General features: G+C 35.4%; 4 protein-coding genes across 5 annotated transcripts in view; 2 read left to right on the plus strand and 2 right to left on the minus strand.

Moving 5' to 3' along the window:
- LOC143544647 (putative MO25-like protein At5g47540) overlaps nt 1-2,972 on the plus strand; it is a 6,367-nt gene extending 3,395 nt beyond the window's left edge. For both annotated transcript variants that reach the window (XM_077036703.1, XM_077036702.1), the window contains exons 4-11: nt 13-87; nt 172-265; nt 444-503; nt 593-661; nt 764-862; nt 948-992; nt 2,673-2,772; nt 2,873-2,972. In XM_077036703.1, coding sequence (XP_076892818.1) covers nt 13-87; nt 172-265; nt 444-503; nt 593-661; nt 764-862; nt 948-992; nt 2,673-2,772; nt 2,873-2,943 — 613 coding nt within the window. In that variant the 3' untranslated portion in view covers nt 2,944-2,972. The remainder of the gene's footprint in view (nt 1-12; nt 88-171; nt 266-443; nt 504-592; nt 662-763; nt 863-947; nt 993-2,672; nt 2,773-2,872) is intronic.
- Nucleotides 2,973-37,249: 34,277 nt separating this feature from the next.
- LOC143544649 (uncharacterized) lies at nt 37,250-40,977 on the plus strand. The gene is made up of 8 exons (XM_077036704.1): nt 37,250-37,425; nt 37,541-37,702; nt 38,354-38,459; nt 38,551-38,733; nt 38,831-38,990; nt 39,714-40,024; nt 40,115-40,204; nt 40,809-40,977. Exons 1-8 carry the CDS (start codon nt 37,411-37,413, stop codon nt 40,874-40,876), a joined length of 1,095 nt encoding a protein of 364 aa, XP_076892819.1. The 5' UTR covers nt 37,250-37,410; the 3' UTR covers nt 40,877-40,977.
- Nucleotides 40,978-41,217: 240 nt separating this feature from the next.
- On the minus strand, nt 41,218-42,571 carry LOC143544659 (leucine-rich repeat receptor-like protein kinase PXC1). The gene is made up of 2 exons (XM_077036711.1): nt 41,893-42,571; nt 41,218-41,822 (listed from the first exon to the last, which is right to left on the minus strand). Exons 1-2 carry the CDS (start codon nt 42,569-42,571, stop codon nt 41,218-41,220), a joined length of 1,284 nt encoding a protein of 427 aa, XP_076892826.1.
- Nucleotides 42,572-49,131: 6,560 nt separating this feature from the next.
- On the minus strand, nt 49,132-51,360 carry LOC143544654 (putative serine/threonine-protein kinase WNK11). The gene is made up of 3 exons (XM_077036708.1): nt 50,998-51,360; nt 50,445-50,579; nt 49,132-49,918 (listed from the first exon to the last, which is right to left on the minus strand). The coding sequence occupies exons 1-3, from the start codon at nt 51,358-51,360 to the stop codon at nt 49,541-49,543; spliced, it is 876 nt and encodes a 291-aa protein (XP_076892823.1). The 3' UTR covers nt 49,132-49,540.
- Nucleotides 51,361-72,089: the final 20,729 nt, after the last annotated feature.

The raw sequence follows: 72,089 nt of genomic DNA on the forward strand, positions 1-72,089 counted from the left end.
TTTAAACAACAGGTATGAGGATCCTCAATTGGCTCTTCATTATGGTAGGATGTTGAAGGAGTGCTTACGCCATCAAATTGTTGCAAGGTAGGTAGAAACATATCCTGCTGCATTAGCAACTAATCATATATTTTATGGGATGTCCTGAAGTTCTTCAGGTTCGCTTTGTAGTTACTTACTGGAACCGAGTCAACTCAAGAAACTTTTTGATTACATACAACATCCAAGTTTTGATATTGCTGCAGATGCCGCAGACGCATTCAAGGTTGGTTACTTCTTGACAAAATTATTGCATCTCTAAGCTAAAAATTTATTTGTTGCCAGGTTTATATTTTAATAATCTTTAGGTGACGGGGTATTGTAGTGACAGGGTAGCCTTGCTACCAAGATCCAACAAAAAGAACATGTTTGTGTTCTGACCGTCTTTTATGTTTCGTTGACAGGATCTTTTGACTAGACATAAGTCTACTGTTTCTGAATCTTTGTCCAAAAACTATTGTTGGGTAGACATCCATTTTGTTCCTTCTTAATTTTATCGTTTTTGTGCTTGTTTATGTATGTGATGTTCTTCATGTTGTACGTTTTTTGCTAGTTTTTTACTGAAATGAACGAAAAGCTACTGAAATCTGAAAATTATATCACCAAAAGACAAGCTGTCAAGGTATGATAATTTGAGACCAGACCACTATATAGTCGTTAGTAACATCGAAATGTTGATATATATTCAAATAGTGTGCGGTTTCTTCTTTGGTTTATGGTTCAGCTGCTTGGATGCATATTGCTTGATCGTTCAAATTCTTGTGTTATGACGCGATATGTAAGCTCAAAAGATAACCTGATAATTCTAATGAATCTTCTTAGGGTATGATGCTATTACTTCACCACTTTTGATATAGAAATTTTCGTAAAAGTTTATATGATCAAGTGGACATATATTGTTGATGCAGGATCAAAGTAAGAATATACAGATAGATGCTTTTCATGCGTTCAAGGTATTTCAAAGGATATGATATTGAACTATATGTCTATATACATATTTTGTTTTGTAAAAATTAGACAAAATGGCAAAAGACGTTCCTTTATGTTTGAACGTTTTTTCACTAGACATCCTTTAGCAAAACTAATGACAGAAAACGTATTTCATGTTTCAAATTCTATTCACGTTACGTCATTTGACACTAACCCAGTTAAACTTTTTCGTTAAATATGGTCATGTGCTTTGCACGTGAGGGCAATGTGGTCATTTTACCCCTTTAAGGACTGTTTGTTTAATTAGACCAAAGATTTGGCCTTTTGAAAAAATACTTTTATTTTTTAATAAAATAAAAAATATACATATAACCCCCCCCCCCCCCACCCTCTGCCACAGTACCACTACCACCCACTCCATCCAATGTCACATCCTCTCCCCCATCATCCTCATTATCACCACACCACCAAAAACCACCGTCACCACTAATCCACTATAACCTAACAGCCACAAATCATCGATCTCTTGAAATCAACTTCCAAGACTACCACCAAGACCGCCATCGATCACTTGAAATCAGCCTCCAGATGTGAGCCGAGACCATAACATTGGTGATCTCAGATCTTTGGAGAGAAAGAGAGACACGACAAACAACACACTCGTCGTTCTACCTCCTCTAATTTCCCCTAATTTTGTGAAGAGTGTGACGAACTAGGGCAAAAAAAACCCCTAAAATTGGACTTGAATCGAACCAAATCTGAGATGTAAACCAAATAATTCCTAAGTTTGACAAAATCGCACCTGAACTAAGAGGTGATAGTCTTGTATTTCGGGTGAATTTTGTGATGGTGGCATGCCGGCGGTGGCGATATTGGTGATGGTGTGGTATCTGGCCTGTGAAAGGCGTTTGTGGTTGGGAACATTCAAACAACTGTTCCCGGCTATATTGAAGGTGATCGGTAGGGTTTTGAGAAGACCGGCGGTGTGGTGGTTCTGTGGTCCGGTGGTGGTTTATCTGGTTTGTATCTCAGATCTTGAGAGAGAAAGAGAGAGATTATATTTTTTTAAATATATTTATATCTTTAGTTTTACTTATTAAATAAATGTGTGAATTTACCACACTGTCCCCACGTGCAAAGCACATGACCAAATTTAACAAAAAAATTTAACTGAGTTAGTGTCAAATGACGTAACGTGAACAGAATTTGAAACATGAATACGTTTTCTGCCATTAGTTTTGCTAAAGGATGTCTAGTGAAAAAACGTTCAAACATAAAGTACGTATTTTGCCATTTTTTCTAAAAATTAAAAAAGTGAATATCTTTACCAGCCTTTAACTTTACTTAAGTAGCCATTTTTGGAATTTTTTTAACTATATATTATTACTGGACCCCTACAAATGATTACATAAAAGTGTAACACACAACACGTGGACGTATATATCGTGCATGACACTTTCGACCATAAAAACTGAAAATGGTGCGGTTTCGGGCTTAAAATGGCAAAATATAATATGGCCACAATAATTTAACAAATGTGATTTTTCGCACGTGCAATAAAAAAATTTATGTTGCTTTGGGTGTGACCATTTGACCTTCCACAAAGTATTTTTAAAAAGCTAGTGAAAATTACTAGTCATTTTTATGATTTTCCTTTTTTCTGTTTTTCTTTTATTGCTGACTTATTTTATTCTTTTTAACAGCTATTTGTAGCAAATGAAAATAAGCCTCCGGAAATAGTGAGCATACTTGTTACAAACCGAAGCAAGATTCTACGTTTACTTAATGCTTTTGTTTATAAAGGTAGCCAAATTAGCTTATAGTTTTGTTATTATTCTTTCTTTTTATATAATAAATAAGATGATCACAAAATATTAATGTTTTTTTGTATGTTGTTTTTTAGACGATGAAGTGTTTGAGACAGACAAAATTCAGGTGGTCAATAAACTCTCTGTACTGGAGCTTCAAGACTAAGCGATCGAACGTACCCGTGCCGCATTGTTCAACATTTTGTTGAAATTTATAAGAATGATAATAATCATAATATTCATAATGTCGAACCGAACTAACAACTTCTACAAAGGATCATTTTGGCACCTAATTACCACCCGAACAACCCTTGATCACCCATCGAAATAGTCTTATGGTGGTGGTGGATATATTGGTGTGTTGGTAGTCTGTGTTTTAAAACCACGTTCAATGATTATTATATAAATTGTCTTAATTTAAACACTTTGAAAATAAAAGCGTGTTGTGTTAGGCATACACTTTTTTTCTTAAAGGTGATTTAGTTAATCCACTCCTAAAATACAACACTAATGTTATCACGAGACTCGAGCCCTAGACCGTGAAGGGAGAAAACACCTTGTAACACACTAAGATATTATTGAAACATTGAGTCCACCCTTTACTAAATTAGACCTACATGATAATTGTTTTTAAAAATACGCCTCTTTTATGATGGTAAAAATTAAAGCACTTTACACAAGTGATACCTATTAAATACTCATGTTTTAATAGTACGCAACAATCAAGTCAATATACAATCATGTATCAATATAGATTACACATTGGGCATGCTGTTAGAAATTAATCCCTTACATATAAAGTTTAGGGTTAATTATGTCAAAGTGTCAAACTATGTTTTAGTTAGTTTTTATTATTTATGAATTTTAGAAGGGTTAAAGTTATAAATAGATAGTCTATAAATACTTGTCAAGATCAATAGAAATCAAGAACCCTTTTTTGCAAATTCAATTGTTGTTTGATTATTATTCTCAATCTTCATCCTATTATTCTTATTATTCTGGGCAACAATTGGCATCAGAGCCACGTTTAATTGTTCGCTGTTTTGAAGATTTGCAATAGCCCGATCATAGAATCATTATTGGAATTGGATTCAGTAGGCAATTAGGCCTTTGCGGATTTGGTTGAGTGATTCAACAGAATTCAGAATTGGATTCATATTTTCATCGGCTACAATTTATTACCAGATTTCGATCAATTTTCTTGCTTTTTGTTAATTTGTTGAAATCGCAAGTTGTTCCTTGAAATCAAATTGATCGAACTAATAATTCAGAATAAACAATTTGTTGTTTCTGGTGGTACTGGTAATTGGAAACAAGGCAAAGAAAACCTTTGGATTTGTTCTATTGGTTAATTAAATTTTGATTCACATTGGTTTTTGTGTTAATAGTTTGAAGAACATACAAATTGTTGTGGTTGTGTTGTGTTGTGTTGTTGGAAATAGAACCAGACACCACTTCAAGGTGGGCCGCTGTTGTTCGTGGTCTGCATAAAACCCAGACACACATCTGGTGTGTTTTAATAATTTATGTGATTGTGACCATATTGCCTCTATCACAAAGAAAATCGAAGTTGTGTTGGATTGCAAACTAAACTAGGATTTTAGTATCCGCAAGTGTGTTGGTTTAATCTTCCATTAACAAACATTTGTTGTTCATTTAATAAGAAACTAAGTTTTGATAAACTAAACCAAAAATTGGATTGTGGGTATCCATTAAATATATTTGGTTTAAAGTTTAATTATTTAGTAATAAAAAGATTTGTTCTTTGTTTATACAAGAACCAAGTTTTTTTTTTGTAAACTTTATTGGTTCTTACAAGTTTAAAAGGTTTAGCCTTGCTTGTGGTGCGCACATATGATGTATATATGTGTGAACCCTCGGGTGGGCAAAAGTGAAATTGCACTAATTTTGATGTTATTTTACTAATCTCGTGAAAATAACGTTAAAAGTGACGGACGGTTAATCAGGCATCATGTAGTGGCGTTGATAGCCGAAAGACAAGGGTACATGCACCGATCAGCCGGTGTCCTGATGATTGAGTGCTATGTGCCTTATGTCCAAGGCTTGATGCAAAACTACTATCGAGCCGGGGGTCTCACCGAAAGCAGCCTCTCTATCCTTATAGGGTAGAGGTAAGACTGTCTACATCTTACCCTCCTCAGACCCTACCATAGCTTTGCTATTGGTGGGATATACTGAGTACGATGAGTACAAGTTTAAAAGGTTATTGGAACCTTAATTATACTTTGTGTATAATTATTATTCATGATTGGTGATCATGTCGGAAACACCAAAGGATAAGAATGCATTTGTGACTTATAAAGAGTCAGGATTATCTCTTGCGAATTACCAATGGGCAATTCGAATGAAGATCATATTAGATGCAAATGGTCTTTGAGAAATGATAGAGCCCACTAGTGAAACAAATGCGGATGTCAAGAAAGACAAGTGTGCAATTGCATTTTTGTTTCAAACTCTATTAGAAGATCTACTTCTACAACTGGCAGAATGTAAAACTTTTGTACACGATCATGCGATATGATCAAAATGTAAAAGAAAGTAGTGTGAAGCAAAATCGTGAGAAGCAAGTCGTGAGAAGAAAAATCGTGAGAAGCAAGTCATGAGAAACAAATTGTGCGAAGCATAGTCGTGAGAAGCAAAGTAAAGTCGTGAGAAGCAAAGTGATGTTGTGAGAAGCAAATGAAGTCGTGAGAAGCAAACGAATTCGTGTGAAGTAAATCAAATGGAGCATTCAATGAAAGGAAGGAAGCCATAGTTCAAGGATTAAATAATAGTGGCGTGAAAAGACAAAGTTAGAATATTTGAAGATCAAAAGACTCTATCTTTACATGTTCGTGATTAAGGGGGTGAATGTTAGAAATTAATCCCTCACATGTAAAGTTTAGGGTTAATTATGTCAAAATGTAAAACTATGTTTTAGTTAGTTTTATCATTTATGAATTTTAGAAGGTTTAAAGTTGTAAATAGATAGTCTATAAATACTTGTCAAGATCAATGGAAATCAAGAACCCTTTTTTGCAAATTCAATTGTTGTTTGATTATTATTCTTAATCTTCATCCTATTATTCTTATTATTTTGGGCAAAACATGCATCGTGCATGGTTTGGTTAAAACCGAAATCGAACACCAAGATGGCCAACATTAGCATGCTCGGGGTACGCCGCAGTCACCACCATCTCAGCTTGCTCCATCCAAACCGATTGTAAGTGTTTAATTGTTTTTTTTTTGAACTAGGTACTTCTCCAAGCATCTAGTTTAATTTGGGTGCTATTAGGTGGAATCTTTGAAAGGACTAACAAGTCTATCATGATCAATCCTTGAAAATCACGTTTAAAACAAAAGTTAAAAAGATTATTTTACAAATAATCAGACATTTTTTTTGTCATTCTCACTTTGCTGGGGTGATAAGGTGGTTAGAGTGTTAAATAAAAGGTCAAGGTTTCCAATCCTACGATGTACAAAAAAAATTAGTCGTTCAAAAAAACAACAGGCATTCTTTTCCTTTAACCAAAAATAATAATTAAATTGATATGCGTTGCAACTAAAATTCATGTGGCCCGATCATGAATTTAAATAACAGTGCTGCCGGGAACGGACCTAGTTAAGAACTATGGTGATGTGTGACGTTTGGAAGTGTGATTTTGTTATGGTTTTGTATGTTTTTAACAAGAATTATGTATGGAATGTGGTGACTTTGTGTACGTTTTGGTTGTACGGATTTGCAGCAAAGGTATCACGAATTGCAGGGCTTTACATGGGCACGAGCTTTAAAACAAGACAAGGATGAGCAAAGGTATCACGAATCACATGGTTGTAACCTTATTTTCACTCAAGATTGATATCTGTGTACATTTGGAACATGTGGCAACAAAATCTTGAGAATTCAGAAAACTGCATTTTGCAGAGTCCGTAGCCCTACTCTCAAGGCCGTAGCCCTACGGACGTCTGACAAACTGCAACGGTTTTAGCAGTTTTTGACGGGTTTTATGATGGGATTCATGGAAAAACTGCTCATTGAACATCTAGGAGAGACGAAAGGAAGATAAGGGATGAGAGAAACTTCAGTGACAAAGCCAATTTCAACATCAAAATCATGCTTTTGATTTCGGATTGCATACTTCATCATCATTTCACATTACCATGAGTAACCAAATTCTTCATGGTTGCATCAATGTCTAGGGTTTGATCTTATTTGATATTTAATCTGAAATGTAAGTACACTTGACATAATTTGCTTAAAGTTTTAAGTACTTGACACTTTTGGTGATTTAATATGTTTATCCATTTTCTATGTTGAACAATTTGTTATCTTGAACACGTTGTATCATTGTTTCTGCTATTTGGTGTTTGTTACTAGAGAACAAAGGGGTGCAATTGCTAGCGTCGGATAATAGATTGATAATTGGTAAAAACCCCATCATACTTTATAAACCATCCGGTCTAGAATCATTAGAAAATTTATTGTTTGATTGAAGAGTCTACTAATATCCAATATTTGAATGTGTTAAACTAAACTATGTCTATGTAGTGATTTGCATGCTATATCAATCAGAATGTTAATATTTAGTGTGTTAAACCCGAAACTTGATGTGACCACATTTTAATTACTTGACTTTTAATCAGTTAATTTGATTCTTGTTTATGCTAATTATTAATTTCAACAAATCAAACAACAAATCAATTTTACAACATGTCTATAAATCAATTGAACTTAACACACTAACCAATATCTCTTCGTGGTTCGACACCCTATTTGTCCTAGCTAATTAAGGTAGTTAGGAACACAATTCTCTTTATCTTTAATTGATACTTCAACGTCGATCATAGGGGTAGCCTCTCTTAACCCTCAATTTCGATCATAGGGGTACCAAAAAAATTGTCGGTTTTTGTATTTCGCTACCCCTGAAAACGTTACCCCTATTAGATTAAAGACCAATAAAATTAAAAGTTCAAACCAATTAAAGCCCATCCAAATTAAAACTCATTACCCCTTTACAAAATATTGTTGTTTGGTTGGATGGACATCACAACAATCTATGCATCTAGACCCACTCACCGGCGACCTCCATGATCCATTCGTGTAACATCCTAAAATTTAATGTCGAGTAAAGGAACTTATGTTTAGTGATTTCGCGTAATTAATTAATATCAGGTAAGGAGCGGGTCATGGACTTGGATTAATTGAGATGGGTTAAATGAGAATGGGCCTTAGATCCATGGGATTTCAGGGATATAAATATCCCCTAAACCCAAAATATCTTTCATTTTCACCAAACTCCCTAACACTCCAAAAACACACACACACCACCAACTTCGCCGGCGGCCGGAAGAGAGAAAGGCGGCAGATCCGAGGGAGAGAGAGAGAGATTAGTTGTGATAACGAGTAAACAAGACCCAAACAAGCTCAAAAAGGTATGATTCTTGATCTTTGAAGTTTAAAGATCCGAGCTTTTAGTGTATAAACGACCGAAAATGGTCGGGAAGCGTAGTGGGTGATGTTGAACCATAGCAAGGGTGTTAAAATAGCTCGAAATGCTGGTCAGAAACTAAAACAGCGGCTGATCTGGGCAACTTCGCCTGCAACTGGGCAACTTCGCCTTCAAAGCGATAACTTCGCCTGAAAGCTAAGTTCGCCTGATGAACTTCGCCTGCAAGCTAAGTTCGCCTGATGACAACTTCGCCTAAAGCCAAGTTCGCCTGACGGCAACTTCGCTGTAAAGCAAAGTTCGCCTAGCTGGTAACTTCGCCTAAAGCCAAGTTCGCCTAATTGGTAACATCGCCTAAAGCCAAGTTCGCCTGATGATAACTTCGCCTAGAGCTAAGTTCGCCTGAGGTTTAACTTCGCCTAAAGCCAAGTTCGCCTGATAACTTCGCCTAAAGCTAAGTTCGCCTAAGGTTTAACTTCGCTTAAAGTCAAGTTCGTTTAGAAAATGAATTAAAAATCTAATGAAAAATGTGTTAAGACAGTTAATGGAAATAAAATTTTTCCAAGCTGACCTGGCAGCTCGACCCCAGCCAGGGGCTCTGCCCCTTGGACCCTGCTAGGGGCTGCCGCCCCTAGACCCCACTGCCAGGGGCGCTGCCCCCGGACCCCCGTTCGTTGTGGGTCATATAAAGATAGAAATACATTATGAGAAGTGATAGTTAATTGATACGTATACTTGTTATACAGTCAGCCGTGCACAACTGAAGAAAGGGATTACGATTAACGGTGAACGTAACCGTGTTCAGGTGAGTTTCTAGCCCCATTTATGTGTTATGTTTTCGGGGCTGTGTGCATACTCGATATGTTTGTTAATACGCTTATCCTAAGAGATAAGTGCATGCCTTATGTGAATGATATGATATGTATGAATGATTGCTTGATGGTACGTGAACGATCTTCGGATATTGCACGTACTGTCAGGTTGTAGCGCTTTGTATAAGGTAAGTATGATATGTATGCTTATGTGTATGAATGTGATAAAGTTAATAAAAGAAGGAAATGACGGTTGTATGGTTGTATGGTTACGAAAAGGGTACCGAGCCCTAATAATACTCGAGGTATGATGTATGGTTGTATGGTAACGAAGAGGGAATCGAACCCTACTAATATTCGAGAACTAGGGAACCGAACCCTACTAATATTCGAGGAAATAGGGACCGAGCCCTAATAATACTCGAGGAAAGAGGGTACGGAGCCCTAATAATACTCGAGGAAAGAGGGTACCGAGCCCTAATAATACTCGAGGAAGGAGGGTACCGAGCCCTAATAATACTCGAGGAAGGAGGGTACCGAGCCCTAATAATACTCAAGGAATGTAGGGCGTAATGCTCTTTATAACGTAAGATATGAAAGTAAGTTAATACAAAAGAAAGTAAGAAAGTATGAAAGTAAGAAAGTATGAAAGTATGAAAGTATAAAAGTATGAATGAAAGTATATAATTTTATGTGTATGGTATGATTATGTGATTAACTAGAACTCACTCAGCGTAGCTGACTTTTAGTATGCACGCAGGTGAGTAGGATGAGGCAGCTCGCTTGAGGAGACACGTGGCATTGAACAAGAGTCTGGCATCTGAAGACTTATGATGCTTTAATTTTAATGCTTTAATGTTGAAAGATAAAGAATGTTTGAGACTAGCTATGAATTATGTAATGTTTTATGAAAGTTTTATATTCCGCGTAAATGTTTTAATTAACTCTGATATTTAGAACTGTGTTTATGAGTAAATCCAACACGAAAGTAGGGCTACCGGTAACGGGGCCTTACAATTCGATGCCCCTGTAGCCACTGCTCTGGACTCCCTCTTCTACGGTTCAACTTCTTTTTTTTCAATTTATGTATTATTCTACTTCTATTTAAAATTGTAATTGTTTATTTGTTTATATAAATTGTTTACTTGGTATTGTTTTTGGGCAACTTAGTTATTGATAATGGTTTGTTGAATATTTGGATAATTGTAAATTGTAAATTGTAATTGATCAGGGTTTAGGGTTTATGAATTAGAATTGATTGGGAATTTAGGGTTTATGGTAATCAAAGAAATCGAAAGAATGCCATTACTAATCAACATCATTTTGAGGTTGAGGTTTTTAATACGGTTTTGGATATGCAAATTCAAGAACTTGAAAATAGACTTAGTGAGGTCTTAACTACTTTGTTAGAAAATAAGTTTGGCCTTGTGATTCATTTTTTAAGTTTGACATATCTAAGATAGTGGCATTTTCTGTGATGCATCCGAATGATTTTAGTAATAAAGAAAGAGGGTGTATTTCAGGTGATCTTACGACCTTTTATCACACTTTAAAAGAAAATGATAAATTTTCAAAATTGGGTGGAAAGTGTGAATTTACTAGTGTAATGGTGGAAACCGGAAAGCACGCCACATTTTCTTTGGTTTATCGAATACGGAAGCTAGCGTTGGTTTTACCGGTTGCAACCGTTGAAAGATGTTTTTTTTTCTAAAATGAAGCTTAACAAGACGGATTTGCCCAATCAAATGGGTGATGAGTAATTGAAAAATGCTTTAATTTGTGCGGCCAAAAGAGAAACGTTTGATAAAGTAAAAGAAAAGGATCTAATGGGTCGATTTCAAACTTTCAAAAACTGGAGGAGAATCTACACCCCATGTATTTAAATTTATTTATTATCATCTCGCTACTCGGGGTATGTGCCCAAGCAGTTTAAATAAGACATCTGCACATATTTTACTTAGGGATATGTAGACTACCAATATTTGCTTGTCACTACTATTTAAACAAGTGGTTAAAGCCTAGGTACTAATATATTAATACCTAATTTGCTGAAACCGTGGTTCCGATACAAATCTGTCACACCATGACTCAGGGCCTAGGAGTGTGATAAATTGTTGGTACCGGTTTTGTAAATGTATCAGAGTAGCGGGTTTTATTTAACGGATGACTTTATAAAATATTAATTTATGTTGAAAATTTACTCGGGAATAAATACTCGATTATTCGAATTACATAATATTTTTTCATAATGTTACAAGGATTTTAAATTATCAAAATTGAGCCATCTTCGTAACGCGAGCATCTACACCATCATGACTCTTAATCCTTGCAATAAATGCCTTACATAATTACCTGCAATGTGGAGAAAAATACGTCAGCAATGAGCTTGTGAAACAATGATCGACTCTAAAAGATATTATAGCAGTCATTAAATACAAATATAATATTCAGTTACAAACTCAGTGAAAACGCCTGTAATTTCTAGGATTTGTACTACTGCCCTACACACACGATTCAAAGGTTCTCCGAGTCTAGTAACCCATTGGAGAACTGGTTGTGACTGATGATGGTTGGGTAAAATTTAGTTATTATATATTAATTAGTTATATTTAGGTAAATAAATGAATGAACATTGGTACTTCAAGCATTGCTATGTGTTTTCAGGACATTGTAAGTTAAGGAGCTTAAACAAGCTAATTCAGAGTCGTCCAGACGAAGATTAAGTAAGTATCGAGAAGATGGAAGTATGGGGAAACATATATGGATGGTTAAGAAGGATTCGGAAAAGATTTGGATGAGAAACGTGAAGCTGAAGCGAAAACTGAACAAGATGGGTACCAGGAAAGTGTCTTTTAGTAAAACGGGTATATCTCGGCTTAGAAAATGGGTTACGGAATCCATAATATATCAATTTCGGGTTGCTCGACGAGACGAATATGAATATGAAGTTTTTTTGCATCTTTGCGCGATGCGAAGATGCTGGACATGCAACTTCGCGCGATGAGAAGTTGCAACATTGTGAGCCCGACTATTTTGTCCTTCACGTGACGCGAAGATGAAGCCCATTGCAACTTCGCGCGACGCGAATCAACCTAAAACTTAAAAAATCTAGGTTTTGCCTTTCACTTCACCATTCGATATATCACGATTTCCAGAGGTAAAAGGAGCTGGTTAGGGCGATTTTCCACCATTCCAAGGCTTTTGATCAGTTCCGGGTTTACATGATCTTCAAAGATAAGTGTTTTGACATCATGATCATGTTCGGCTAAATTTTCGTGCTCATTCTAGGCTAGGGTTTGTGTATTCTAACTTAAGACCAGATTTATTATGCTTAATGATTATGAACTTGATTTGAGTTATTGGTTTTATCTTGTTCAACTTAGTGCTTGATGTATAAACAATTTATATTTGCGATTATTGATTAGTGCGTCACTTATTTGGTTTTATTCATCAACATTTAGGGTTAAGCTCTTGTGTTATTGAGTTGGTAATCATCAACTATTGTCACCTAATTAGTTTTCATAAAACATAAATTGGTAATTGTTTAGATCGAGTTCAATTGTGTCAACAATTCGGTTAGGGTATCGTTTGTCATCACAATCATTCTAATAGGTCTAGTAATTACTGCGCAATCAATACAAGTAAATCTGGAATTTAGTTGAATATCACATTACCCGACCCTATAATGAATGCTTTTTGTTAATATTGTTTACAAAGTCTTTTTAAGTAACCGTTTAGTTTTAATTAATCTTTACTAAAAATCGCTTGACATCGTCTGTCCGCCTTAGTTAATAATTAATTTAGTAATATTAAATTAGCACTTTGATATAACGTTTATTATTCGTTAATCTCGTGTATATTTTATTTAATATTTTATTAGTTTTGGTCGGTTTCTCGTATGATTTGTATACTATTAACTTAGTTTTATGTTTTAGGTTTCGGGTTATAATTCCGGTGAAAAGAGTGCGAAAAACGAGAAAAAGCAAGTCGAACCGGAGAACCGACGCGTCAGGAAACGAACCGGACCAAAGCAGGAATGAACCGGACCAGCAAAGTGGACCAGCCCCCCCCCTTTTGGCCAGTGCGCCGCGCGACAGGGGAGGAAAAGCCCGCCGCGCGGCGTGTCGGGTGTATTGGCGGTGTCAGATTTCCAGAATGTTCCTGTTTAACCGTCTTAACCTATTTTTGGACCCCTGTTGCCTATATAAAGACCCCTAAACTCACCATTAATCATACCTTAATCTTCCATCCAAATTTGGTGAGTTCCGAGGCGACCGAGACGAGTTTTCAGCAGCTTCGGAGTCGGAGAATCAGCTGGTGTTGCGCATAGTGGTTGAAGGCGAAGAACAGGGGTTCTATCTGTTATTTCTTTCGTTTTCATTTATTTTACACCATGAATTCTTACTTGTTTGTTTCGTTTAATTTTAAGATGCTAGGCTAAACATTATATACTGCCTAGGCTTATGATGAACTTATCTTGACGTTTTGATTTGATTTGGGATTATTTACATTATGGTTTTTATGATTTAGTAAAAGATTGTCTATAATTAATTGATGCATATGGATGCTTAGGATTGTTTGATGAGTTTTATTCCATAGTTTTCCTTGACTATTGTTTGTCATGTGATAGGATTGCTATTAGGTCAATTACTTTGTGTTCTTAATTATTTTATGATTTGATTTCGCGATAAGATCATAGGAATAATATTCTTAAATAAACCTAAGTGTGCTGCTAATCTAAAATCTGTAAAGTGCTAGATTATTGATAAGTCTTTACTATTTAATCTTGCTAGATTTAGTTCTTCGTAAGGAGTCCGTCTAGGGTTGATTATTTATTATTGTTTATCAAATCAATTAAGTATAGTAAATTGCCTTTGATTTCCGCGCTGTAAGGTAGAATTTCGTATAAAGGAACTAAATTATAAACAATTGGGTGACCATAAGCGAACTTTATTTTTAATACTGGTGTGCGTTAAAACTTGTTAGAAATCCATAGGTTTTCTCTTGAGAAGGGTCAGGGGTCCTATTTGGGCTTTCTTTTAAGTGTCTATTTTCCGATCCCAGTCCATAACTAAATATTTTCCCGAGTCAAGTCATTACTGAATTTAAGGGAGTCTAGCCTAGGTAGTTTTATCATCATCATCGTATTTTAATAACAAACTTTGCTTTCGTTTAAATTACTTGTTTTCTTACTTAGTTTTTAATTATAGTATTAAATTAGTATTTTAATTAAAAATCCCCCAAACAAATATAATTAATAAGTCGTGTTTTGTAGTCGAGTCTAATTAGCTAATAAACGTAATATAGAGAGTCTCGTGGGTTCGATATCCGGACTTACTTAGCTTTACTAGAGTAGATCGGTTCACTTGCCGATTAGTAGTTTAGTTGAGTTTTAGAGAGTCTAGAGTATTACTTAGTGGTTATTTTTAGTTAATTTAGTTAATAATTATTAAACTACTTCAACCAAATCACACTTTCCTTGAGTTCCTGTGGAGACGACCTTACTTACCCATACTAGTTTATAGGTATTTAAGTCTTTAAATAATTGTTTTTTAGTAGACCGCGACAGCCTACGTCAAAATGGCACCGTTGCCGGGGACTCAACGCGCAAAGTGCTAATTTAGTTTCAGTTTTTTTTATATTTATTCGTTTGATTGTACGCGATGTATATGTGTGTCTCATGTGTGTAGGTAACTCAAGATGATGTGGAGTTGGATTTATGACCCAGATGAAGGATATAAGGTTGTGGAGGATGATTATTCGGACTCTCCACATTCATATGATGAACCATCTTCACCAAACCCTCAAAGCTACTACGAGTCAAGTGAATACGATAGTGATGGACCTGAGACGCCAACTTTTGTATGTTACCGAGAGGAGGAAGACTACTATTATGATGAGTACCCCAACCTATATACGAAGAAGTCCCTCAATATTATAATCATGGTGGTACTTACCAAAGGAATTATCAGCAAGATCAAGAAGAATCCTCCGGTAACAATGAAGAGTCTATGAAAAACGTTATGGATTTTCTAAAGGAGATGAAGAGATATCAAGAAGCTCAAAAAAAGGCTATAAACCAAATGTTAGAGCATCAAGAAACGTCTAATGTGGCCCAAGATGAACTGATTAGTCAACTATTAGAAGAGGTGGCCCGAATTAAATGAGAACAAGAGAAGTTGGCTAGTGGTTTCGTGGTGGATAATGAAGTGATAGATGAGGTTCAGGGACTTTTAGAGCACGAAGTGGAGGAAGAGGTTCTGGAGATTAATACCACACCAACTCCGCTAATTACCAATGAGCCAATGAATATTGTGGTTGTGGTTGAACAAGATGACATTGAGGGACAAAGTTTAGATCTTTTAGGGCATGAAGTTGAAAATTTAGATCCGATTGAAGGCATATCAACCTTTGAAGAGCCTATGATTAGAGTAGCCCAGGTGAATCCTAGTTGTTCTCTTATAACAATCACATCAATAAACAAAGTTGGGGGGAATGGTTCAAGTTCAAGGAAGAGGAAAGTGAGTTCAGAAGACACTGAACAGAACATGGTGAAATAGGCCTATATCGTTTCTATTGATATGTCAACCACAAGGAAGAAGGGGGGCACACAGCACCTCAACTACCGAGCATACTCCGGGAACTCAGTGGGGAAATGTTCAGCTCACTTTCGATCAAAGTTGGGTTGCTCGAACAAAAGCAAAAGTGGGTGTGCTCGACTTGTTAACCACCGGGCGTATATGAGAAATTCTAAAGGAAAAAGTGCATTCACGTCCGCAGGTATGGATTCATCAAAAAATACTTAACAAGAAAGAAGAAGAGGAATCGAGGCATATCAACTACCGAGCTTTTAAAGGAAACTCGGCAGGAAAGTATCCACTTAGACCACCGTAAACGAAAAATGAGGTAACGGTCCGGCTGAAGACCTTAACAAAAACTTAACGCTAATCGGGAGGCAACCCGGCCTTGTATTCAGGTACGTGTATATTTTGTATTTGAACTTTTTGGTGGTGGTTCACTATAAACCCTCACGAGACCATACTAGTCAACTCGGGCTACCGGGGGGTTTAAAGGGCCTGTTGCATACGCTAAATGCAATCGTGATTCCTATGAAAGTGAGTTAGGTCTTTTAACATTTTTACTAGTTTAACAAATTTGGTTATGAATTTAATTAATATTGATTGATAATTTAAAATGAATAGTTTTTTCAAACGGTTTAAAAGGCCTATATTTTTAACATTTTTGAGAAGCGTGCTTCTACATGTTTGAGAGTTTGCAGATTTTATTTTGAGAGTTGAAGCGGTAAGTTCACCGAGAGCATCACCGAGGGCATGAGAGTTGCACATGAGAGTTATATTTTTTATCTGGTGATTTCGTTTTCACAACCTTCTTTGTTTTTCTAGTTTTTGTGTTAAAAGTGTAATTGTATTTGTGTATAATTAGTTACTACCATCACATTGGGCCCGGTTTTTAAAATTGTTAATGGGAATTCCCGTCCCTGTTTTTTGTTAAATTTTAAACATTGAGGACAATGTTTGCCTCAAGTGTGGGGATATGGGAGAAATTGAAAATTTTAAAATGTTTAATGTTCCTTGAATTAAGATTTTTTGCACAATAATGGAAAATGATAGAAAAATCGGGGGTTGTTTTTCAAAATTATTATATAATATGAGATAAACAAAACGGGAACGCGCTTAATTTGGGATGTGTCGGTAGGCTCAGCTTTGAGAACGAAAGGATGGTTTTGTTGTAGATTTAATTGAACTTTAAAATGCTTGATTTTTAGTGGGAAACGCCTTCAGGGTTTTGTTTGTTTAGCTAAGCCTGTGTAAGGAATGTAATGAAAGATTAGGCCATACTCAAGCCTTTTATTAGATTTGATCACCAAAAATATATTTTAATATGAATAGTCTATAGTACAATGCTTGGATAGGCTTAACGTTAGAGTATGCTAGATGGCTTGTGATATAAACCTAAATAAAAATACTGCTAGCTTAAGTGGTTAACACTTTATAGGCGTATGGTTTTATAACCTTAAATCCTGTATTAATGGGATGCTCTGGGGTTCGGAGACCATGGGTCGGTATGCGGTTTATCAGCTGGGTATGCGTAATTCCTAAGTGGAATAATGTATATTAAATATGCTTAAAAAAGAGCAAACCTGCAGTTTATCTGCCAAATCAAAAGTCATTAAACATGATCACAAAAAGTGCTTTAAAAGTACAAATTCACTATTGACTTGATCATACACGCTGTTAGTCATATGGGGTCCCCGTGCTCGCGTCTTATTACCATTAAGAAACGGACCACACGGGACACTTCATATGTAAGCCCTACAGATGTCCGTGCCTACTCACCTATGGTGATGGACTTTGGGGTATTGCTTAATAACGGGGGTATGTCACGTAGTGGGGGCTATTTGCTAGCTTGTTACTTAATTGCACCTTAATCGTATCTAATGGCCATTCTGATAGACTTTGATGCTTAAGTTTAGGTTTTGGTTTCGATAAAAATATCCAAGATTGTCTTAGTTGTTACATATGGGCTTAAAAATTGTACAAATGTGCAAAATTTTTGATCATCTAATTTTAAGGTTTAAGTCAAGTTGGGGTGGTCTGGTTCGGTAAAACTATAATGAAGCATGGTAAGGCGGCTTCATGGCTTTGAGGTGTGGGTTCCATTTTAATCATATGAATTAATAAAACTTGTCGCACCTTATTTCTCCCGGTAAGTATTAAGGCATGGGTTTAAGTGGAAAACAATATCAGTTAGGGCTGTAAACGAACCGAACGAACCCGAACAAGGCCTTGTTCATGTTCGTTCGTTAAGAAAATAATGTGTTCACAAACGGTTCACAAACACTTACCGAACGAGATTTTATGTTCGTGTTCATTCATTAAGGAAATTAATGTGTTCACGAACGGTTCATGAACACAAATGAATACAAATAAAATCAGCAGGGCCTAGAGTTGAGACCGATATATTTATCAATGTGAATAATGAAAGCCTCTAAACGAATAGAATGAACACAAACAAGGGCAAGATTGTGCTCATTCATTTAACTTTAAAAGAACACAGGCACTTAATTGAACAAATATTTATGTTTATGTTTTTTAAAAAAATGGGCATTTGTATTCATTTGTTTAAAATCTAAACGAACATAACCGAGCAAATATAAACGAACATGTATGAACAAATGTAAATGAACACAAATATAAACGAACTTAAATGAACACAAATTAACAAATATAAAACCTTTAAGCAGATGACCTATCCAGATAATATTTAATTATTTTCTATTAATACATAAACGAACATAAATAAACAGACATAAACGAACATAAATGAACGAACGGAACATGTGTTCATGTTCGTTCGTTTAATTAAACGAACACAAATTTTTTGTTCATGTTCATTCGTTAATTAAATAAACAAAAATAAACGAACTTCCCACCGAACGGTTCACGAATAGTTCACCGAACATTCGATTCGTTTACAGGCCTAATATCGGCAATCGTGGTTTTTGTGTTCCTTGTGTTTAATTAAGATAATCTAAAAAGTATTTTGAAAATAGTCTCTGATTCTGGTTCCATTGCAAAGTCTTTTATGGGACGAAAAAAGATAAGTGTGGGGATGTGATGGTTGGGTAAAAGTTAGTTATTATTATATATTAATTAGTTATATTTAGGTAAATAAATGAATGACCATTGGTACTTCAAGCATTGCTATGTGTTTTCAGGACATCGTAAGTTAAGGAGCTTAAACGAGCTAATTCAGAGCCGTCCAGATGAAGATTAAGCAAGCCTCGAGAAGATGGAAGTATGGAGAAACATATAAGGATGGTTAAGAAGGATTTGGAAAAGATTTGGATGAGAAACGTGAAGCTGAAGCGAAAACTGAACAAGATGGGTTACCAGGAAAGTGTATTTTAGTAAAACGGGCATATCTTGGCCTAAAAAATGAGTTACGGAATCCATAATATATGAATTTCAGGTTTCTCAATGAGACAAATCTGAATATGAAGTTTGTATGCATCTTCGCACGACGTGAAGATGCTAAACATGCAATTCGCACGACGTGAAGTTGCAACATTGTGAGCCCGACTATTTTGTCCTTCGCGCAACGTGAAGATGAAGCCCATGGCAACTTCGCGTGACGCGAACCGACCTAAAACCCATTCACTTCACCATTTGGTATATCACGACTTCCAGAGGCAAAAGGGGCCGCTTAGGGCGATTTTATTACCATTCCAAGGCTTCCGATCAGTTCCGGGTTTACATGATCTTCAAAGATAAGTGTTTTGACATCATGATCATGTTCGGCTAAATTTTCGTGCTCATTCTAGGCTAGGGTTTGTGTATTCTAACTTAAGACCAGATTTATTATGCTTAATGATTATGAACTTGATTTGGGTTATTGGTTTTATCTTGTTCAACTTAGTGCTTGATGTTTAAACAATTTATATTTGCGATTATTGATTAGTGCATCACTTATTTGGTTTTATTCATCAACATCTAGGGTTAAGCTCTTGTGTTATTGAGTTGGTAATCATCAACTATTGTCACCTAATTAGTTTTCATAAAACATAAATTGGTAATTGTTTAGATCGAGTTCAATTGTGTCAACAATTCGGTTAGGGTATCGTTTGTCATCACAATCAAACTAATAGGTCTAGTAATTACTGCGCAATCAAGACAAGTAAATCCAAAATTAAGTTGAATATCACATTACCCGACCCCTAGAGTGAATGATTTTTATTAATATTGTTTACAAAGTCTTTTTAAGTAATCGTTTAGCTTTAATTAATCTTTTCTAAAAATCGCTTGACATTGTTTGTCCACCTTAGTTAATAATTAATTTAGTAATAGTAAATCAGTACTTTCCTTGAGTTCCTGTGGAGACGAACTTACTTACCCATACTAGTTTATAGGTATTTAAGTCTTTAATTGTTTTTTAGTAGACCGCGACAGCCTACGTCAACTGACTTATTTGCATGCTTGCTTTGTCAGTTATGTTTGGATCCAGACACATGTGTAATCACTCTGAGTTGCATTTATTTTTTATTCTGTATTGTAACGTTTTAGAGATCATGTGATCTCATGCAAATGTTTATCCTGTTCTTTATGGCAAACAATCTGTTTATCATATTGAGTAAATATCTGTCTGTTTATAAAGGGTTAACATATTTACCTGTTTTGATTAGCGTCTCTTACTTATTTCTGAATTGTGCGTTATCCCGGACCTTATCATGAACACTCGAGAATAATAATAAGAAAAGAGTAGTAACTCTTTAGTAGGTACTCGGGTAATAGAATAAGTAAACGTTTGGAAAGTTAGCAAAGCTTATGAGCTTCGCTAATTTTGTTCTTTGAAGAGCAATGAGTAAATGATCAAGATTCAAAAGATGATTATGTTAATGTAATAAACAAACAAACAATCAAGCTTAAACAGACGATTATGCTAACGAAACAAACAAGGAAGAAATCAAGATTCAAAAGATGATTATATTACCGAATAAGCGAGTAACTGATCAAGCAGGGTTACAATGTGTTGATGAGATTTGAAAATCAGATAAAATGATAAGGTAAAGATGAGTTTAAACAGACATTGCACATTTGTGACATGATAGAGTGAAATTCAAAAGAAATTTGTTAGTTGAATTAATTAATAGGAAGCACATTGGATTGATCAAAGTAATTAAATCTATTCAAAGTTCAGGAAGGCCTACTTTAGCCTATAGATAAACACTCACTACTGAAAATCCCAGGAAAGCATACAAGTCATTTGGTATGGATTACACAGTTTCTTTACTAGTTATCAAGATTTAAAACTTTAATGAGGGTTAAAGATAATAGTTGAAGGCATTAAGACTAAAAGTTTGAGAAATTCGCAAGATGAGTGAAAGCACATGACATATAAGAATCAAAATTGGCAAAGATTATTACCTAAATAATACACAAGTATCACATAATTTAAATTAAGTAATATAGCATACAGTTTGAATTAATAGGTCATACGATTTGGAGTAGACAATGTTGCATATAATCTATTTAATGAAGCCGACAATTTGAATTTAAATAATGTAGCATATAAGATCAAATAAAGTGTCATCTTAGTTACAATAGTGTAACATTCAAAATTTAATTCAAATTATGGCATAAAAATTTAAATTTAACAACACGATTTAAGACAACTCGTGTAGCATATGATATAATTCAGTTTAATGTAACATAAAAATCAATTGCAAATAACATAGTATATAATACTTAAAACGAATAATGAAAAATTTGATTAAAACAAATAATATCACATGTAGCATATAATATAGATCAAGTAATATATAAACTTAGTAAACAAATATAACACATATTATCATGCAATATAAACACATAAGGGGACGACTATAGACTAGGTAGGTGAAATTCTAATAACCTAATACCCTATAACCATGGCTCTGATACCAATCTATCACACCCCAACCGACGGCGGAATACGTCGAGGTGAGATGGTGATTGCTCATAGCACATGATACTACGTGTTACAATAGTTGTTTAATTCAATTCAATTCAATATCAAGCAATGCATAGACACAATAAAATGAATTGTTTTATAGTAAGCTAGGTCCAATCATGCAATTATATATCATACACCAAGTAATCTTCAAAAAACAAATTTCCAATGCTTGAAACACATGCGAGAGTGTGAACTAAAAGATAGATGGTGAGAACATAAGTTTTAATAAAATAAGTTTTAAGTTGAAAGCACTCCATATGTGTAGGTATCTCTATAATTTTTAGTGTAAAATTTTATAAAATTTAAAACCAAAAATTACAGAGATACTAGACACGTAAAGAACCAACTTAGGCTTTTGAATTTTATGATTTGGATATATTATGGCCGAGATCTAAGCATTGAAATAAAAGGTTTTTCTGCAGAATGAAAGAACAAAACATTAAATGAAAATCAGAACTTACTAGGAATGAAACGACTTGTGAATCTTTGAGAAGATGAGGATCACGACTTTGCAACCTTAGGGCTTTGGAATATGCAGGTTTGGATGAATTTTGAGGGTGCTAGGGAGTTCTATTTATAGGGATTTTTAGAGGAAAGTGATGAATTAAAGATAGAATTTGACCAGGATTTTAATTTTCAAAATTTAGATAAGGCAAACTTGGAGAACAAAAATAGAATATTATAGAAGCTTCTTTTTAATTTGAATTAAGGACATAAATAAAATTACTTTATGATAAATTAATAATGGCAAATATTATATATTATAAAAAAAATTAATCTAGGCATTCCCGGTTCAACGTGTCACATTCACGATTAAGCATGTATATGATGAAATGAACATAGAATCATGTAATTGTGCATATGATAAAAGTGTTACTAACTAGTAATAAATAATATATGATTCCATAATATTAAAGATGGTGAATTGATACACGAACTTTATTAAATAAGAGTATAAAAGACTAGCGATTGCATGCATGAAAATGCATAGGTGTTACACCAGTCTTGACAGCTGGTCATAGACGTTTTCCAACATGCCTCTTGCCACAATTCTTACAAATTGGTCGTGTATAAACAGACGAACCATATTTCTTTTTATCAAACTTCTTCTTTCCTACTTCTTCATCTTTCTTTCCACCAGTGTTCTTTTTCTCCTCACACAGTTTCTAATCACACCATCCATCAAATACCCTGCTAGTTCCATAGCAGACTCTATTGTTGATGGCATATGTTAACAAAGTAGATCATAAAATTTCTTTTGGTAGCCCGTAGATGCAACGGGTAACCTTGTTGTATTCAGGGGTAACCAAATATGGGACCAATATGCAGTACACAAGGCATTTCGTGTTGTATTTCTTGAGATTAGTTCCAACAACTTTGTGATTCCAGAGTTTGGTTTGGATTTGACCTATTTCTTGAATTGGTTAAAACTTCTATTTGATTAATTATTTGAAAGTTTTCCACTCAAGATTGTATAGGTTACTTCTACTCTTGAATTCAATTAAGGTATTCCACCATTCTAAAGCCTTTCCCTTAAACATGTGGGATGCATACTGAATTCTTCTTCTTCGGTACACTTGCTTATGATCACAATAGACTCCGTCCCCCCCCCCCCAAACCATTGTAGAGTAACTATTGCACCCTTATCTCCGTAGAATTCCTTTGGTTTCTAGACTTGAAAATATTTAAAACTACTAGGGCCGTCCAAACCGCTCGTCACTCGAACTCACTCGCCGGCTCGGAAGTTGCTCGCTCGTTTTTTCGCTCGATTGTAAATGAGCTGCTCTGCTCGGTTCGGTTTGCAAACGAGCCAAGCAACGAGCAAAGGTCCGCTCGGATCGGTTCAGCTTGAATATTTTTAATTTATTTTATATATAATTATATATTTATAAATATATAATTAATTTTATAATTATCTTCAATTTAATTTTAAACAAATAATATGCTCCTTACATATTACATATTTAGTCCTTGTTTTTAAAAAGGCATTGTTTCCCATCCACCCATTTCCCACCCACACCCCCACCCATCCATCTCCAAAAACCAGTTCACGACTCCCACTCTCAAAAACCCTAAAAATTCTTCTGCCCAATTAAAGATTAATTGTTTCAATTCAACGCTGAACAAGTACAAGAACGAGGAAGATAATGATGGTTATAGGTCTTCCTGTTTCGATTAATCTGTTGCTGCGAGGAAAACCTATAATTTGAAATTCATTTTAGGTTCAAGTAATCCTCTCAAATCGTCACCGGTTAATATCAGTTGTCGTTGCGGCAACGATGGCACTGATTCCGGTCACGCCATGCCTTCGAACAGGGTATGGGATCGGCGGAAGACAGAAATCACCATTTTTCTGTAATTGTTAACGAGCAAACCCGAGCTGCTCGGTTGTAAACCAAGCGAGTTCGAGCAAGACTTTTCTGCTCGTTTCCTTATATTCGAACCGAACCGAGCTATTCGGTTTTAATACTAGTCGAGTTCGAGCATACGCTCGCTCGGTTCGGCTCGGTTCGTGAACAGCCCTAAAAACTACACCCCTTTCTTAACTTTATATTTTTCACTTTGCTTAGTTCATCTTAGGTTGTCGAACTGTCGTATCCTTCTTCATTCTTTTCCTTAGATTCTTTCTTAAAATGTACTAATACACTTTGACTCGATTTCGGTCGTTTGATTCACTTTTCAATACTTTTGAGTTTGTGGAGTTTTCTTGTATCATTTTAATTAGTGGCATAACCTCTTCTTTAATCATGTCACGAATTCCGCCCACGTATTATTTGGGAATTGATTTTACATTTTTAGCAGTCTTTGTTGGTTCATTGTGTTGACTCTTTTCTCCAGACATACTACAAATAAGTAAATAAATATGTTTAAAGCAAAGAACAAACGATGTCTTTATTTATTTTACATTTATTTATAGTACATCAACGAGAAAGAACAACAAGCAAACACAACTTAGAAATACTATGTCTTTTCCTAATCTCTGACCCATTTCTTGACAAGATTTATCATCTTGTTGCATTTCTTAATGATCTTTTTACCTACTTTATTTTCTCAATCTTTTCATTTTTAAGCTCATCTATTGCGACATTCGGTTGGTTTGGGTATCATACTGGTGTGGATGCAGCTGGAAAGAGATATATTGTCTCTTTTGGACATGGGTGTGGATTTGTGACGTAGGCATGCATTTCTTCATATGGGATATTATTTGTATAAAATTTTTCTATGAGTCTAGCCTCTTCTCGAATTTCATTAGCTTGTTCTGAAATTGTTGGTATTGGACATTCATGCGGTGGTAGGTGAGGGTATTCCTCCTCCTCCTCCTCCTCCTCCTCCTCCTCCTCATCATCATCATCATCATCATCATCATCATTTTTGTATTTTTTGAATATAATGTAAGACGTGAATAATGCAAACTGAAAAGCACATGTATTTTATCTCTCAAGTTTTTCATTATCACCCCATTTAAAACCAAAATGCAATTGGGGTTTTTTAATGTTTTTGTTTGTGCGTTTTTCACTTATCCACGATGAATATTCTTAATTTTTGATGATTTTTGATTCAATGATAACTTTTAATTTACATAGAATTTCATATGTTTAGATTTATTTTGATGTATTTAGTATTAAAATTGTAGTTTACATGAGCATTACAACTAAATTACGTGTTGTTGATTGTATTAAGTTTGTGAAACCTTTTAAGCGAAAGTTTTGAGATTATACGGAATAAGATATTTTCTACTTGTTTTTGTATTTTTGTAAGGAAAGTTTTCAGATGACGCAAAGACGAAAATTTTAAATTATTTTTATTTTTATAATTAATAATGTTTAATATTTTTCACATATATTCTAATTTCAAGTTTTAATTTTAATATATATTTTTTATTTTTAAAATTGAAGAATAGGGGTAATTATTAGTAGCCATTGTCATGAATTCACATATGTGATGATATTAGAATGTATTTTGATAAACTCTACTCTTGTTTATTAATCAAAATCGTCGATTCATCATCTCATAACAAAGCCTAAGTCAATAGTTGTTTTCTAAATACTCCAAACTAGGTTTAATCTCCGTTGGCTAATGTTGTTTAATGGAAGTACTATGTGGATACTGGGTCGTTTTATGTTTTTTTTTAAGCGGTTGAAAGAAGAGTGAGAGATCAAAGGTTAAGGTGTTATTGGAAGCTTTGTATACCGAGTTTGAGATGATGATGATGATGATGATGATGATGATGATGATGATGATGATGATGATGATGATGATGATAAGGTAAGCTCATTTTAATATATGAGTTTTATGTTTTATGTGATGATGATGATGATGAAGAAGAATAAGGTAAGCTCATTTTAATATATGAGTTTTATGTTTTATGTTTTATTATTATAATGTTGTTAGTGCAGCGAATGTACATATGTATAGTTAAGTCTGGGTAAATGTTTTAATAACATATGATTTTTATGTTTAATCAATATAATGTTTATTAGATGACCAAGTGTATATCTTTATAGGTAAGTTTAAGTAAATGTTTTGTTAGTTTTTACTATAACTAGTTTTATCAGGATATTGTGTTGTAAATGTGGTATCTAGATTTGTTTGTTTTAGTTTAAATAGATTATATTTTGTAGTTAGGTAATTGAAATTAACATAAGTTATTGGATTAATTATATGAATTGTCTTATTAGGATCAAGTTGTTTTAATGTGGAATATTGTAGGTTTTTAACTTTTTATTATATTTGTTGTGTTTTATTATTGTGAATATATATTTGAGGATTTTAAAATTTTTTGTATAGAAGTTTGTTTAGATATTATACATACATATTAGTTTGTTCATAAACCAAAGTCGCGTCAGCTCGACGCGTGTTCAAACATGATTGCTTAGATAACATCAATAGTGACCAACATGTGGAAGAACCAAAAAGGAATCTAAGAAGCATTTAAAGGCTACTATTCTTGAGCCATTAGCTAAAACACAAACCCGAAACTTGAATTACTATGAAACGGTGTATGGGTTGGTTACGAGTCAAATTGTTATTTGTCCAAATCTTTTAATCTTTTTTCATAAATAATAAGTTACAATTACAAAAATTATGTTATTCAATAATAATCAAAATATCTATATCAATTATAAACACAATCAAACTACACTTTCTTTCATTTTCTTTTAGATGAGTTTCTTTGGCTAAATTTTTAGATGAGTTTCTTTGTTTTAGCCGTTTGACACATTACCAGATATACAAACCGTAACTCAAACCCTCCTCCTAAATCAAAAGATATTGTTCATAATCACTTATGATGAATTTTGGTTAGTGGAATAATCATCCCATACACTATTGATTGCAATAATCATCCTCTCGCTAACATACATATCTCTAATCGATCGTGAGAGGCACAAAAGCCATGTCAAAATCAAGATTCTATCAAAAAGTTCAACATGATTCATCAAAAAATCAACAGTCCATCCGCCTTGTTTCATCCAAAAGTCCTTCATCCACATCCAAAAGTCTTGGACCGATGATTGATTGTGAAGCTTTGTAATCTGGTGGCGATGATCCAAAGTGCCACTTGCTCTGGTCTGAAGGACAGTTCATCCAATTTGATGAGTTTGAACTTGGCTCCTGTTTAGACCTACTTTGAACTGGATATTTCTATTGGCATTTCCAATTTCTATTATGGTGTCGCTAGATATTTCTATTGGTATTTCATGGCTTCCAGGAAGATATATCGGTTGGCTTCCATAGGCAGCACTGGAACTATCGGCTGATCATTGTTGAAAAAATTGATGTAAAAGCTATTGTTTCTAGCTATATCTGATGGTTCAGGTTCAGGTGCAAGGTTTGATCGTATCGATACTTAAATTCGGTGCCCAAGGTAGTTTATATAAGGCATCTGCACAGATTTTACTAAAGTATAGGTAAACTACCAATCAATATTTCTATTGGCATTTGCTTGCTTCCCGGAAGATATACTGGTTGGCTTCCATATGGAAGCACTGGAACTATCGGCTGATCTTGGTTGAAAAAATTGGTGTAATAGCTATTGTTGCTAGTCATATATGAGGGTTCAGGTGCAGGGTTTGATCGTCTCGCTACTTGGAATATGTGCCCAAAGTAGTTTATATAGACATCTGCCAAGATTTTACTTAAGGATAGGTAGGCTACCAATCTTTGCTTATCCCTACTAGTTAAACAAGTGGTTAAATCCTAGGTACTAATATATTAATACCTAATTTGCTGAAACCGATGGCTCTGATACCAACCTGCCACAACCCCCGACTCGGGGCCTATGAGTGTGACAAACAGTTGTACTGGTTTTGTAAATATCTATCAAAGTAGCGAATTTGATATAGCGGAAGACTTTATAAAATATTAATTTACATTGAAAATTTACTCGGGAATTAAATACCCAAGTATTCGAATTACAAAATATTGTTTCATAAAGTTACAAGGATTTTAAATTATCAAAATTGAGCCATCTTCGTAACGCGAGCATATACTCCATCATGACTCTTAATCCTTACTATAACTACCTTACTTAATTATCTGCAATGTGGAGAAAATACGTCAGCGATGAGCTGGTGAAACATTGACTAACTCAAAAAGATTTTATAACAGTCGTTAAATATAAATATAGTTTTCTGTTACAAACTTAGCAAAAACGCCTGTAATTTCTGGGATTTGTACCACTGCCCTACACACACGATTCAAAGGTTCTCTGAGTCTAGTAACCCATTGGATAACTGGTTATGACTGACTTATTTGCATGCTTGCTTTGTCATTTATGTTTGGATCCAGACACATCTCAGCATCTCTTACTAATTTCTGAATCGTGCGTTACCTCGGACCTTATCATGAACACCCTAAAATAACAATAACAAAAGAGCCGCAACTCTTCGGTAGATAGTCGGGTAATAGAATAAGTTAACGTTTGGAAAGTTAGCTGCGCTTAGGAGCTTTGATAACTTGTACGCACTTTGAGACAACGGGTCGTCAGTTCGCGGGAGAAGTCGGGGCACGAATTCCTAGGTTAAGTGTGTGTGAATTGAAGGTGTTTTGGGATGAGAATGGCTCATACTCATGACCCCCTTTTATAAGTGAATTTTGGCTTCCCATGAGTATCTTGATGGAGCTAGGTCGGCGACTGTCTGATACGTGGGGCCGCAATTTCTTCGGTCCTACCACGTGTTGACACGTGGCCTGTACAATCGTGCCACATGTTGACACGTGGTTGGACATGGGTCTTCGGTAACTTAACGTGGACATCGCGTATCGCGATGGGTGTATGGTTTATCCTGTCGCATAGCCCGATAAGCCTGAAACTTCAGAATTTTCATTTTAATCCTTCAACTTTGAAATTTGACACTTTTGGCCTAAACTTTAATATGAAAATTTCAAGATGTTACAACGGCTATAGGTGCGGTCATGTTGTGCTTTTTAAATGGCTAATTCACACATCACTAATTTTGCTTGTAAATTCATATCTATTCATCTATATAATTGTCTAATGATGCTCTCTGGTCCCCTCCCCCCTCCCTTTTTAGCCACCATATTGATTTAACCCAGTTTGAAACTGTTTACCCATTTATGTTATAACGGGTTATAACATATCTTTTTTTTTTTTTGAGAAATAAGCCCTTAATCATTAAACAATATTTCATGGGTCATGAGCCTTACCAAACCCCGAATAGTCGTTAAACGGGTTATAACATCTCATTTATTTGTGAAAAAAACCCCTTAATCATCAAACAATATTCTGATAGTTATAGGCCTCACCAAACCTGGATAGCCCTTAAACGTGTTATATGTGACAATTGAGACAAAACCAGGTACGCCCTAATATACAATTACCGATTTAACGATTTAACGCTTATTACGTAACGAACGAACGATTAACCGAGCAAGTCTGGTTATGACCAGATATTCTGGGGGGGGGGGCATCTATAAGTGATATAGGTTTAATATAAGCTAATATATTAGTTTTATGGCCTTAGTTCGATAGCAAACAAGTTAAACGGAAACATGCTCGTTTAACTACCCGCAATAAATTTAAACGCGAAAGATAGTTACAAACCAAGCATTGTATCATCCGTTAAGCCGAAAAAGACTTACCAAACATTTTTTTGAAATGTTTTAAGTGATCCATGAAAATATTTTCGATTATTACAAAAGAATAGCATGTTTTTATAAATTTATACTAAAACAGCCGAAAAACACTAGTTTTCGCGCTGTTTGTCGTACCCGTTATATTTTTTGCGTCAAAAAACGAACCCGAAATAAATTTGGACTTGGCATCTCATGTTTTGACACGTAAATCGAGACAATTAAAATAATAAAGTCCAAGGGGGCCCCCTAGCTTGCGGCCGCCAAGGGGCTCCCCCCTAAGCATTCCTATGCTTTTAAAACCATATTATAAGATATGATATTTCATATTTGGTGATTTCTAGACACAAGCTACATAGTTATTCGGAAGACTTTACATAACTCAAGGTGATTTTAAATTTTTGATTATTTAATTCATGATTTAGTCAAGTTTAATTCATATTAACATAGTATAATTAATAAAAATCATTCCTAACCATGCAAAAATCATAAAAATGGTCCAAAAGCATGTTTAGATCATAAACATGATTAGGATTCATAATCATACTCTTTTTTGGCCGTAAACACGAATTATAGGGTTTAAACGTCGTTTTTACGGTCCAAAAGTTCGGTTTTATACCCTAGCCGAAAACCCTAAGTTAAGGGGTTGTTGTGTTGATGAAACTTGCTTGGTTTGTGATATAGGACCTGTATCTAGCTTGCATAGGAGCACAAGAACCTGAAAACTTGATTAGAAAGGCGAAAACGAACCGAAACAGCTAAGGTAATACAGAAACACTCGATTACGGGCTGTTTAGGATTCGATTGAGATGTGCATATTTTTAGGTTATAAAATTTTGCATGGACATCACGGACCATATCATTGAGTCCCTGTTCAAAGTTGGTAATATTTCGACCATCCGAGAATATTTGGCGAATTTATTACCGATTTGGACGTTTATTTGAGAAAAATAGTTAAAATGCTTGAAAAATTATGAAATTTTGTGGGAAACTCAGATTTGTTATATTATGATCACATACGAAATTTGGGGTCATTTGGAAAATCCTAAGTATGTTCTGTCTATTTGCGTTTATTTGAATTTTCATAGTCGTTTTTTGCTCGGAAATAATATTGGTAAGATTATTAGAGTTTGGGATTTTTCCAGGTTATTTTGGGACATTTCCTGATCACTCAAAAATTTTGTTGGAATTTTTGGAGATCATTTGGTATAAACGGATGATTTTCGGGCTAAATATAGCAGATAAAATGAATTTTTATAAATTAATAAATCAGTAAATAAATACAGAAATATTTTTATAAAAATTTGTATAATTTAGTTGATAAGTGGCAAAATTTTCATAATTTAAGGATTAACAGATAATTAGTTGTGCTAATTTAAATATTAAACAAATTCAATTAATAGTATAAACCAACGAGTTCGTGATTAACGAACCTGTTGGAATACCAAAACACCAAGAGTGATCAAAAATCATATTTTTAGATTAATTAAGTAAAAACAAACTTTTTATGAGAAACCTGGACAATTTGGATAAATTGTCCGCATTTTTCTTCAAATCAAACTAAATAAATGGAAACGAGCCCCGTAGCGAATCCAGAACCCCAATATGTGATCTTTCTTTATAACTTAATCATTTTATCGACCAACACATTTACCCAAGCTTACTTCCCCATAACTGTTTTCTGAACGCATAAACGAACAACTTGGCCCAGCTGGGAAAACGAGGAAACTGAGCCAAGTTCGGTTTTAATTATTAGACATTGAACAACATCACAATCTAAGCCTATTGACACTTTCTGGGTGTTCCAGCTATACCCAGATTAGATATACAGCCCAGTTTAGTATTGAGATTATAATAATATTAAAATATTAATATTATTATAATATTGATTATAGGAACTAGTGATAGTGAATCAAACAAACCACGAGCTGACTCGGTGCTGATTATCTACTAAACCGTGAGTTTCATGACCCCTCTCTTTAAACAGTTTTACAAACTTTTGGGGTAAAAACATGTTTGATTACATATACATATCTTAAACGTGTAATGATGTGAATTATCTAAGTGCTAACACATGAAAGTCCCTACTAACACAGTGATTAACTTTGAGTCGGTGGCTTGTGAATAGTACTATTGGTTTGACAAACCGAAACGGAATCGGCCTAGTTGCCGTGTCACATAGCGCCGTTTGCACATGACCATACATATACGAACAGGCTATGTAGTGTTAGACATAGCTACCGGGGCATATTGTGGGCGGAAGGGGAGCCACAGTGGTTGATTGGGCGTGGGAAATGGATGCACGCAGCACAAACAGTCAAGGCTTCATTGTAGCTTAGTATAATTACATCATTTACATACATTCATATATATTTATATCATGATTACAAGTGTTAACTTGTAAATATTCATAACTATTTTCTTGAAACTCGTGAAACTCACCAACTCCAGTAGTTGACCCATTTTAAACTACTTTTCAGGATTACCAAAGTTGGAATAAAGTGATGTCATGCTATCTTTCGTGAAACATGCTCGATGCTATGTGAATAGACGTAAGGTTATTAGTATTAATAGAATAGTTTAATGAACATATTTTGTTGTAACACCTAGTTGTAAACAAAGATAGATCAATGTAATATAATGTAAATTAGTTTGTAATGTTTCTTTATAAACAATGTTGTTGATACCAGAGGTGTCTGTTACATTCTCGTTTTATGCTTCCGCATTGTGCTAGTCGGGGTATGACATTATAACATCTCATTTATTTGTGAAATAACCCCTTAATCATCAAACAATATTTCGTGGGTCATGGGTCTCACTAAACCCGGATAGCCCTTAAACGTGTTATACCATCTCATTTATTTGTGAAACTCTTTCATCATCAAACCCTAGTTTAATTTCTCTCCTTTACATATTCTCTGTCGCCGGTCTATCCTCTTCATCACCAGTTAACTTAGGACTACCACTCCCCATCGTCAACCTCCCCTCTCATGCATCAACCACCATCGTCACTTACATCAACCGCCTCTTCTTCATAAGACAAATATTTGTGTTCATGTTTGTTCGTTAAAAAAAATCAACATGTTCGTGTTCGCTTATGTTCATTCATTTAAAATCTAAAAAACCTATAAATTTCAATTTAAAGAGTCAATAAATTAAAAATATAATGTATGTAACAAACTAATGTATACGTATTAAATCACAACAAAACTACAACTAAAAAATAAAACGCGCTTTTGTAACATGGGGAGCTTAAACTAGTTAATATATATTATGGGACTCAAATCCTCACCCTCAAACAGATGAATATCATTATTTGTACACATGATACCATAAAGATAGAAAACTAAGTATAAAATTCGCTAGAGTTTTCCTTTAGTATGGGTGTTCTTTCATGATTTCATCTCTTGGAATGCTGATTCAGCATTCTCCGTCTATCAAAATTGGCCCTTTTTTCTTCACACTTTTTTAAAGTAACCGATTTTACTACGTGTCTGGTTTTTAAAACATTATTAAATTGATAGCTTTTGTTAATCAAACATGCCATCAAGTTGACTGCGCAACCAATCACCAATCCTGTGGGCTACCAAATAATTAAATATACACCTAATTTGGATTATAATAATTGCTCATCCAGCAATTATATTTACTATTTGAATCTTTTGATAGTCAACCCATAAATTATAGTTTAGTAGTTAAGTATGAAAAAATAACCATGAATTAAACAAACACGGATGAACACATTTTAATTTTTAAGTATACTTTAGATTTGATGACCGAATATAAATCTATTATAAGATGGTGTCTGATAAATCAAAACTCAATCATGTAACCCGTCTAATTCGGCACGTCTCAAAGCTCGAACTCAAGTATTGATGAATGGTAGGCCAAATGACTTAACGCAAAGTCGTGACTAAAAAAATTTAAAACCTATTTAATACATGTCAATGCCATAAAAGTAGGTGTACAAGGCCGAGTACTCCCCCAGTACTCGCTACAAGGTATAGGGCCGAGACGAGTTTCTTTAACTCCGCCTAGTTCTTAATAATCGATCAAATGTGGTCAAGTTCAGCCATAATCACATCAAGTTGGTCAACTTGGACGATTTTGACTTAAAAAATAAAACATAATTCATATTTATATAATATTGAAAAAATATATTACTTTTTGATATTAATGATTAATAAAATTTAGAATAATTTAGCATTTAAAAATGTAATTCTCTTATTTATATTAATATTCATTTATTTTGTTATAAATATTAGTAAACTTATGATATTTGATATATAAATATATAGGCTAGGTATAAAATGAAAACCCACTTGAGTTGTGAAAACTCTAGAAACCCATTCTCAACCACATGTTTTTAATTAATGTTTAAATCTTGTGGTCCACAATTAAAGTGAATAAAAAATGTAAATATATATATAACTTTTTCTCTCTCCTGAAACATATATAACAATTAGTAAAAAAATGTTAAAAAATAGCAAAACATTTTTTTTTATGTTTCGATGTTTTGTATTAAATGTTACAACATATATTACATGTAACAAAAAAAATGATGTTACATAGGGTTTTCGCGGGTTTTCACAACTCAAGTGGGTTTTCATTTTAACCTTACCCTATATATATAACTAGTTTGAGGCCCACATATTACATGGATAATTGATTAATATTTTAAACTATAGCCATTATGTGAAATTTAGTCAACAAAATAATCATATATTGTTAATACAATTACAATTTACATTAAAATTGTAAAAATTACATAACTAAAGCTACACAAATATGTTATAATTAAGTTAAAAACTTGTACACTACATTTGTGATTGTATTAGTCGATATACATTGTTTATTCATCATCATCGTACTCAGTATATCCCACCAATAGCAAAGCTATGGTAGGTCTGAGAAGGGTAAGATGTAGACATCCTTACCTCTACTCCATAAGAATAGAGAGGCTACTTCCAATGAGAACCCCGGCTCGATAGTGGTTTCGCGTCAAGCCTTGGACATAAGGCACATAACACTCAACCATTAGGACCCCAGCCGATTGGTGCATGTACCCTTGTCTTTCGGCTATCAACTTTGTTTATTAAAAATCAAAATCTTTCATCCATGTTTGCTTGTAACTCTTGATAAGGTAACATATAGGTATGTTTATAACTCTTGATGTAGCTATGTATAGTTGGTCGTGTAATAAATAAGGTTCTTTAAGTACATAACAACCCTAGATAAATGATAATATATTCATAAAACTAACAAAAAAAAAATATTTATACATATAAAATATCATGCCTTTTAATCAATTAATATGATGTCATTTGAGATAATCTACTCATGATTATTCCAAAAACCAGATTACGTGAACTTTGATGATATAATCATCTTTAGAATCTTTCGAATTTGAAATTGATTGATCATGACAAATTTTTAATTGATTTTTACATTATACAATTAACATTATAATCAAGCCACATATAAAACCGAAAATTAAAATATAACAAAATGATTTGTTTCATTTCATATGAATGTAATTGTCAGGAAAATAACAAAAAAGCAATGCTCAAATAACAGTAATTATTCTGAGTTAGTGAATATTAGAATTTAAAGTTGCATAAAATGAAGGTAGTGATTATTATTTATAATAGTTGAAAGTGCTAGGTAAAGAATTTTTAAATTTTGAATATTAATCCCGTGTTATTAGTTAATATAATGAAAAGTTATTGGAATATTTAATTAATTGATATATATATATATATATATATATATATATATAACAACTCATAATTAAGGTGTGAATCTTAACGCATTTTTATAACATATTTTAATAATAAATGTTATAACTGTATTTTTTTTTAAAAATTTGTAAATCGTTATACATATAGATTGTAATTATAATATTCAACTTTAATGAATTAATTAAAGGTAAACACCAAGATTTATATAATGATATGTTCCATGTTTGCAATATTTATACAAAATATCAGAGAAAATTAAGAAAATACATATTTTTCTAGGTTCCAATGCATATGATATTATTTTAAATCCAAATCTACTAACCCTACATAAAATATTATGCACTGTTGCTCGAATCCCAGTTTAAAAAACAATTTGTAGTTTATTACCATAAAAATCAGAGTTCTTTGACAATAACGCGCCTTTATTTTCTTTAATTTATAATTACCTGTGACTTAAAAGTTTTATTCTAACAGGCCTGCAACTTCAATGTTGAAATTTCTTTATTTTCTTGTTTCACAATTATTGTTAGGATTTATCTTTAATAAAAATAAACTTAAATTCATATATTGAAATGACTTAAAGATAAGGGACCATATATTAAAATAGGTTGAAAAAAAAATTAGAAGAACTATAAAATTGACAAGTGGCAAAATTAAGTAGTCTTATATTAGAATAGATAGATAGATATCTAAAAATTAATTATTTTTATATTTATCATCTTCGAGTGCTATCCGAGTACTACGAGTACACCTAACTCTTCAGTAACCATCTGAATTCGCATAACTACTTTTGCAACGTTGATACATATAAACCATTGCCAAAAGGTAATTACTTTTATATCAACATAATCAATGAAATAACACGTATTATCCTACTATCACTTAATCCGAAAGAAGATATTTTATCCAAAGTATACGAAGTGGTCCAAGATAGATACATATTATACGTATCTCAATCAATCCCCAAAAAGCCCTCCAACAACCCAATAATTACCATATTCTCCTCCTCCCCCATATCTACGGTTAACTGATATTATTTTAGCATCTCACACACAACACAACACAACACTCTCTACGTCTCCGGCGACCTGCTTAAGTTTTCCTGCCAAATCTACTCTGCAGGTTCGCACTCTCTTCCTTATTACTTCACCGTTCAGTTATCACTCACTGTGTATTATATCGATCTATACTGTATACTGTTTAACATGTCCGTATGGCGATATTAGTTTATTCGTGTTCGTAGATCTGGATTTTGCGTTCGGAATCGGAGTTTTTGACTAGATTTTGTTAATTTTGTCAGTTATTTGGCTAGTTTAGGTAGTTATAGTTATACTCCTTTTTAATAATTAGGATTTTAGTTCGATTTGGATGTGATTCATGCTGCCTTTGAGATTCAGCATTGACCTACGGTTTCTAACCTGATGAGGAATTGTTTTTAATCAATTTGCAATAGAAATTGACTAATGCTGTAGTTAAATTGGCTACAAAATCCACAGTTAGGATTTTCTGTAATTTTGCTAAAAATCGGTGAGTGCTTTAGTTGATAATGGTAGGAGTCCGTGGTTGCAGAAGTCACTAGACGCTGCTAGAGTGGTTGACTGGGAAGTTGCGTGTACTTGGGGACTACTCGGGAGTACCAGGACATGGTAAATTGTAAAGAAATTAATTTTAGGTAAGATTATACATATGCCAAATATCGTTATAAATCAAGAGGATATTCATTCTTTGATATTTCTGGCCGACTAGCTCCGAGTTAACCACTGACTAAATCCGAGTAATCGTCAAGTAGCTCTGAGTTGAACGCCTAGAACTGAGTCTGAGTAATATAGGCTGAGTTGGAGAGTTTTACAACACTGAGCAGGACTGATATTTGACTAATGTCTTGTATTATCATTTAGGTTGAATTTGTCGAATCAAAACATATTGTTCCACTAGTTCTAGGAGAAAAGAATTGGCATATCTGAACAAGCTGGATTGGGGAAACAAGAAGAGTTTGTTGAAATGAGTCTACTAGTATTCAACTGAGATGAAGACCAATCAGGTTCCTATTTGTATTACCTAGAATTTTTTTTATAATGGTGCTTAATTGTTTAATTGGTATGAGTTTGTAGCAACAAAGTTAATGGACCAAGCTTACTTTGACAAAGCCTATGCAGGAATCTAAGAACACAACAGAAATACAGTCCTTAACCCAAGCTTCACACGAGTCCCAAAGTGACCAACATAATAATGCGACCGACACTCCTGTTCCCGACACTGGTTCAGCCTCCATTTCAAGCAATGACAACCGAAAAGTTTCTAGAGAAGATATTGAACTTGTAAGGATTATTGTTTGTCTTATGTTCAATTGTATGTAAGTACTTACTAGGGCTGTAAACGAACCCTCAGTGAACCGTTTGGCGGGAGGTTCGTTTACATTTGCTCATTTAATAAATGAACGAACATAAAAAAGGAACTCCGTTTGATTAATTAAATGAACTAACATGAACAGAGGTCGTGTTCGTGAACGTTTGGTCTTGTGTTCATTTACGCTTGTATATGTTTGTTCAAGTTCCTTATTTTACGTCCGTTAGTCTTCGTTCATTCATGATCGTTTGCTTATGTTTGGTCACTAAAGTTTTTTGTATCTTATTTATTTATTTTTTAGTTTATCTTGTCAAGTAGTTTTAGGTAATTATGTCAAGTACTTAACTAGTTAACTTTATACTTATGTTGGTGATTATGTCTAATGCTTGAGTTTATAAATGTTGTTTTTTATTTTTTGAATTAGTCTTAACGAACGAACACGAACACGATGTTCTTTTCAGTTTGTGTTTGTGAAGCGTACGTTTATTGAAACGAGCACGAACGCAAACAAGGTCTTGTTCAGTTCAGTTTGGTTGGGTTTGTTTACATCCCCAGTACTTACCATATAATTATCCAACCAGTTTTTATTATGCAGATCTTGATTTTGTTTTTTATTGGTGCAGGTCCAGAACTTGATAGAACGGTGTTTGCAACTGTATATGAACAGAGATGAGGTAGTGAAAACTTTGCTAAATCGTGCGAGGATAGATCCTGGTTTTACAACCTTAGGTACATAAGTACATTAGTTAATGCATTTTTTGATTGTGTTCTATTATTACCATAAGTTTAAGTAGGACGAGAATTGACTTTTGAAGAATAGTTTGGCAGAAATTGGAAGAAGAAAATGCAGACTTTTTTAGAGCTTATTACATACGGTTGAAGCTAAAGAAGCAAATCATCTTGTTTAATCATTTGCTCGAACATCAATATCGGCTTACAAAGTACCCAATGCAACCAAAGCTTCCTCTTGCTCCCATACAAAATGGCATCCATCCAATGCCAGGTAAACTCTTTATATAGTTAGACACGTGCCACGCTTAAACATAATTAGCATATTAAATAATTATCATTATTATTCAATTCTGTTTCTTGTGGTACAGTTAACAACTTACCAATGGGATACCCTGTTTTACCACAACCGTCAATGGCGGCTACGGGCCAACCGCATATGAATCCCATGGGTATATCCAACTGTCATGTGGTCAATGGAGTCCCAGCTCCAAGTAACTTCCATCCCATGAGGGTGAACTCTGGAAATGAGTGAGTTGATATCAATATCTTTTGTGCATTTTTCATTATTTGAAGGGAAATACTATAAAAAAGTAAAAAAACTAACATACTTTCTGTATTTTCTCATAAAACTCTTGTAACAAATTTTTTGCACATAAAAAGCCAACGTGCTTTCCTTTTCTTTTTTATCTTTTCTAATAAAAGTTCCTTAACAATTTTAGACATTAAAGTCCCGCCATATGTTAATTTTGAACAAAATTGGTGATTTTTTTACTTATTAATAATCCATGAGGAAAGAGTTGAGATGAATTAATGCTTTAATTCAGTAAGTTGATATTAATGAATAATCTTTTAAAAACAATATAATGAAAATACCCTCTCAAAATAAAATAAAAACAAAAAGCATACAACATGGTTTGTATAAATTTTAAAATCGTTAAAAAATTTATAAACAAATGATTTTTATTGCTATTATAATGTAATCTGTCAAATAATGTTTTCATGATTACATACAATCATAATTAAGAGACTCTTGTTTTTTTTAAAAAAGTTTTACTAGTCAGAAAGTTGTTGGCTTTTTATGTGCAAAGTATTGTTAAGGGATTTTTACAAGAGAAAAAAAAAAGAAAGGAAGTATGTCTGTTATGTTCAGAAAGTTTTTTAGGGACTTTTACGAGAAAGTATGTTTTTATGGTATTTGCCCTTTTTTTAACTTAAAGTTTGTGACTTAATTCACTTTTTTATATCTTGAAGAACTATGGGGATGGATAACAGTGCAGCTGACGTGGCGCCAGCTGTACCAGTGAACGGGGAGATTTCGCCTATATCAGATATGCCAATGAGTCCTACATCAGTGGCATCCAGTGGTCATTTCCCGTTCACCGCATCTGAAATATCAGGAATGGGAGTTGACACGTCAGCACTCGACACGGCTTTCCCGTCTGACGTGGCAAGTTCTGTAGGCTTGCATTTGCCACCTGATAATGGAAGTTCTAGACCTTTTGGTAATATTCCATGGAATTTTAGTCTTTCAGATCTAACTGCTGATCTGTCAAACCTGGGAGGTATTACATGATAGTTGACACATCAATTTATTAATAATAATTTTTTTTTTCATTATTTACCTTATTAAAGTTTCGAGTTAATTGTTTTAGATCTTGGAGCTCTTGGTAACTACCCTGGTTCACCTTTTCTGCCATCTGATTCAGATATATTACTCGATTCTCCTGAGCAAGAGGACATTGGTACAAACTCTATATCCATGACTAGGCTTGTAAACGAAGCGAACAAACAAGAATGCGGCATGTTTGTGTTCATTCATTTAAGCGATCGAACGTTCGAACATGAGCCACTAAGCAATCAGGGTTTTCTTTTTCGTGTTCATTTGTTAAGAAAATGAGTGTGTTGTGTTCGTCTATGTTCGTTCGTTTAAAAAAGGGGCGTGTCCGTTTATGTTCGTTCGCTAATAGTATAGACGGAACAGTTCATGAACGTAACTTAAAATGGACTAACGAACATTACTGAGCAAAACCAATATAAAGTAATGTAAACACAATGTGTTGGGCTGAAATAGCTATTAAATCTAGATTTTATTGTAATGAGCCTAAAAAATTCAAATGAACGTAAACTAACGAACATAAACGAACGGAAGTAAATAAGTGAACAAAAATTTTTGTTTATGTTCATTCATTTATTAATAAACGAACATAAACAAACTTCCCGCCGATCAGTTCATGAATGGTTAACTGAACGTTCAGCTTGTTTACAAGCCTATTCTTGATCCTAGTACTTTAATTTATCAAAATGGTGGTGAAATTTAACATTTTTTTATCCTTTTGATTTTCTTAGTGGAAGAGTTCTTTGCTGACTTGGTTCCCGGACCACCATGCTCCAATTCAGATGACGAAAAGTCCTAATTTAAGGTTAGTCATAAACTATTGTCTTGGAACACAATTATGTACAATAAAATGTTACACAAGGAACTGGTATGTCATTTTTATTATATCCCGGATCTTACCGCAAAATTCTGTTATCAAATTTTTTATTTCTTTTAACCAGGAAATCGTTACTGCCTTCTCTATGTACATAATGTAGAAGAGATTGAATAGTATATAGGAAACAAGCCAGAAATCCTAGACAAACCTATAACGGGCCGGTGGGCTAAGGACAAAAATAGTCCTAGTAATAAACTAGTGACACAAACCACCCTGTTTATAATTAACAATAAATATATCAACCTAACCAAAAACTGATATCTTCAACCCTCTGCGACTGAATATAGCATGCGACCGTCTCGTGGGCTGGACTCTACCGACGAGCCTGAAAGATCATCATCAACGAGCCCAACAATCGTCTCCAAAACTTCAGCCATTGTGGGCCGGTTCTCAGCAAAATGAGCCACACATTTAAGTGCAACATTCAACATAGGAAAACCGATCATTCCAACCTTTGCAATCTCCTTGTCAAAAACCTCACCGGTCCATTCTTCTCTAACCATGGCTTTCACCCACTTTGGTAGATCTAACCCACTGTTGTCCACTATCTTTCCAGTTAACAGTTCTAACAGAATCACCCCAAAACTGTACACGTCACCTTGTTCTGATAAAGATCTCTCGGGGGCTGTATAACCGTCGGATCTTAACAAACACACACTCTTTGGATCAAGCAACGTTGAATACCCGTATTCACTTGTTAATGGTTCTTCATTTTCGTTTAGAAGAATGTTGGAAGGCTTTATATTTCCATGTGGAATAATATCTGAGTCATCAAAGTTTTTGTATATATGATTCAAACCTTGTGCTATTCCAACCGCTATTGACAATCGAAGCTTCCACGGGAAATCGCGTTTCCCCTCAACGTACCCTGCACATAACAAAAATTAGTTTAGATCAGTATTAGTTGAATCTTTTATACAAAAAGTAAGTTGGCTTACTTTCCATAAGGGAGAGAAGGCTGCCTTTATTTTGATACTTGTAAATCAAAAGCTTTTCTTCACCTTGACAACTATAAGCCACAAGCGGTAGAATGTTTGGATGGTTTATTTTCCCAACTTTCATCATCGTACGCTCGAATTCTGCATTTGGCACGTGTAATTTCTTCAATCGTTTGACCGCATACGAGCGGTTGTTGTTAAGTTGAACTTTGTAAAGGCTGCTACAGAAGTTTTGGCTTTGCATATCCGCACCGGCATCAAGAAGGTTCTGTAGTTTAAACCGAGGCTCTTCTTCCACAAAGAAAACAAGATCTTGGTGTTTTTCTTCATGTTTGACTTCGGTCAAACTCATGATCATGGAAGCTTTAGGGGATGATTCGAGATTGCTTTTTCCGCTCTTCTTTTTCTTTAGCATTTTTGTAACCTTCACAATCACTACACAGGCAATTATGCCAACTAATGCTATTACAAGAACAACCTCCACTAAAAACACGGTACCATGCATTGTTCGTTTTGGATTATACACATTATCTGTTGACGGGGCGGATGCGTGGTCGTTTTGGGCTGATGTTGAAAGATCCTTTTCCTTCCTACCGGTGACATTGGCGGTTAGAGCTAAACTTATGAGTGTGAATAACAATCCCCTCGGACTTGGGCGCATATTGGCAGTAACATGCATGGTTTAGACCTTGAGAGACTTGGTAATGGGTTCGGGTTTTTGAAACGGGTGTAGTGTGTTAAATAAAGACCGATGTTCATAGTTTCCAATGACAGAGCAACAAGAATCTAAAACTCTTTGAGAGAAACGATGTCTATCTTAAACATTCTGGTTGGTGCTCTTTGTGACTAGATTAACCCTTTAGAAGTCATGTTAGGTGCTAGTTATAGCTACTGTACCGAGGGCATAATTGGGATTAAGAAATGTGACATGAGGTTTGACTTACTCTTCCATTGTTTTTTGAGATTGGCATAAACAAGGAAAACTGGTCACAATAAGGTCTTAAGATTTAACAATTGATCAATAAAATTAATAATCTTTGATGAAAACAAGAATGTAGATGGGTGTGGATCTATTTTTGGAATAAAAAAGGAAACAGCAAATCAGGAGTAGGCATGAAGATGAATGATGATCACGGCAACACATGACCGGAAATAAAAATTTCAAGACAAACAATGGCCGTGGGTGGTGTTAATCGAGTTGGAGCATTTTGATTGATTTAAATGAACCCATATGCATATTTCTTTACCTTAAACAACCCATTTATTTTAAATGAATCATGATTGTCACCAATTGAATTTAAGTTTCATTCGTTTATTGTGACAGTAACGACCTTGATTAATAATGATCGTATAAGAAACACTTCCATATATAATTCAAGAACTTGTGAGGAGGAATAAGCATCTGCCACCCCCCCCCCCCCCTCCTCTTTCTTATGAAATTTCGGAATTTGATAGTGAGTCATGATGAATGCTACGCATAACATAGTGAAGATAAGTGAGAGAGACTGAGTGATGATTGAGGAATTTGATCATATATGTGAAATTTCGGTCTAGCATTAAAAAGGAATTCTTCAAAAATACTCTCAAAATGAGTGATGAACTTTCATAATGATGTTGGAAAACTAAGCGACAATGAGAAGATGTTCAAATGGATATTTGGTGTCAGTCATCTCATGAAATTCTGTTAGGGATGTTCACCATATCGAAACTGGGAAGTCATGTACGCCGTAAAAAGTGGAGGCTTCCCCGAAACAAGGAGCTTATAGTAGTATAGTATAAAGCACACTTTCAATAGGAAAACAAGATGTACCAATAGAAGTGAACATTTCACCATCTTCTTATTAACACAACTCATCGTAAATGATTCGTCGATGCATTAAAGACGAAAAGGAAAATCATTTGGTGCAAATTTCACTGTGAGAATTGATTGAAAACGCCAATAAAAGTATACAGTACAAAGGTATTGCAACTTATATCAACTAAATACTTGGTTCTAGCATTTGGGCATGCTATAGAAGCATTTTGTATTTGTAAGTAAGTTATCTGTATTTGAAGTGGTCTTACTCTTACAACGGTCGGTGAATTGTATAAAAAAATGTTACAAAATATGCTAGCAATTACATATCCTCGATTGCATATAAAATTGTTGATGTGGAGGTGGTGAAAAATTGGTGTCGGCCTTTTACTTAGTTTAGGTTACAGGTTGTGAATCAAAAAGAAAGGAATTTGTGTTATTTCCAACAGACGCGAAGGGAGAATTAATTCATTTTGAGAATCTTAATATACTTTTATAAAATTTTAAAATATCATATACAACTAAAAGATCCAATACAAAGTCTCCTTATTAAATAAAGCGTAACGCATCAGTTTAGAGTAATTTTCTCAAGTGGCGGATCTAGAAAATAATTTCAGGGGTAGTGTAAAAGGTTTTTTTAACCGTACATTAAGACAAAAAAATTTTTTACCGCGGCTTCGCGTTTACGTGGTCTGATTACGCGTTTCGCGCGTAGCAGAGCCCGGTAACGCGTTTTGCTCGTGCATGTGTCTGGTTACGCGTTTGGCACGTCTCGGCTCGGCTTCGTGTTGCAAGCATACCGGCGCCCAATTAACCCATTTACAATGGAGGATTAAAACAAGTTGGTTTGTAATGGGTCGCATCAATATAACTTAAACTTGTTTACTTAATGATATTGTAAAAATTATTCAAATTATTAAACTACTAATACAATGATTTTATTGATATCTTTTGATAAGATCAACCATATATTGTTAATGAGTAATTTTAAAGTTTACTCAACTAAAATATTGATAAACACAATATTTAATTAAATAAGAAAATAAAAGAGTCACACATATTTGAACTTGAAGTTAGAATATTTAAACTTGGTGATGAACCAATGTCATCGTTTTTTCTTCTTTGACGTTTAAAAAGGCGGCTAATAAGAGGCTTTATACTCACCTTCAAAGTTCCATAAACAAAATTTGAACAAAAAACCTAATATCAATTCCAATTTACACATAAACCTAAATGCTTAAATCCCTTATTAATTCCAACTAAACATAACCCTAAATACCTAATCAATTCCAATTTAAACATAAACCCTAAATCCTAAATTAATTCCAATTTAAACATAACCCTAACTCCCTAAATACAAGAAATTTTACCGGAAAGAAAGAGAGGCCAGAGGTGGAGTGGCCGAGTGAACTGATGGTGGCGGACTGGCGGTAGGTGGTTGGAGGTGGAGGTGTCGTGGTGGTGGCTGGTTGCAGTGTCATTAGCAGAGTACCAAAGTGTCGTTAGTAGAGTACCAAGTCTGAGGTTTGTTCCTTTTTTTTTATTGTATTATTTGGGTTATTGGGTTTTTTGGTTTAGGCTTTATAATTTAAGTGGTCTTTTGTTGGGTTTAAGTATTAAATTGACTGAGCTTAAAATACATAGGGGTAACGTTATTTTTTGTTCAGGAGTAACGAAACATGAAAACTGACAAAAAAATTTTTTTTTACACTATCGGTAAATGTTGAGGGGTAGCGGAGGCTACCCCTCCTCATATGCTATGTCCGCCACTAATTTTCTCCACAAACAGTCTAGTCAGCGTGCCACATCAACTTTCTATTTTATTTTTTCCGCAAACACTTTTATCTACAACAATAACATATTCATTTTTCCCACAAACAACCTCATAATTTTCACATCACCAATATCAAGGACCCACAAACCACCATCCATGATAAAAGATCTTCAAGGATGGATGGCCTCCACAACATTTGCCTTTTCCATCATTCTCATAAATCTTCTCCATATAAGCTATGGATGACCCTGGTGCGGAAGGTCTAAGAAGATTTTGAAACCTTAGATTAAAGTCAATGGTTGATATCAAGGAAGGATGCCAATTCATCAATAATTTACGCAAGAAAAGCTTTTCAACATATATGCGCAAGACTTTAGAAAGCACTACGAACTGAAGTGCACCGCGATCCTTTTAATATTTGTGACAATCATGCACAATAAAATGCAATAAGTGAATTAATTAAACATGAGGTAAGTATAAACTTGTACCAAAGTTGCAAACAAACGACACTAATGAAAATGGCTGTATCATGGAATTTACGAAGCTCCGAAGCATAAATTGCACGCTACCGTGACAAAAACTCTCATAATATTATGTTAGTAGGGGCGAAAACCCTCAAAACATTATGAACATGTTACAAACGACTACGATGTATCAATCACGAGTATTGGACGAACCTAGGTTGGAGGATTCAATGAGACGCCAGAAGACTCTCTCCACAACTAGAGGTAGGAGGTGTGTATTGGAAAGGATCCAAAGCTTTAATAAGGTAATGGGAAAAGGGAATATTGCTTTATGAAAAGAAGAAATTATAGAATCTGTAAAAGGAAAAACTGGAAATGCGCAAGTTTAAAGCCATATTCACATAATCGGCTATAGACAAAGAATATACTGATTACGTTGGCACTTACGTTCATGTTATCAGGATTTCTACTTGTTGTAGGTAATCTATAAAATCCAGTAGCTATAATAGAACTACAAATTGAATGTGATACAGACTCACCACACACGCAACTTGTAGGGCGAATCCAATACTGAACCAGGCACACCACCGGATTAAGAATTGGAGTCCAAAGATCACCGTCCGAACCCGCCACAGTAAGAACTAATAATGGATATGTTTACGAAAGTAAACCAATTTCAAGGATAATTAATTCTGCCATTACTTGCTTCTTTACTAATTGGAATGCAACAAGCTTGAGAGCGACTATCAGCAAATAATTATAAATTTTTGAGGTCCTAATTTTGATATCAATGTGAAATTGCTTTTTTTTTTCTTCCTAAACTAATATAATCAGATTTATAAGATATGTAATTTGCATCAGCATACGTTATTAATGTTCTTGGTTCGAGTTTCTTCAATACATAAAGTTTTATTATTATTACTAGTTTTAGAGCCCGTGTCATACACGGGATAATTCAAATTATAAAATTATAAGTAAAACAAATAATTACATAGCGTATATGAAAAAAAAATATATATTACATCTATACTTGTATCTATACAATGTATACATAAATTGATTTTATTTATATCACAAAATAATTTTTTTAAATGAACTTAATAAAAAAAATGTCCGTGCAAAAACGTACCCGTGAATGCTTCTTTCTATTGAAAAATTCATTCTTGGTGTCATATATTTATAATTGAAAGAATTTTGGTTATGAACCAATTTCGGAAATAACACTTCTCCCACGATAGTAGTTCTAACCACTCAGCCTAAATACAAAAGAGGCGTTACATATATTGATATATTTATCAATTTACCATCCATCAAAGGAAAGTAGAACATTAAGTTGTAACAATGGATGTTCTTCAAGAACTATGTTTTTCTGAGCTACACCATGAAAAAGATTTTCACAAGTTTCAGAAGGCTTCTCAACTTTGTTATAATGACAACATAAAAAATAACATGTTAACCTATTCAATTTTGTGAATATTTTGTTACTTTTGAGCATAGTTTTGCATGACATGCTTCCCACACAACATTCTGATCATCATTGAAGGAAAAAATTAACGTTGACATAAATATTTTAAATTTGATAAAAGTTAGAAGCATTGATAGGCATGGGGGTGGCATGTCGAAAGTGATCGCAATCTTTTCTTAAATTTTAATAATTGAGAGAAAAATAGTCAACTTACCAAATTCCGAACCATTTGATTATTTCAAAAAATGCCTTTAAAAATAAATTTGAAACCCGAATCATGTTTAAAATTCTAACTTTCATACTTTTGACATTTTAAAGTCAACACTTTGAACCCATAACAAATTTGACGATAAATCTATTTTGCATTATCAAGCTTTTAAAAATACTCAAAATTTTTATTTTTGACATGTAACAAATTTTGACCTTAATGTAGTTAACTTGTACAAACAATCTATTTACCAACTTTTGACCCATAAAATCAAATTTAAGTTCCACCAAAAACCCGAAACAATTTTCATTTGAGAAACATGATTTGTTGTTGATTTTTGGAATTCACCAAGTATTTTGAAATATATAGTAAAATAATATGTTAATATTTATATTTATAAAAATATATAGATATTATATAAATATAGTGTAAAAAGAAAGTGAATAATTATTGATTTGTTACATATATTAGGGTATATTAATTTTGAGGGGAAAAAATTGTAAGAATTAATCAAAACATGACAAGTGTCCACATTTATTTTACTTTATTAGAATAGGTAGATTATTATTATTATTAACAAAATTTCACTTATGCAATTTGTGTGTTGAGTTTACTTATTTTATGTTTATTCATTTGTATCAGTGCATTATTAATTCGGTTTGTGCTAAAAAGAGTTCGGTTGAAAAATTTTCTTTTATGTTTCTAGTTTAACAACATTAATGCTCAATGAACTAACTGCTTATAAGGTGACTACATTTTAAAAGTTCTATTAAAATGTAAGACTATGCGTTGTGATAAGCGAGCGACCGGTTTTAACGAGTGACGCGAGCCACGTCGGTCATAAACACCATAGCACCCTCGTTTCATCACTCACCGCAAGCGGGCCGTCATGACCCGGGCGAGTGTGCTCGCTTGGGTTAAAGGAAGAAAATTGACGGGTTGGCTCAAGAATGGATGAATCCAGTGGGCGCGGATGAATTCACCGGTGGTGCAACCGATAAGGGTTGAAGGATTGGGCCCGGTCAGCGCCACGTTGCACAACATTGCGTTATATTTTGTTCGACATTGTGTTATATTTTGCAATCTATTGTGTCTTCTGTTCATTTTCATCATTGTGTCCTTGATCTTGGCATTTTGTCTTTTTGTCGGGTTTTTTTTTTGTGTGGGGGTGGGGAGGGATGAGAATGAGAAAGAAAACATTTGAGTTTTTAAATTTTTTTCGTTTTTTATATATATTTTAAGTTGTGATTTTTTTATTATTTTAATATTTTTTTGTTGAGAGGTTTTTTATTTAGCCACAAATTCTTCTTACATTTCTCATTTTATTTTCATTTGTATTTAAGCATTTTCCCATGTAAATAATACACATAAAATTAATCTAAACTATAAATCCATATATAATTCTTAATTTCATACATAAGCTCTAACCGAATATCATAAACAGAATAACGTTTCAAAAAATATCTTGTTTACGTCATGAAGTTGTAGCTACAACTTGTACAATTATTAATATGGTGACGACTCATTGTTCATTGAATTTATTGGACACCAAATAATTAGTATTAAATATTCTAAACATGTTTAAAATAATTATATAAACATTAGTCAAAAGAAATATGCAAATCTTATAATTTAAAAATAGTTTTGACTTTTCATAAACGTAAACAAATATACATTTTACACCTTAGTGGCTTAGCCATAAAAAAACAATACAAATACAATCCAACATCTATCTACAAATATTGTTCCCACCACCAAACAACTACCCCAATAAAACCAAATCCTATTAACAGGTCACATCTACCCTTCAAACAGTTATAGAAAAATCAATTCAAACCCGACGACACCAAATAACACGCAAACAAAATAAAGTTATAAACATTTAACACGCGATTACTATATGAACTTGACTTGCTAATACTTGTTTGTTAACAAGTCGTCATCAGATTTCACCATCATCACATATGTTATCAAAGAAAGGATCATTAAGAAGGTCGGCAGCAGAAGGTCTAACCCTTGGTTGGGCTAAACATTTCTCAATAAAGGCCTTTACCTCAGGATCCTTTACCTTATTCATGGCATCCGGTCTGATTCCAGATGTTACTTTTTTGTAAATTCTGGCAACGTTGTTACATTCACTGTAAGGCAATTCAAGAGTAACCAATTCAAGTAAACACATGCCGAAAGAGTATATATCGACTAGCTCTGTGTAGTCCTCTTCGTACAACTCGGGGGCCATGAATTCAGGTGTCCCGAGTATTGAATGTGCACAATGACTCTTACCTACTATCGCAGCTAAACCAAAATCACCAATTTTTACCTAATGGGCCAAGAAATCTTTAGTTAGAAATTAGAAATTGAATATATCTTGTATTGTAATTTTTGCAAACCTTAGCCTAATGAGCCAAGAAATATTTAGTTAACAATTAGAAATTGGTTATATTTTATATAATCCTAATCATTTCCTTGTTCTTTCATTATAATCTTCGCTAACCTTAACCCTAACCTTAATCCTAATCTAAATTCTTATTCTTTCATTATACTCTTTCAAACCCTAACCCTAATCCTAACAATTGGATTCATGCTTAAGCCATCTTTTCCATCAAACATTCTTACAAACAAAAGTTACATAGAACCCTAGCTAATTTGCAAAATTTAATATAATATTATTTAATCAAATCCAGATAACCCTCGAAGTGTTACAAAAGTGCAAAATTGATCCGAATTTATGTCCATACTCAACAAGGATTAATCAACTTCTCAAATTGATATAATATAAAAATATATTAACTTATTAAGCATCAAACATTGTTAAGATATAAATGCTATAGAGAAGATGTACATACCTGGCCGATATTGCCATTAATAAAAATATTGCTGCAATTGAGATCTCTATGAATGATACACGGATCATGCGTGTGCAAATAATCCAAACCTCTCAATATTTGTCGACACCACTTCTTTAACGCCTGCATCGACACCTATCATACATAATATAATTAGCAGAATGTTATACATAGTTTTATGTAAATATATGCTAAGTTCATATCCCCACATCTTGTAAACCCCTTAATACAATTGTCAAAACAATACTACAATAGGGCAAGCTATACACATACCGTCTCACATCTAATCCCACGCTGTTTAAAACCATTGTTTGGATAAAGGTCGAACACCCGTTTCGACCAAAAACTTTCTAGGAACCGTCTATGGTCAGAACGGCCGTCAAAATATTTGCCAAACGGCCGTTCTGACCAGCTCAAAGGGTTGTTCTGATCAATAATTTTCAAAGTTTGACTTTTTTTTCAAAACAGACTAACCATTTTGTGGACAGCCATATGAGGGCGTTAAATCTTACACCATCATTTACACACACTTAAGAAGAGTATAACTGCGCACCTGTCGATGCTTATTCCGGTAATCCCTCAAATTCCCGGACGTGCAAACTTCAGTAATAAAGTTCAACGTGTTCCGTTCACCATCTCTCCATTGCGAAAACAGCGTGATAATATTCTTATGCTTCAACGTTGTCAGCAACTTAACCTCGGAATACAACCGTTCCATCATCGCATGATCATCCGAAAAGTACCTCAACTTGACTTGATTCCATGCAACCTCAATTCCTTCTTCTTGGTCAAACGCTCGGTACACTTTCTTGACTGCGCCAGAGCCGAGCAGCTCGTTGTAGCGTCCGTATCTGCCGGACGGGTCCACCTCCACGAAGGGTTCCTTATTGGCCAGATCTGATTCCATTCCTGGCATCTGAGAGAATTGAAGGCGTGTGGACCGCCGGCAGAGAAAGTTTGAATATCAGGAACAGAGTGTAGACATGACGATGATATGGTGGAATGAAGAAATGAAATGGTGGTGGTAGGGTTTATTTATACTTGGAGCGTGGGTTTGATCATTTACTATATTTATTATATACTGTTATCATGGCAAGTGTCAATGGGTTGGTGGCCGTTTGCTTTTATTCTTTCTTTTCCTTTTTTTTATTATATAGTTATTTATTTTATTTTTATTAAAAAAATATATTTAATATACGTTGCTTGTCAATACGCATCTTCTCATGTTTATAGGTGTCTCTTTCTTAACAGAAAGCTTAGCTCTCGCCTAAATGTGTCAAAGAGTACATATCGAACCAGATCGTGTAGTACTTGAATGTATGTAATTTTTTTATATCGTGTATATAAGCCAGTTCGAAAATAATAAACCAAAAAACTATATGACTTGGTTTATGGATAATCAAAATAATTAATAATATGAAGAATTAACTAAGTTAATGCATTCATTTTTATGATTATCATCTTGTTGTTTTTGTTTAGATCAATATAATACTTTTACTTCATTAGTTTCACCTTAGCTTTTTAGTACTTGTAAGTTTGAGCTATCGTTAATTGAAGTCGTTTAACACTGTTTGTTTTTTCATTAGTTTCAGTTTAGCCTTTTAGTACTCGTGAGTTTGAGTTATTCTTAATTGAAGTCATGGGTTTTGAATTGTTTGTTTCTTTAAAATGGTAGGGTGTTTTATAGTTTTTGACATTACTAGCTAATTATGTAATTTACTTAAATACTTCGATAAATGAAAGACTATTTATGTAATTTACTTTGATGTTCCCCAAGCACATCCGCGAACACCCCTCGCCCTCTAGCTTTCATCTATCTTCCAACCATTAACATTGTTTTAACAAAATTGGGGCTTGGGAAATTTGAGGATGTCCTTTGCAAGCCGAGTTTTATCTCTTCATTAAAGAGGTTCTAGTTTATAGATGACCGTGAGGTTACTTGGATCCACAAAAGATGTTGAACTGTGAGGCTGGATGAGTTAATGTTAGTTAAAGACTAAAGTACCCTTAGATTTAACACAAGATACATGTAATGATAGACACAAGAGTTCATTTGAGAAGCTAGAAATTAACTAAAAGCATGAGCATTGAAAAAGTCATATTGGAACTAATTGAGTAAAGAAGTTATTTTTATCAATGCACAAGAACTAAAACCATATTATAATCCTTCTTGTATAAATAAGTGTCTAAAACAAATCGACAATGCAGAATGTGTTACACTTACTAAAGCTACCGATTCAAAGAATGGGTGTTAAATAGATCGGACATGACATATATGTATTTACGGGTTGCATTAACAAGACTTGTTTGACCTAAGTAAATAAATTGTTATGTGTTATCCTCTTTTTTTTTTTTCTTTTCTTTTCTTTTTTGATAAATACTCCAGAGTTACAAATTTTCAACAAAAAATAGAGGTATATTAAACTATAAGTTTCACTCCACGTTTCTCTTTAAATTTGACGTAAAATACTAAATAACATTCACAAAGCACCCTTTTCATAAGAAAAAATTACAAAATAAAACGTATATATTAAGTTAAGCGTGTTCATGGACTCACCTCAACCCAAAACCATTCTAAACCCGTCTTAACTCTGGACTAAACGTACATCACCTATTTGTGTTACGCTTATATTAAATTTTTTTACTCATATCATAAATTCAGCCGCATAAGTCAGATTTCCTTCGTTTGATAATTGGAATATTATGTTTTAATTAAATGTTCTTTATTCCTTGATACTTTCTTTTTCTTTATTGTGATGGAACAACTTTACGAGTAATTAAAGGAAAGAATAATTCTTTTATTGGACATTAAATACTATTTAATCACATATATTCTGGCTAATAAATAAAATGGTAAGTATGTCAAATAGTTTGAATGTATCAATATTTTTTATAAAATAAAGTTAGAGAATAACCTAAGGTGGTAAAGGTGTTCAAACCCCATAGGCCATATTGTACAAATATTTAGTAGTTTAGAAATATATATATTTTTGTAACTAGAAATGATGTAAGAAATCGTTCGCGTATAAAAATAAACCACTTTTAATAAAATGATTACAATATAAGGAATCAAACCTACCTAGGAAAGCAAGTAAATTACATTACGAATTACACCGGAAAAAAATCAAAATTACAATACAATTGAAATAAAAAAAATGCAAGAAAGGTGTAGAAGAAGAATAGTGTCGTAGTCTTTGTGGCCGAGGATCGTATTTTACACGGGGCCCTAAAAACAAATTCCGGGTCTCTCCCCGTTTTGTTTCTCAGGGTACAACGGCATAAGCAATATGTACTGCCGGGAAGGGCTCTAGCACCCGAATAGTACCTTAAAGAAAATGATGAAGATGATCAAGAATGTTGAATTTTTTAAGGAGAAAGTTGAAGAAAACACAAAAGAGAATGTGTTAATTTTGTGTTTTTTATGTGTCTACAACCAAGGAGCTCCCTTGGTATTTATACTAGCAGAAAGTTGAAACCATTCAACCATCATTAACCAAAACTTTAATTTTTGCCAAATTAAAGGAACCATTAACCAAAACTTTAATTTTTTTGACCAAATTAAAGAACATTTTAATGGCTTTGACTAATTGACTTACAATCTTGAATAAAATAATTCAAAGTTTAAACAATTATTTTTATTTTTAACAAAAATTTTCCAACAATCCCTCATATGTGAAAACAAAACTTATTCATTTCCACATATTTTCCAAAATCCCTCACATGTGAAAACAAAACTCATTCATTTTCACATTAAGATCAATCCATGCATGCAAGTTTCTTAGATTCAATTCAACGGTTCAACATTGCAGAATAGGTAGGTGTTACCCTTTGAACATTTCTTTGTGAAGCATACTTAGTCTCCTAGCGGTGTGTAGACATGAAGTCTTTAAACATACCCCCATTTATGTAGACGACAATACGCTTCACACAACACTCTCCTTGGTCTGGCCAACCCCTCACTATCGTGTCCTATTATGGTCCTGGAACACTAGTCTGGTTCTGCGAGAGCTCTAGGATTTTGCCCCAAAATCCATTCGAACCGACCCTAGTTCTCTCTCACATAGGTGATTCTCGCTCGAATTATTAAAAGCAATAGGTTTGTTGATTTCCACAAATCATTAACCTTTATTATGCTTATCCTTACAACATGTGTCACTGATTGGAATGGACTAGGACGCGCACGCACGCAATGCCCTTTAGTTTGGTTTGGGGTAATCCCCCATAGTGACCACCCTTGGTTTCATGATTAAGTTATCCTAAACTAACTCTTTGCTTAAGCCTTTTGTTAACGGGTCTGCAATGTTATCTTTTGACTTTACATAGTCAATCGTGATAACGCCCGTTGTGAGTAGTTGTCGTACCGTGTTATGTCTACGTCAAATATGCCTTGATTTGCCGTTGTACATCACGCTATGGGCTCTACCAATCGCTGATTGACTGTCACAATGTATCCAAATAGCCGACAAAGGCTTTGGCCATATTGGAATATCTTCCATAAATTAACGTAGCCATTCCGCCTCTTCACCACATTTATCCAAGGCGATAAACTCCGATTCCATCGTGGATCTAGCTATAACCGTTTCCTTAGAAGACTTCCAAGCAATAGCTGCACCACCAAGTGTGAATACATATTCACTTGTTGATTTAGAATCTTTTATATCCGAAATCCAATTTGCATCACTGTATCCTTTGATCACAGCTGGATCTCGATTATAATGGAGTCCATAGTCTCTTGTGTATCTTAAGTACCTTAGAACCCGTGTTATACTTTTCCAATATTCCACGCTCGGATTACAAGTATATCTACTTAGCCTACTCACGGCATAAGCTAGATCGGGTCGAGTACATGTCATAAGATACATTAGACTACCAATAATTCTTGAATACTCTAACTGAGCAACACCCTCACCTCTATTTTTAGATAGATGGTGGGTCGTATCAATTGGAGTTGACGCGACACGCGTGTCATCCTTATTGAATTTCTCAAGAATTTTATCCACATAGTGGGATTGACTCAAGATAAGACCATTTTGGGTTCTAGTAATTTGAACCCCAAGAATCACGTCCGCGAGACCCAAGTCTTTCATGTCAAACCTCTCTTTCAACATATCTTTTGTAGATTTAATCATAGTATCATTACTCCCAATGATAAGCATATCATCTACATAAAGACATAAAATCACATAACCTCCTGGTGTGTCCTTCACATAGACACATTTTTCACACTCGTTTATTTTGAAACCATTGTCAAGCATGACATGATCAAACTTTAAGTGCCATTGTTTTGGAGCTTGCTTCAAACCATACAATGATTTGACTAGTTTACATACTTTGCCCTATTTCCCTGGGGCGCAGAAACCCTCGGGTTGCTCCATGTAAATCTCTTCATCTAAATCGCCATTTAGAAATGCGGTTTTTACATCCATTTGGTGAATTTCCAAATTTCGTAAGGCCGCGATTGCAAGACCAACCTTATTGAGGTTATTCGCATGACCGGCGTGTAGTATCAAAATAGTCTAGACCTTCTTTTTGTCTATACCTTTTGATCACTAACCTTACCTTGTATTTATCAATACTTCCATCGGCTTTCATCTTCCTTTTGAATATCCAACGATATCCAAGGGGTTTACAACCCGGCGGAAGATCTACTAACTCCCAAGTATGATTTTGCAATATAGAATCTATCTCGTTCTTAATTGCTTCTTTCCATTGAGGTGATTCCGCGGAGGTAACCGCCTCGCGGTAGGTATTGGGCTCACCCCTCAACCATGTAGCTCACGAAATCAGGACCGAAGGATTTTTCAATCCTTGGTATTTTGCTTCGTCTAAGCTCACCTTCCTCAATTTCGGGTCGTTCATGTCTCTCATCATGAACATTATCATCAATCGCTCTTGATGTACTTTCTTCATCACCCGCTCTTGATAAACTCGCATGTGTTTTCCTTAAACAGGGAAACACATTTTCAAAAAAATCGTTGGTCCTCCACTCAACAATAATGCCTTCATGTACATTGGGATTCTTGGACTCATGTACAAGAAACCTATGCACATTACTATGGTGTGCATATCCAATGAATATATAATCCACGGTTTTAGGTCCTATCGTTAGTGCCTTTGGTGGCGGAACCGTCACCTTGGCAAGGCACCCCCACACTCGAATGTATTTGTATGAAGGTTTTTTACCCTTCCATAACTCATACGGAGTCACGTCCGTTTTTTTGCGGGGTATCTTATTCAAGATATAATTGGCCGAGAGAATAGCCTCCCCCCACAAGTCATAGCTCACGCCCGAGCTAATCAACATGGCATTCATCATCTCTTTTAATGTACAGTTCTTTCGTTCCGCAATGCCATTTGATTGTGAAGAATAAGGTGGGGTACACTCATGTATTATGCCACTTTTTGCGCATATTTCCGCAAATGGTGAAACATATTCACCACCCCTATCACTTCGCAAAGTTTTTATTCTCCGTTTTTGCTGATTTTCAACCTCATCTTTATACAAGATAAACTTGTCTATTGTAAGGTCCCGTCCCCAGTAACCCTACTTTGGTGTTGGATTTACTCATAAACACAGTTCTAAAACCAGAGTTAATTAAAACCTTTTCGCGGAATACTTAATATTAAACATTCTTACATAACATAAGTACTTGTCTTAACAAAATACATTAAGTCTTAAACACTAACATAAACGACACGTGAATCTTCCGTCTTCGATGCCAGTCTCCATCCATTTTCCACGTGTCTCACCTCAAGCAACATGCCTCATCCTACTCACCTGCGTGCATACTAAAAGTCAGCTACGCTGAGTGAGTTCTAGTTAATCAATTAACATACATTACATTCATACCATACTCATACGTGTCCGGAGATACGTATTTATACCTTATTTACTATCACTTCTTTCGTACATACTTTACATATATGTAGAAGTTCTTACATACTTTCTTTCATGAAACCCTATGGTATACCATAAGCTATTCTATCTTAAACATCACAGATATTATAAGGGTCTGGTCCCTAACATCACAGATATTATAAGGGTCTGGTCCCTTCTGTCTCGAATAACCATACCTTTATCATGCATGCATACTTTACATATCTTCTAGTTATAAATATATATACGTACTTGTTCATACAATCATTATGTAACAATACATTCAATACACAATCATACACGTATCATACACTTACCAATCAAGTAAGTGTATTATCTACTACATAAGAGTATGCACACAGCCCCGGGAACATAATAGATATAGGGGCTAGAACTCACCTGGAGTCTGTTTCTCTCGCTGTTAATGGTAATGCCCTTCCTTAGTTGCGCACGGCTAACTGTACAACACATTACGCGTGTCAATTATCCATTACTACTACTTCCTACATCTAAGTTAGTAAAACCCTCAACTAATGGGGGTCCGGGGGCAGCGCCCCTGGTAGCGGGGTCTAGGGGCGGCAACCCCTAGCAGGTTCCAAGGGGCAGAGCCCCTGGCTGGTGTTGAGCTGCCAAGTCAGCTCGGTAAAATTTTATTTTCACTAACAATCCTTTAACAAAAAATTGCATCAGAAAATGAATTTCATGAAACTTCGCATGGAAGAATTTCGTTCGCATGGAATTTCGCTTCACATGACTTTTTCGCTTCGCATGGAATTTCGCTTCGCACGAATTTTTCGCTTTGCATGACTGTGCGATGCGAAAGTATTGATTTCGCTTCGCATGGCTGTGCGATGCGAAATTAGGATCTGTACGTTTTCTTGATGTTTGAGATACTCGAACACCAAGATCTTCCTTGCTTTAGCCCGGATTCGGATTTAGGTCTTGAGAGAAAATGTGTGTGTTCTTGAGTGTGTGTGTGTGGTGAAAGGGAAGAAAGTGGTGAAAGGAAGGAGGGGTTGGGTTTATATAGGAGACTATGGGCCACACAACCCACTCACACTTCTAATTCCATTTATTATCCAAACATTAACACACCCAATTAAGTTAACGACACACAGTTAATTATAGAACTTTCTATTATTTATAATTCTAATAAAAGCGGATGTTACATCTATTGTTTCATCCTTACTTTTAAGTAAGTATACATAGCAATACCGAGTACTATCATCAATGAACGTGATGAAATACTTATTTCCACCACTTGTGGGAGTGGCTTTTAAATCGCACACATCGGTGTGGATTAAATCAAGGGGTTCGGTTATTCGTTGAACCGATGTGAAAGGCTTTCTCATTAGTTTGGATTCAGCACATGTTTCGCATTTATATTTTGAATCGATTTTAAAACATGGAATGCTATTTAATTTAATTAAACATCGAATTGAATTAAAATTTACATGTCCTAGTTTACCATGCCAAACACAAGAATTAGAATTTGACAACTCAATCATGTAAATAGAAGTTGCAATTTTATTCATAGAATTTTTGACAACAATTACATTCAATTTGAACATAGTATTGTCGGCATAACCCTTGCCGTCAAACATTCCATTTTTCGATAAAATAAATTTATATGATTCAATCACCAAGCGAAATCTGTGCTTGTTGAGCATCCATCCCGAGACAAGATTCTTGCGAATATCGGGAACATAGTGTTGGGCTATATTTGTGGTTTATGCTTGTATTTTGGGCTTAGGTCGGGTATATTATGTGAACCGAGAACTCTATGGTTCTCGGTGGGCTTTGGGCTTTTGTTGGGCCAGTGTGCTGGCTATCCTATATATAGATGTCTTTCTATAGGGTTAAGGGTTGTTCTTTCACTTGTGTTTTGGCCGTTTAGTATCATAGACGAGTATTGTATTAATAGTGCATAAGCACCCGACGTTAATATTAACGTGTGTTTTGAAGCAAATTCTTGGTACTGTGTTTGTGTTCTTGAATCATCCAGTGTTGGAATTCCACACCAACACCTAGCTTGTTGATATCATAATTGTAGTGATCCAGATTCGGGACTTACAATTGGTATCAGAGCCTTAGACCTATTCGGACTCGTTATTGTGATATCAAGGATTCAAGATTTTGATCTTTGGTGGTTGTGGTTGATTTTCCGGTGATACTCTCGTCGGAGAAGGAAAAAGTTTTTTTTTTGAAGTTGAAGATTGACCTAATCTTGGTTAAAATTCAAATCCCAGAGATTTCGGGATTTAATTTGTTACTAAAATTATCTGGTCAAAGCATCTTTAGGTTTCCTGGAAGTTCTCGGACAATTTTCATTGTTTTCGGCCAGCATTTGGTCGTTCTCGGTGAAATTTGTTGGTTCTCGGCCAAATCTACCTGTTCTCGACCAAGTTTGTCAGTTCTCGGCAACATCCAAGAGTTCTCGGTTGACTAAGAGTGTTCTCTGTTGACTTTCTAGCTCTCGGTCAATATTGTTCTCGATCACCTTTTATTTGGACCTGACACTTGGACTAGGACTATAAATTTTCCTGGACTTAACTTAATCTTAAATTAAAATAAAATGGAACAGTTAACCAACAGCAATGCGTCATCAAATGCTATACTTCATCAAGAACTGGATTCCATAATGGGGACAACAACTCGTGTACCTCATCTATTGTCTCATGAGGGGTTTAGTGAGTGGAAATTTTGATTCGAGAAGTATGTTAAAATGAAAGATGCTAAGATCTGGAGAAGCATTGTTAGAGGACCCCAAATCATCACGTATCAACGTGAGAATTCAACTGAGGTTGTTGTGAAGCCGGTTGCACAGTATGATGATGATGATTTTGCTAAAGTTGAAGAGGATGAAAAGGCTCTATCAACTTTAACCATGGCACTTTCACCTGAGATTGCCCTTTGTTTTAGAGAACTTCAATCTGCTAAGGAACTATGGGAGGCATTAATCGAGGTGTATGAGGGAAACAAAGATATGAAAAGAAGTCGCCAAGACTTGCTGCGACAAAAGTTCAACATGTTTAACCATGTTCTGGGGGAGTCATTGGAAACTCAACTCCAAAGGTTCATATCTTTAGTGACTGAAACGAGATCTGCGAGTATTTATCTAGCAACTTCAGAGATAAACAACAAACTAGTAAACTCATTGCCAAAGAGTTGGGATATGAATGTTATTGTTATTAAGAAGACTAAAGATCTCAACAGAATGTCTATCTCTGAGATGATGGCTACTATCAAGGCATGTGATATGGACGACAAGCAACGTGAAATAAACCATGCGAATTCTTACAGTGCAGCTGGTTACAACGTTGCCTCCAACAATGCTCTTATTTCTCAAGATAGTTTCTCTATGTTCAAGGCCACTCAGCAACCTCCAACCCAAGGAAACTTTCAGATGTTTAAGTCCACTCAAGGCCAGTCTTCCTCTACTCCGCCTCAACAAGCTCCAATTTTCTTCACCAAGTCTGCACAACCTTCATCTGTTGGCGCTGCTCAAGGTCAGAACTCAAGCCAGCTTCCCTCCATTCCGAAAGAGACTCAGGAGAACATAGCTCTAATGGCAGGTTTCATGAACTGCTATAATGCATTTCTAGCTGGAGACTTGGTTCAACCAATTGTGGCTGCTGAACTCGATCAGATTCACCCTGATGATGTTGAGAAAATGGAAATTGCTTGGCAAATCGCCATGGCAGTGTTTCGTGCCAAGAAATTCACTAAGAGGACTGGTAGAAACAATTGGAACATGCCTAATAATCAGAAGGTGGGTTTAACAAGAAAACTCTGAGATGCTATAACTGTCACGAGCCGGGTCATTTTGCTCGTGAATGTACTAACCTAGCGAAGGAAGGAAACACAGAAAGGGCGCTGGTTCCAGTGGGTAATGCTATGGGAGATGTTGGTAAGAGTTTGGAAAATGGTGAAAGGGGATTGATTGCTCAACAGTTCTCTTGGGAGGATCAGATGGCTGCTCTCAACATTGGAAATCAGACCGCAAAGTTTGCAAATGTTGAAGACATTGAAGAGGAAAACGCTGCTGAGGAGCAAGTCAAGGAACTTCAATTCGCATTCATGGCGTTCACTCTCTCCAGCTCATCTGAGGTAAGCTTTCAACCATGTTCTCTAGATTGTGTTGATAAAATCAACTTATATAAACTTCATAATGATAATTGATCAGAGACATGGAAAGAGTAAAATCAGAAAACTTTAAACTTAAGAAAAATGAAAAATCCTTCTTAGATAAAATAGAAGCATATAAAAAGGATCTCTCTAAGCTTAAGTCTGAATTCAGTATAAAGTGTTGTCACCACCTAGATGCCAAGCAGGAAATTGCTGAATTAACTACTAAACTAGAAGCCTCCAAATTGGAAATTTTGAACTTAAATGCTAAGTTTGAAAGAGCTGAACTTGATTTTAAAAAATTCGAGGGTTCCAGTAAAGTAGTAAATTCAATGATAGATAATCAATTATGGTGGAAGGAAAAGGAAGGTGAGGGATTAGGGTACAGCCAAGTACCCCCACCTTACAATGACAACTATGTTCAACTTCCTGTCACCAAAGAACAGGAAGAAAAGGTACAGAACATGAAGTACGGTATACATGATAAGAATGACAAATCTGAACATGTGAATGCATCCATTTCTGGAGTGAACGATTCTAACGTGTTTGCTTCATGTGCAGAAAAAGTAACTGTCAGGGAATGGACTGATGAGGACGACGACCCTTGTTTTGAATTTAATAATGACATTATTTCTGATGTTCCTTTAAAACTGCCTGGTTTAAATTCTATTATTCTGACTGTTTGTGTGGGCTCTATTTTAAAGAGCAAGGATTTTTGTGTGGTTGATTCGGTTAATAGTTTGAATTCTGACAATGTGGTACCAAATAAAATTAAAAATTCAAAATCCAACAAATACATACCACCTAAATTTGTTAAAGAGGGATGCTCTAATAACAAACAAGGTGATAAGCTGAATAATGTGAATAATGAAAAAGGGGGCCATCGCAATTTTCAACAAACTGGTCCACACAACCAGTCCAGACGAGGAATTGCCCAAAGTGACTTCTACATAAAACGTCAAACTTGTTTTAATTGTGGCACTCCTGGTCATATTGCCAGAAATTGTCCACATCGTCCATATGTTCCATATTATGGATTTTATCAGAGGAATATGCCCTATATGCCTCATAATTCACACAGGCAAAGATTCAAGCATTATCCGGCTAATTCCTCTAACGATGATTGGAACCGAAACAAATCTGGCAGGTTTAGTTCTCATCAAACCAAGCCTAACATGTTTCGAAAAAAGGTTAGAAAAGGTACTTCGGTTTTAAAAGCGAACACAAATTCTAAGCCAAAACGGGTGGAAAAGGCAACCTCGTCTTCTTCCAACCCCAAAACACCGGAGGTTACGACAACCATTCGTACATATAATGCCAAATCATACAATGGTTGACACAAATGGTTGCCTAAATCTCCGGCAAAGGAATCTAAAAATTCCACGTTTGATGATAAAAGGGACATGTCATGGCAACCCGTGATAACCTTAAATGCATCAGGGTCACCCAGTGTAACTATGGACTGAGTACCAAAATCTAACTAATACCGCGCTTTGTGCAGGGACAGCTATGGAGGAATATCATCAGACCTTGGTATGATGATAGTGGCTATTCCAGGCATATGACAGGAGACATTTCCCAACTACACGACATTCAAACCTTTAACGATGGGTATGTGTCCTTTGCAGGAGGAGAAAAGGGAAAGATGTTGGTGCATAGATGTCAGTAGTTCATATGTCAAATGTCTGTAATCGAGTCTGTAATATTGTTTATGTATTTGTTTGTAAAAGCGAAGTTGTTGACAAGTTCGCTTAGGCGAACTTGTTAACCAAGCGAAGTTGTTGACAAGTTCGCCTAGGCGAACTTGTTGAACGAGCGAAGTTATAGACAACTTCGCCTGAGGCGAAGTTGTCGTGTATTTATATTGTTTACTGTTTACTGTTTACGGGTTAATCAGTTGTTAGAGTTTTGGTCGATCGAGTTCAGTTTACGTGTAATTCAGTAAGTCTATTGACGTGAGTCTGTAAGCATCTCGGTTCGTGTTATTAATATAACGTGGTTTTGTTCGTATTGTGTTCGTGTGTTCGTAAGCTAATATTCTACGTCCGTAACGATCTACACAGGGATTCCGCACCTGTGTATATCGGGATATCTCGTGTGATCCGTCCAGGGAACCTACAATTGGTATCAGAGCATTTGCTCGATTGTGTGGTTCGGGATATTCACGCGGGTGTAGAATTCGTTCCATTTCGGGTATTACTGGGACGAGTTTTTGGTGTTTTTGCTCATTCTAGGCTCCTACCAGTGTGTTTAAGCCTTTAAACCGTCAAAATCGTCGTTAAAAATCCGTTTTTCAGATCTGCAGAAAGTTCAAGTTCGTCAGGCGAAGTTGCTGTTCATCAGGCGAAGTTGCCGTCAGGATTCGTAGGGTTTCAGCGAAGATATAAGGAGAAGCGAAGTTATTCACAACTTCGCCTACCTCCTCAACTTCGTCTAACTCAGCGAAGTTCTTCTCAAGTTCGCCTAGTTCAGCGAAGTTCTCTTCAAGTTCGCTTACTTTCTAAGTTCGCTTATCCTAAGCGAAGTTATTCACAACTTCGCCCAGTTACGCGAATTTAAGAAGGATCCAGCGAAGTTATTACTTAAGCGAAGTTATACTTAACTTCGCCTACAGTACTGTTTCGAAGAAATTTTTCTAACTTCGCCCTTTTCAGAATTTTTCGGGTTTCTTAGTCTTCAAGAAGGATGTCGTCGATCAACATTTCAGAGCTTGTCAAGATGGAAGTTGAAGCGGGGTCAGCCACAAAGGCCCCAAGGTTTCTGAAGGGAACCGATTTTGTCGCGTGGAAGGATCGGTTCATACAATACGTTAAGTACCAGGATGCGAAGATGTGGGTATGCATCCAAGATGGATATATTCCACCAATCATGGAGTATGAGGGTCGAGACCAAATCAAGAAATACAGTAAAATGGAAGAGGAGGAGAAGAAGATGTATGAAGCCGAAAGCAAGGCTCATGCTGCAATCACAATGGCTCTTCCACAAGAGATCCTCCATACTTTCAGAAAGTATACATCAGCTAGAGAGCTTTGGGAAGCTCTTGAGAGCAGATTCGAAGGAAATGTAGGCATTCGGGCCTCAAAGATAAAGCTGCTTAAAACTCAATTTTCAGTCTTTAAGTACTTAAAGAACGAATCTCTTGATGATATTATCACTCGATATTATCATCTAATGACTGAATTGAGTAACTACTCAATTTCCTACCGAGAAGAAGAGATTGTGGAAAAACTTCTCGATGCTCTCCCACCAAATTGGGAGATGTATACTGTACTGATGAGGGAAGACAAGGACTTCCCTACTTATGATCTTGAAACCGCTGTCAACAAGCTCAGAACTTTTGAGCTTAATATGGTAAGAAAAGAAACATCTATGGATCAGGTTCAAGATCCAGGCATGTACGGAGCTAAAGTAAACTCCAATACAGGTTCAAAGACTGATGCTGCCGCCTACTACTCGAAAGGTGAGTCGGGTGCCAATTCTTCACAGGAGGGGCAAGTGTCAGTAAACTCAAATGGGGATGTTTGCTTTGTTGCGGGTGGATCAAGTGGTACTCAACAGACAGCAAGCAAGATTAGTGGATCTTCAAGTTCCTCAAGCAATAATTACTCAAAGATGCCAATGAGCGTTAAATCTGCTGAAGAGCAGTTTGGCCTCTATGCTTCATTTATTGCTTCATATGAAAACTATATTCAAGGAAAGGTGGTTGATCCAGCGATGCTAGATGAAGACTATGACCAGATCGATGCTGATGATCTGGAGGAGATGGATTTACAATGGCAGATGGCCATGATAGTGAGGAGAGTGAAGAAGTTCATGAGAAAGACGGGGAGAAAGTTTGTGGGTGGCAGGCCAGGGTTCGACAAGTCTAAGGTGAGGTGCTATAACTGTCAACAAAACGGGCACTTTGCCAAAGAATGCAGAAACGAGAGAGTTGAACGTGGTCAAGGCAGGCCTGATCAGCACACTGGGACTAATAAGGAAATCAATGCCATGCTGTCCAGAGAAGCAGGAGAATACAACTGGAACCTGCATTTGAATGAAAATAGTGAACAGGCAAATATGGCTAAGGTTGAGAATGAAGAACGTGAGAAGACGAACGGAGAAGAGAAAGCTACTGGTAAGGAAAAAGCTTTCATGGCAGATAACAATGATCAAATCTCCGAGGTAAGTTCTAAATCTTTTTGTACTAAATGTGAGAATTTGTCTGAGCAACTTGCTACCATAACTGATCAGTATGTTCGTTTAGATGCTGAATTTAAAACTCTTAAAGAAGATCATCACTTTACGAAAGCAAGAGAAAACAGTTACAAAGTTAAAATAAAAGCATGTGAAAAAGATGTTAAAAGCTTAAAAACTAAACTTGCTGAAAAAATTGAAGTAATTGATCTAAGTTATGAGGTTTTAGAAGAAAAGACTAAACTGATTGCTGAACGTGAAAAGCAGATTGCTGACCACCAGGTGAAAGTGGTGGAACTGAACCGAAAACTAGAACAGTTCAGAAATTCCTCAGCTATTCTTGATCACCTTGTTAGTGATCAAGGTACCTCTACAAAGAGAGGAGGAATTGGTTATCACGAGGTTCCACCACCTTATAACCATAATTACACTTTTAACCCTAGTGTTCAGAAATCTGTTGATTTCGAAGTTCCTCAGACAGTTCCAATCAAGGTTACGAGTAAAGAACCAAGTGTTAGTAGTGGCGAAACGAGTTCGCCTGTGTCAAGTGTGAATATTTCTGTTACGAGTCCAGTCTCATCGGATTCGGATGAGTTGTCCGAATCGGGTAAGACAAAAGAGAAGGTAGTGTTACCCACTGGTGGAGAAAAAGATAAAACTTCTAAAAAGAATACTCCACTCAACCCGTACGTCCCACCTTATGTGAGACGAACGGCCGCTAACACAGCCTCTACATCCAAAACAACATTTGAAAAGAAAATGGAATATAGGTGTTGTTTTAGATGTAATAAGTTAGGGCATCTTGTTGCAGATTGTCCTCTGACGCCGAAATTCAGAGGTGTGAGGCCTATTAAAACTGAGCATAAGTCTACTGGTAATTTTAATACTGTTAAAAATGAAAACCCTTTAAAGTTTCAAAATGTAACTAATTCAGGTTTTCACAAAAACAAACCTTAGTTTTACAATGCTAATCACCAAACCGAAAGATATAATACTGTCAATACACATAGGTTTGGAAGGCCTCACACTCAATTTCCAAGGAGATTTCCTACTAGGACTGACAGGAATTATCCAAATGCTAACTTTGGAAAGCAGAAGTACGGGATGTATAGATCCAAGACCAATTGGTCTTGGGTCCCTAGATTCTAATCATTTGCTTTATTGTGCAGGAACAGTTGAACAGGGCTGCCCACAGTCTTTGGATTGTAGATAGCGGCTGTTCCCGGCACATGACGGGCAACAAATACTTGTTGCACGACTTAAAACCTGTTCAGGGAGCGAGAGTTAGTTTTGCTGGTGAAAGTGGAGGAAGAATTACTGGAAAAGGAATGGTGTCCAATGGGAAGATGACACTTGAGAATGTGAATTTTGTGGAAGAGCTGAAGCACAATCTGCTGAGTGTGTCGCAGATTTGTGATAAGGAGTATACTGTTCACTTCACGAAGAATGAGGCGATCGTGTTGAAGCCTGGTTTTCAGATACCAGACGAGTGGATAGTGATGAAAGCTCCACGTGATACAAATACTTATGTGATGGATATGAGGTCTACTGAAATGACCACGGGAGAATCATGCTTAATGACGAAAGCAAGCGAATCAGAATCCGAACTTTGGCACAGGAGAATGGGGCACATTCATCTTCGGAAGATGAACCACATTGTCAAAAATGGGCTTGTGATGGGCGTTCCCTTGAAAAGTTTTAACTTTGAAGACAAGTGTATTGCATGCAAGAAGGGAAAGCAACACAAGAAATCCCATCTCACCAAGAAGGTCAACTCTATTGCTAGTACTCTAGAACTGCTTCACATGGATCTCTTCGGTCCAGTGAATGTAAAAAGTCTAGGAGGTACTTCTTACTGCTTGGTGATCACTGATGACTACTCGCGATATTCGTGGGTATATTTTCTGAAATCGAAAGATGAGACGGCTCAAATGGTGAAGAATTTGATTACCAAAGTTGAGAACGTCATGAGTAAAAAAGTTAAGTTCATCAGAAGTGACAATGGTACGGAGTTCAAGAACTTTGAAATGGAGATCTTCTGTCTTCAGAAAGGAATTGAACATCAATACAGCGCTCCGTATACTCCGCATTTAATTGAAGGAGCCAGGACTATGCTGGCAGATTCGAAGCTTCCTGTGATGTTCTGGGCTGAAGCGGTTGCTACAGCCTGCTATGTTCTGAATAGGGTGTTAACCGTTAAGAGACTTGGTAAAACTTGCAACGAGCTTATGCATGGAAGGAAGCCCAACTTGAGTGGTCTTGAACCATTCGGGTCCCCTTGTTCGATCTTGAAGACAAATTCGAAATTTGGAGAAGTAGCTGATGAAGGAATATTAGTCGGTTATGTTGTTGGGACTCCCAACAGACGTGTCTTCAATACTTCGACTTGCAAGGTGGAGGTGGTGTGTAACACTGACATCACAAGTTACCAACCGCCAAAACCTAGCAATGGACCTGCTGAGCTTTTCGACTATGTTAAGCTTTTTAAGTCATTTAACGTACCGGATTTGGAGATTTCTGAAGAAGAAGAAAGAGCTGCGACGAAGATGATACTCGATGAGGAAGAAAATCTATTGCAAAGACAGCTGATTGACAAATGTCAACCTTCCTCATCAAACACTATTGGTACCCCTGCTGCCTCAACTGAAGAAGAATTTATCAATCCTTTTCACTCTCAGCATGAAACAACCATTGATGAGATCTCTTCTAATTTGGGAGATAATTTGCATGTCGGTTCTGTACCGACCACGAGAATTCATAAAGATCACCCTTTGGATAATGTGATTGGTGATGTGTCCTCAGGTGTACAAACGAGAAGTAGCTTGAATGAACATACTTGTGTTTATACAAGCATTAAGGAGACAGGAATAATCGATGAATGCATGTATACCTGCTTTATAAGCCAGATTGAACCGAAGAATTATCAAATGGCTTTAAAGGACAGCTCGTGGGTCGAAGCCATGCAAGAAGAGTTGGCTCAATTCGAGAAGATGGAAGTTTACTTTGGTTGAAAAACAAAGAATGTGCATGCGATATGCACAAAATGGGTGTTCAAGTGCAAGAGAGATGATAAGGGGATCATTATAAGAAACAAGGCGAGGCTTGTCGTGAAAGGTTTTAATCAACAAGAGGGGATTGATTATAACGAAGTGTTTGCTCATGTCGCCAGGTTGGAAGCCATAAGATTGTTTTTGGCGTTTGCTGCTTATGAAAAGATGAAGGTGTTTCAGCTAGATGTGAAAAGTGCGTTTTTGAATGGGAAAGTTGATGAGGTTGTGTATGTTGAACAACCTCCGGGTTTTCCTGACACAGACTATCCAGATCACGTGTACAGGTTGAGCAATGCATTGTATGGATTACATCAGGCACCTCGTGCCTGGTATGCAACTTTATCGGATTACTTGCTCGAGAATGGTTTTGAACGAGGGAAAATTGATAGCACGTTGTTCTTCAAAAGAGATGGAAGCGACATCCTGCTGGTACAAGTCTACGTGGACGACATTATATTTGCTGCATCAAAAGTCTCCATGTGTCAGGAGTTTGAAGCTGTCATGAAGAAAATGTTTGAAATGAGTGCTATGGGTGAACTAACTTTCTTTCTAGGATTGCAGGTTGATCAGAGGAAGGACGGGATGTTCATTCATCAGACGAAGTATGTTCATGATGTGCTCAAGCGCTTCAAGATGGAGGACAGTTCTCCATATGATACTCCAATCTGCGTCAATCACAAATTGGGTGCTGAAGTAGACGGTGATGCAGATGTGGACCCAACTCAATATCGGGCAATAATAGGTTCTTTAATGTACTTAACTGCATCTAGGCCTGATATAATGTTTGCTGTTTGTCTTTGTGCACGTTTTCAGGCAAATCCAAAAGAATCTCATTTGAAAGGTGCAAAGAGGATACTGCGGTATCTCAAGGGCAAGCCGAAGCTGGGGTTGTGGTACCCGAGAGGAGGAGACTTGGAGCTGGTCGCTTACACAGACTCTGATTATGGAGGATGCAATCAGAGTCGGAAGTCAACAACTGGAGGATGTCAGTTTCTTGGTGGCAGATTGGTGTCGTGGCAATGCAAGAAGCAGACTTCAGTCGCAATCTCAACCTGTGAGGCAGAATACATGGCTGCATCCAACTGCTGCTCTCAGGTTCTTTGGATACAACAACAGCTGCGCGACTATGGTCTGAATTTCTTACTTACTCCTATTTGCACTGATAACACAGCTGCTATCTCAGTAACTAACAATCCCGTGAAACATAGTAAAACTAAACACATTGACATACGTCATCATTTCATACGGGATTGTGCTGAGAAGAAACTGATAATTCTTGAAAAGGTTGATACGCTTGATAATTTCGCTGATTTATACACTAAAGCGTTTGACAAATCCAGATTTCAAAACCTTATTGAATTGAATGGGATGATCAATCCCGAGTAACCATGCTTTTCTTTTGTTGTTAAAAAAAAAAAAAAAAAAAAAAAAAAAAAAAAAAAACGTCACTAATCGCTTAAAATTATGTCGGTTACATTAGTTTGAAGGACTTGTCTTCGGATATGTTGTGGTCCTCATTCTCTACTTGTAGATTTTGAGGATAGCCATTAACCAGATTACTGATAGTGACCGGGGCGGTTTATGATGAGTTTTTCGTTCTTTCGCTTAAAATTGGTCGATCATACTTAGTTAGAAGGACACATACTAGTATGTGGTCGGTCCAGCTGATCCATTGGATCTTCGGGATAGCCGTTTACCTGAAGACTTTGTTTTGGTCGGGGCGATAAATGTTAAATTTTTTTAAGGGAAATGAAATTATTTTTCAAGTCTGTTACTTCGTAAGAAGTTCGTTAGATATGTTAAACAGAAAATTGAACCAACCTTGGAAAATGATAGAGATACTAATTCTGTGTGCTTAACTAGTGAAGTTATTAGGCTTAAAAGGCTTTAGGACAATCATTGTATGTCATGGTAACTTTTTATGGTGCGTAAAAGTAGATGTGATACACACTAAATTTACTTGATTTTATGTGGAAACTCCTTAAGAGTTTTGCGTGTCTTCATATATATCTTTCCGAATGATAGGCAGTAAAGCGATTACCCAGTCATACATGAGCCCATGTGTGTTCTGATTCCCTTGAAGATAGAGTTTCAAGATACTGCAGTGATCCAGATTCGGGACTTGCAGTTAATTTCTACTTTGAAGTCTATGTTTGTTCAAAAATATATATATATATATATATATATATATATATATATGAAGTTATTGAAACATTTTAGAGATGACGAAATATCAAGACTTCTCAATCTTTGAGTAAGAGAGAAGAACGGGAAGCAGATCAAGAATATTTACAACTTAATCAGACACTATGGGTCGAAGTCAATTCGGGGTGACTTGGGGAAAGCCAAATACGCTTTGAGGATAGATAGGAGGCATCAATATTTCTGAGTTGTTGCCCACTTAAATTTTAAGGATTAATTGAACCTAACTCGTATCACAGAAACGATGAAAACCATCTTAAGTATATTACCTGCTTACAACCTGTCTCTATATGTCATAATACAGCTAAACACGGATCTATGTGACAGTCACGTAGTTAGTATGATTCCTGTTCGGATCTTTTCTAAAACGTATCAGTCCCTAGCGAGACTGAAATTTGATCCCTTATACTTTAAATTTTTTAAGTTTTTGTACTTAGATAGTTTTATGATTTTTTTTAACTGGTTACTTAGAATTGATCATGTCATTTATCTCTTAAAGGAAAATTTATAACTTAATTGACAACTGTTAAAATTTTAAGGGTTAAATTTTGAAATTTTAGGCGATGTTGTTGAACAGGCGAAGTTGTGAAGGCGAAGTTATCCGTAACTTCGCCAAGGCGAAGTTATCCGTAACTTCGCCTGTATAACCCAGACCCTATATAAGGATGTTCAACAGGTAACTGTTCATCACTTTATCATAAATCCAGCGAACTTATTCAAAATTATCCGGCGAACATATATCTTTTCCGGCGAACTTGTTCTTTCAACCTTTTACGTGTTATTTATTCCGATTTTCACACCGATCAAAGGTTCGAGATGTTGTTTTATCATATATTACAAGCTCGTTCATGCTAATCAAGGGTCGTTTCGACCCGGTTATTAACCTCGAACCATAGGTTTTGAAACCGATTTTCAAAACTTGTTTTTACGTGTTGATAAACGTACTGATCGTCAACATGTCCTTAAAACTTGTGTTTACGAGTGCTTAATCGTCTAAAACTAGCCGAATCATCACCTGCACGTTGTTCCATAAATCTCACTGTCGCCGATTCAGATTCAGGCGAAGTTAGGGTTTAGGCGAAGTTATCCGTAACATCGCCTGGAGCTTAAGTTCGCCTGAGGCGAAGTTATCCGTAACTTCGCCCGAAGCTTAAGTTCGCCTGAGGCGAAGTTATCCGTAACTTCGCCTGAAACTTAAATTCGCCTGAGGCG

The sequence above is a fragment of the Bidens hawaiensis genome, unplaced genomic scaffold (genome assembly GCF_021521415.1).
Source record: "Bidens hawaiensis isolate Kalapana, Puna unplaced genomic scaffold, B.hawaiensis_p1.1 tig00013659_1, whole genome shotgun sequence".
NCBI classification, from domain to species: domain Eukaryota; kingdom Viridiplantae; phylum Streptophyta; class Magnoliopsida; order Asterales; family Asteraceae; genus Bidens; species Bidens hawaiensis.

Coding starts and splice junctions, on each gene's coding strand:
- LOC143544654 (XM_077036708.1), bottom strand. CDS start 51,360: ATGCCAGGAATGGAATCAGATCTGGCCAATAAGGAACCCTTCGTGGAG. Junction 50,580..50,997: donor ACCGGAATAAGCATCGACAG/GTGCGCAGTTAT, acceptor TATGTATGATAG/GTGTCGATGCAGGCGTTAAA. Junction 49,919..50,444: donor TTAATGGCAATATCGGCCAG/GTATGTACATCT, acceptor TTGGCCCATTAG/GTAAAAATTGGTGATTTTGG.
- LOC143544649 (XM_077036704.1), top strand. Junction 37,703..38,353: donor CTAGAGAAGATATTGAACTT/GTAAGGATTATT, acceptor TTATTGGTGCAG/GTCCAGAACTTGATAGAACG. Junction 38,460..38,550: donor TCCTGGTTTTACAACCTTAG/GTACATAAGTAC, acceptor TTTGAAGAATAG/TTTGGCAGAAATTGGAAGAA.
- LOC143544659 (XM_077036711.1), bottom strand. CDS start 42,571: ATGCATGTTACTGCCAATATGCGCCCAAGTCCGAGGGGATTGTTATTC. Junction 41,823..41,892: donor CCTTCTCTCCCTTATGGAAA/GTAAGCCAACTT, acceptor TGTTATGTGCAG/GGTACGTTGAGGGGAAACGC.